The 71,689-nt window shown below is 45.7% G+C and overlaps 2 protein-coding genes across 4 annotated transcripts; one reads left to right on the top strand and one right to left on the bottom strand.

Moving 5' to 3' along the window:
* The first annotated feature begins 12,289 nt into the window (after positions 1–12,289).
* LOC147097011 (uncharacterized) lies at positions 12,290–27,148 on the top strand. Its single transcript, XM_085972738.1, has 5 exons — positions 12,290–12,454; positions 14,875–14,980; positions 18,128–18,234; positions 21,136–21,308; positions 22,889–27,148. Exons 1-5 carry the CDS (start codon positions 12,349–12,351, stop codon positions 23,162–23,164), a joined length of 768 nt encoding a protein of 255 aa, XP_085828864.1. The 5' UTR covers positions 12,290–12,348; the 3' UTR covers positions 23,165–27,148.
* A 7,922-nt stretch (positions 27,149–35,070) lies between these two features.
* Positions 35,071–65,564, bottom strand: racgap1 (Rac GTPase activating protein 1). Of its 3 annotated transcripts, XR_015074462.1 has the most exons (18): positions 65,467–65,564; positions 63,020–63,107; positions 61,195–61,397; positions 54,603–54,742; positions 52,678–52,753; positions 51,303–51,356; positions 50,492–50,557; positions 48,813–48,930; positions 46,656–46,792; positions 46,032–46,196; positions 45,556–45,651; positions 44,612–44,810; positions 42,993–43,098; positions 41,243–41,375; positions 40,426–40,552; positions 37,842–37,953; positions 35,553–36,649; positions 35,071–35,488 (listed from the first exon to the last, which is right to left on the bottom strand). XR_015074462.1 is itself a non-coding variant. In XM_085972736.1 (17 exons), the coding sequence occupies exons 2-17, from the start codon at positions 63,102–63,104 to the stop codon at positions 36,574–36,576; spliced, it is 1,893 nt and encodes a 630-aa protein (XP_085828862.1). In that variant the 5' UTR covers positions 63,105–63,107; positions 65,467–65,564; the 3' UTR covers positions 35,071–36,573. The 3 variants fall into 3 exon arrangements, 2 of the variants coding, with proteins under 2 accessions (XP_085828862.1, XP_085828863.1); XM_085972736.1 differs by having other exon boundaries at positions 35,071–36,649; XM_085972737.1 differs by having other exon boundaries at positions 35,071–36,649; positions 61,195–61,386.
* Between the last annotated feature and the right edge of the window lie 6,125 nt (positions 65,565–71,689).

Below are 71,689 nucleotides of genomic sequence, written 5' to 3'. Positions count from 1 at the left end.
TCGTAAGTGACAACGGTCCACAATTTGTATCACAGGAGTTTGCAACCTTCCTGCATGTGAATGGTGTCCAACACATCAGGTCTGCGCCCTATCATCCCTCTACTAACGGCCAGGCAGAAAGGTTTGTGCAAACTTTGAAGCACGCCTTGAAGGCATCGCAAGGTCAGGGCTCAATCCACCAACGTCTGAACAGCTTCCTGTTGTCCTACAGGAACGAGCCGCATGCCACAACCAAAACTTCCCCCGCTTCGCTCATGATGAAGAGGCAGTTGCGGACAAGTTTTGACTTACTCAAGCCTCCAAGGGAAGAGCAGGTTGTCCATCGTCAACAACAAGCTCAAGTTGAAAAGAGAGAGAAAAGAGCCAAGGAGAGATGGTTTCATCCGGAAGAGCACGTCCTAGCTCGAAACTACAACACTGGCCCGAAATGGGTTCCTGCTACGGTGATCGCGCAGACGGGCCCTGTGTCTTACACGGTTGAGACTGCTGAGGACGTCGTCTGGAGAAGACACACAGATCAACTGTTGCTAGGAGCAGAGACAGCCACAGAGGCTCCAACGGCTGGTTGGCCTGAACTGTTTCCGGATGATACCGCAAACCAGCATCCCTTGCCACAGTGCTCTTCTCCAACACAGGGAGTCATACAGACTGTTCCACCTGTGCAAACTCCTGACTTTCAACTGACACAGGCACCTTCTCCATCTAGGCCTGTGTCAATGCCTACTGCTGTGGAAGCCAGCGATGACCGCCGGTATCCTGTCAGAGAGCGGCGGCCTCCAAGACGCTTGGATCTGTAGGCTTAGCGACTTACCCACAAGACTGGGGCAGAATAAACCCCAGGGTAAGGTCAGGGGTTGAGGCAGTCTACCTCTACCCTAGGTTCGTTGAGTGCATTGAAAGTAACTTACCTGTTGAGGAAAAATGTGGACCTTCCATTTAAGAGGGGAGGAAATGTTATGTATTGTGTGTTCTCCTCCCACCTGTGGTGGCGCTGTCACAGGAGATAAATGGTTGGGTGTTCTCTGTTAAGTTTAGCTCTCTTTGTTCGGAACTTTCCAGAACTTCCTTTCTTTCCAATAAAGCACTTCATGTTTGAATCTCTGAGTTCTGAGTCCTAAATTGTGTCTAGGTAGAAAGGTACCGACACAACACTTTGAGACGGCCTGATGTTGTGAAAGGCATGATAAAAATGGAAGTTTTAACCTTTTTATTTTAGATGCTCTTTTCATCAGCCTGTTAGCACTCAGATCCATTAACTCCTACAAAATATGTGGGTAAGAAGTACAGTAATTCGAAATCAAATTATCTCAGGGTTGGTGACGTGAACGAGCAGAGAAAAACCTGAGAGGCTGATTGATTTGTCATCCAGTTCCAAAGGTGAGATGGTTTTCCCTGTAATGAATCCCACCTATCCATTATTTTTTTAATAATGTATGTAACCGCCTTATTTTGAAACAATAACAAGTTGAAGCCTGGCCTGCGGGTGCTCTGGCCATCTGAGGAAAGTGATTATATCACTGAGACAAGGGTGATACGTAAACACTTGTAAGTCAGTTGTGAATGATGCAGGTGTGATGCAGACTGCCGTACTCTCTCTCCTCCTTTAAGCTGCACCTTAAAACCTACCTCTTTGACCAAGCTTTGGCTCATGTGTCCTGATATCTCCTTCTGTGTGCCAAAAATGTTTTTATTGATATCGCTCCTGTGAAGCGCCTTGGGACGTTTTGCTATGTGTAGGGGGTGGCGTGTGGTGATGTTTGGCGCGTACGTACGCCCAGTCAGTTATGCCCCTGACTGTTTTGTGAGCGGCTCGAATCGCTCCCACGCCCCTGGGTTCTAGACACCGGACTTAGGTACAAGGCGGCGGTACAGAGAAGACTCGAGTAGACAGGTGGTTGGATGTAAACAAAAACCGAGGTTTTATTGAAGAGGTAAAAAACTTGATACAATCTTATGGGAAAAATTACTAGCGTACACTTCTACAGGCAAAAATACAAATGCAAAAGAATAATAATAATATACTTATACAGGGAATGGGGAACACACGGCACATCGAGGGAAAACAACTATCTTAACAATCCCCTTATCCTTATCCCACCCCCTATACCTAACTAGATTAAGCTATGAGGGGTCAGAACTTCATGCTCACCAATCAAAAGGTTTGTTAGACTCAAAACGGCGGTTGGGTTCGGGGTTCGCTCTTGGTGCTCCCCAGAGCTTGTCGTCCTCACGTGGCCTCCAGGCGCTGCAAGGGCATTGTCCAGGTTTGAGGACCCCAAAGTTAAAGTCTCTGTTTGGGTACTTTACCTTGCAGGGCTGATTCTTCGTCGACAGCCGCCAGATTGAGTTGGTGTGCAGTTATTCGAAGGTCGGCCGAGGCTGAAGGCCCGATAATTCAAAGCCTCCCCTCAGTTCGTCTCCTCAGTTGGTCTTCTTCAGCCGGTCTTCCCTCCGGTGGTCTTCCCTCCTCCCCTCGTCGCGTCCCGCCTCGCCTGGCCTGAATTGTCCGTGTCCGCCCGACCCGGTGCCGGGGCTAGTTCCAGATGGAGTGGGAAAAGGGCACGGATAAAGGCCAGGGGGTAAGCGCGGGACGGGGAAAGAGCGGGAGCCACGAGGGCGAGGGGCCGAAGAGCAGCAGCACCAGCACACCAACCAACAAAGAACACACCTAAGAAGCACCTTGCTACCCGAGGGGGCCTTCAATTATACCTTCGTCGAAAACCCTTATCTGCGCGCCAAATCAGGTTAGTTCTTTGTTTTAATCCTGGCGGGCTATTTTAAATAATGGTAGCAATCCATACTAACTGGTTTTAGATGGCCGGTAATCGCATCTACCGGCCCTATAATTGACTTGTATTGTCCTGAAAGTTCCTTGACGGGCCTGTCCGGCCTCGATGGCTCTGTTAATCTGTTTCCGATAATATATGTAGACTGCTTGATGGCCTTAACTATAGGCCTAAACTGAATTTAGATTTGCCTCCAATTCGGTCTAATGCATAATTCAGAATCCTGCCTGGTTCCAAAATACAAAGTCTCTCTTCACAGAAGCCTGCAGCTTGGTTTCGATCCACAAGCTGTCCGCGTTGCAGAGTCCATTTTAAAATCTCACAGGCTTGCTGCCACGAGGCACGGACGCCATTTTGGGTACCCTTCTTGATTTAAAATGTCCACGCAGGGTCCCGTTTATTAATAACAGCCTTCGGGGAAATGCAGAAATTTTGCAAATCTTACATATGTTAAATGCGCTGATTAAACACAAGTTGCTGTTGTTGTTGTTGAAAAACGTGCCATCGTTCCAACCTTAAAGTGTATCTCCATTGCTCCAGCGTGACATTTCCTCTTTCTACATCAGCCATCTTTGTGGCCTCTCTGTTAATCCTGTGCTGAATTTTGGGGCAGTTTTGCGGTCATTAAGAGTCACAGTCACTCGTTTCAGGTTTAAAGCGGCAGTTGATTTGTGCCACTCTCCAATTAAACCCAGCTAAGTATTTGTAAGTGGGATTGTTGACTTGCGATAGCAAAATAGCTGAAACATTAACTCTGTTTCTCTCTCCACGGATGCTGCCTGGCCTGCTGAGTTTTTCCAGCGTTTTCTGTTGTTATTTGTTGACTTGCGACATTGGTCATAAAAGCCACTCGCATTTCCCAGAGGTTGAGCACCAGGTGACACTGCCCGGCCCGAACTCCATTCATACAGGAAATGACACCATCACTGTTTTACATTGAGGAAAAGATGATTGAGGGGAAACGTGATCCGGATTTTAAAACGCTGCAAGCAACGGATAATGTATGTGCAAGGAGGTTACTTAACTCGGACTGAAAGCACAGAACTGGAGGACAGAAGTATAAAATTGTCTCGCTTCAAGAAACGCTTGAGATTGGAAGGATATCCCCTCCTAACAAATTGAAAGACTTGCATTTCTATAGCGCCTTTCACGATCTCAGGACATCCCAAAGCTCTTTACAGCCAATTAAGTACTTTTTGAGGTGTAGTCACTGTTGTAATGTAGGAAACGCAGCAGCCAATTTGTGCACAGCAAGCTCCCACAAACAGCAATGTGAAAATGAGCAGATCATCTGTTTTAGTGATGTTGATTGAGGGATAAATATTGGCCCCAGGACACCGGGGAGAACTCCCCTGCTCTTCTTCGAAATAGTGCCACGGGATCTTTTACATCCACCTGAGAGAGCAGACTGGGCCTTGATTTAATGTCTCATCTGAAATACAGCACCTCTGTCCATACTGTACTGGAGTGTCAGCCTAGATAATGGGCTCATGTCTCTGCGGTAGAGCTTGAACACCACAACCTTCTGACTCAGAGGTGAGTGCGCTACCAACAGAGCCATGGCTGACAGCAGCAAATAGTGCATGTTAATTAACAGCTTTTTAAAAAAGAGAGCTGGATAAATATTTTTGGAAAGGTTAAAAGGGTCATTGTGCTGAGTACAGACAGAGCTAATTGGATGCTGTGTGGAACAAAAGTCACTGAGACCATGGAATGTCTTGCAATTAGTCCAGGAATGCTAACTTCCCATAGTTAGTACAGAGATGTCTCACTTTGGCCATTCCCCCTCGCACGGCTCTTATCTTCGCTCCCTTAAGTCCAAGGGACACAGACTTGAACGGATATGGCGGACAACTGGTTTAGCCATTCACCACCAGATCTAGCTGGACCACTTAAGCACTATCGGGCCCTGCTCGTGTCTGCCAAAATTGCTCACTATTCCAGAATCATTCTGGAATGAAAAGATAAACCCTGGCTTCTATTATCCACTGCTAACCATCTTCTTAAACCCCTCTCCCCTGTCTCCTCCATCCTCACCTTCAACAAGTGTGAGGAGCTCATGGACTTCTTTGTCTCGAAGATTGAGACCATTCGTTCAGCTGCCTCTGCCACTTCCCTTCCTTCCCCTAGCCCACCGGACCAAACTTCCCCTAAGGTTCCCCCCTAGCCTAGCACTGAACTCTCATCTTTCTCCAGTTTCTCTCCGATCTCCCCTCATGACCTCTCTGTGCTCACCTTGTCCATGAAACCCACCTCCTGCTCCCTCGACCCTATTCCCACCAAACTGTTGACCACCCAACTTCCTTTTCTGGCTCCCATGTTAGCTGACATTATTAACAGCTCTCTCTCCTCAGGTACTGTACCCCTCTCCCTCAAATCTGCCGTCATCACCCCTCTCCTCAAAAAAAAACCCTTGACCCCTCCATCCTTGCGAACTACCACCCCATCTCCAACCTCCCTTTCCTCTCCAAAGAACTTAAACGTGTTGTCACCTCCCAAATCCGTGCCCATCTTTCCCGCAATTCCACGTTTGAATCCCTCCAATCAGGTCTCCGCCCCACCACAATACTGAAACGGCTCTCGTCAAAGTCATAAATGACATCCTTTGTGACTTTGACAAAGGTAAACTATCCCTCCTCGTCATCCTTGACTTGTCTGCAGCCTTTGACAAGGTTGACCACTCCATCCTTCTCCAACGCCTCTCCACCGTCGTCCAGCTGGGTGGGACTGCACTCGCCTGGTTCCATTCTTATCTATCTAATCGTAGCCAGAGAATCACCTGCAACGGCTTCTCTTCCCACTCCCGCATCGTTACCTCTGGTGTCCCCCAAGGATCTATCCTTGGCCCCCTCCTATTTCTCATCTACATGCTGCCCCTTGGCGACATCATCCGAAAACACAGCGTCAATTTCCACATGTACTCTGACGACACCCAGCTCTAAATCTCCCCACCTCTCTACCTCTCTTTCCTCCTTTAAGACGCTCCTTAAAACCTACCTCTTTGACCAAGCTTTTGGTCACCTGCCCTAATTTCTCCTTATGCGGCTCGGTGTCAAATGTTTTTGTCTTAAAATACTCCTGTGCAGCGCCTTGGGACGTTTTACTAAGTTAAAGGCGCTATATAAATACAAGTTGTTGTTGTTGTTGAAATAACATCGAGCTGTCATGGGTATTTGCACAGTTTCGCCAAATTTTATCAATTTCAAATCCCACCCATTCCTGCCCAATCCCGGTCCGGCATTGCAGTTTCCCACCCAGCACCAACAGAAGAAATAATTACTTGGATCACTGATGGTGCACAGTATCACCCGCTGTCAACTGAAGGGTTTAAATGTGAGCTGAGTTTACACAGCTCTATTCCAGGTCCTAGTGGAAATTGACCCACAGTACAAAACAGCCAATGTTTCAGGTGAGACATCAGCCGGGGCTGGAGCCCTGGTCTCTCAGTAGACGGGTTGGTCAGATGGGTAGAACAGTGGCAAATGGAATTTAACCCTGAAAAGTGTGAGGTGATGCATTTTGGGAGGACTAACAAGGCAAGGGAATACACAATGAAAGGTAGGACCCTAGGAAGGACAGAGGATCAGAGGGACCTTGGTGTGCATGTACATAGATCCCTGAAGGCAGCAGGACAGGTAGATAAGGTGGTTAAAAAGGCATATGGGATACTTGCCTTCATTAGCCGAGGCATAGAATATAAGAGCAGGGAGGTTATGATGGAGCTGTACAAAACGCTAGTTAGGCCACAGCTGGAATACTGTGTGCAGTTCTGGTTGCCACACTATAGGAAGGATGTGATTGCATTAGAGAGGGTGCAGAGGAGATTCACCAGGATGTTACCTGGGCTGGAACGTTTCAGCTATGAAGAGAGACTGGACAGGCTGGGGTTGTTTTCCTTAGAGCAGAGAAGGCTGAGGGGGGACCTGATTGAGGTGTACAAAATTATGAGGGGCATAGATAGGGTAGATAGAAATTAACTTTTCCCCTTAGTAGAGGGGTCAATAACCAGGGGGCATAGTTTCAAGGTAAGGGGCAGGAGGTTTAGAGGGGATTTGAGGCAAAACTTTTTCACCCAGGGGGTGGTTGGAATCTGGAACTCACTGCCTGAAAGGGTGGTAGAGGCAGGAACCCTCACAACATTCAAGAAGCATTTAGATGAGCACTTGAAACACCATAGCATACAAGGCTACGGACCAAGTGCTGGAAAATGGGATTAGAATAGACAGAGCTTGATGGCCGGCATGGACACGATGGGCCGAAGGGCCTCTTTCTGTGCTGTATAACTCTATGGGGTCAATTTTCATTAAGCTGTCGGGAAGGAGGCGGGACTACAACTTTCGGGGTTTAATCCCGCCTCCTTCGACGTCCGGCCAATTAACGCGATTTTCCCTTGATCGACCTTGTTGAGCCTGCCCAGTGGGCTCAGCAGGCCAATTAAGGGCCACCCGGCAACAGGTGACATCACAGACTGAAATTTCATCTGTCAAGACGTGCTGACAGATGAAATATCAGCGTTTCACAGCTGTTTGAAGCTGTCAAACACTGACAGTCTTACTTCTAACCTGAGTCCTTCTGCACAGACTCAGTTAGAAATCTCACCGGCAATGAAAGCTGAAGGCTGTCACTTTTGACAGATCGCAGCCATTTTGCTTTCAGTGCCGGCTGAGTGATGGACTCCCGAAACCTAGAGGAAGAAAGGCTGTTAAGGTAAGTACAGGTAATTTAAACTTCTTCACACACTTTAGACACACCAAACACACTTACCTTTGCACTCATGCACCCATCACTCACCTGAACACTGACATCGCGACCCCTCCAAGTCCTTCAACCCGACGGCCCGCCTGCTCTAACCTGGCGTGGTTTGGAGCCGTCGGGAATCCCACACGACACCCCTCAAAATAGGGATTAGGCTAAAAACTGCCTGTTAACTACCTGTTAACAGGCAGTTAATTGGCACTAATCCCTTCCCGCCTCGGGTCGGCGGGTCCCAGTGCGGGGCGGGTACCCGCCTCCTGTGAAACTTACGTGGAGGCGGGTTTTGGGCGGGATGGTGTCGGGACCCCCGAATTCGGGATTCCCCCCCGCCCCACATGCCTGAAACCTCGCCTGACGGCTCCAGGAAAATCTAGGCCTATGTCTCTATGACTCTTCAATTACTCTGGGCACTGTGGACTGCTGCATAATGAATGACCCGTGAGTTCTTCCAGCATTAAGTGGCTTAATTATGCTTCTGTGGTCAGATACCACCTGAACTTTAATTGAACTGAATCACTTTCTGCTGATGTAAGCTTTGGGGTTGATGTGAGAAGCCCTCCTGATGCCACGTGGCTGCCATCTGCGATGCCCTGCACTCTGGAAGCCCAGCCTGGCAAAAGTTCTGTATCCCGTGCAGCTGATGCCTCCTTTCCGTAGGGAAAGCGACGATGGTGTCCCTTTCAAGTATTGTGTCCGTCACTTATTTGATGCATCTGTGGATAGCTGAGGTGCTAACTTGGCAGATGTCCCCTATGGTGGCTTGGAAGGAGCCAGTGGCATCAAAGTTTAATGTGGTAGGTGACCCTCACAGCTATGGGAAGAGCCGCCCCTGTTGTAGGAGCTGTCTGCAGGCCAGCTTGGGGCAGATGACTTAGCTCAGTGACAGCCCCTCCTGCAGAGCAAAGATCTAATTGAATGGCGGAACAGGCTCGAGGGGCTAAATGGCCTCCTCCTGTTTCTATGTCCCTAAAGATGGCGAGGACACATCTCCTCTGATATGCCCAGGTAGGAGTGTCCAGGGTGTGCAATAAGATTTTAAGTAAGTTCACGGACTCCCAGGCTGCTTGCCTTTTTTGTAGCTTACAGGAGTCCGTGTTCCATATCTATACTGAATGTGAGAGGTTGCAGCCCCTGTTCCATCATTTGAAGGGGCTGCTCCTCGATTTTTGGCTGCACTTCAGTCCCACGCTCCTGATCTACGGCCACCCGGTGCGGAGGGGAGCGGGCGGGTCGGAGGACCTCCTCGTAGGACTGCTCCTGGGCCTGGCCATAGTGGCCATTAACAGGTCCAGGCAGCGGGCGGTCGAGGGGGTCGTTCGGCCCGACTGCCCGCCTCTCTTCCGCGGCTATGTTCGCGCCCGGGTGGCCCTGGAGATGGAGCACGCTCGAGGCCTTCCGTGACCGGTGGGCACCGTGGGGACTGGAGTGCATCGTCACCCCTGGCAACCAAATTTTAATTTAATTTGTTAAGTTTTAAAAATGAATCTAGTGCTTTTTAAGCTTCTTTACAGTCCACTTGTTCAGTCAGGAGAGCGAGAGGCTCCGCTCGGCGATGCAGTGAGCCCTGCAGATGGAGAAGAATGTCGGCCAGAGTCTGCTGGATCTGCACAAACTCTCCACTGGGAGCGCCGACCCTCAACTGTATGAATTCCTGGAGGCCCATTATCTGGATGAACAAGTGAAGACGACCAAGAAGCTTGGAGATCACATCGTTAACTTGAAGAGACTGGGACCCCTGCCTTGTAGGCATGAGGGCTTGTGACTTTGTACAGAGAGCTGAGACTTGAGCTCTGTAAATGTCATTCACTGTAAAAATGTTCAAATTAAAAAATAATAATAATAATGGGCGCAGATATAGCACCTCCTTTGGTCACACCTGACTTTGCTGTCCTCCAATAAACTTCTCTTTCTCATCCAGCCATGTCAGCTGTGGCTCAGTGGTAGCACTCTTGTGTACTGAGTCAGGAGGTTGTGGGTTCGTAGTCACACTCCAGAGACTTGACCACACAATCCAGGCTGACACTCCCAGTGCATTGTCATAGGTGCTGTCTTTCAGATGAGATGTTAAACTGCAGGCCCAATCTGCCCCTCTGAGGTGGATGTAAGATATCCCATGGCACTATTTGAAGAAGAGCAGTGGTGTTCTCCTGGTCAATATTTATCCCTCAACCACTAAAACAGATGATCTGGTCATTACTGCATTGCTGTTGGTGGGAGCTTGCTGTGTGCAAATTAGGTCCCATGTTTCCCACATTACAACAGTGACTACACTTCAAAAAGTACTTCATTGGCTGTAAAGTGCTTTGGGGCGTCCTGATTTTGTGAAAGGCGCTATATAGATGCAAGTCTTTAATGCTGCTACTGAATGGGGAAAGTGTTCCATGTCCCAGCACTGAGATATTTCACCTTCACAAAAGCTAATGTGAAAGGACATAAACAGGCTAAGTGAGTGGGCAAAAATTTGGCATGGAATATAATGTTGGAAAGTGTGAGGTTATGCACTTTGGCTGAAAAAAATCAAAGAGCAAGTTATTATCTAAATGGAGAGAAACTGCAAAGTGCTACAGTACAAAGGGATCTGGGGGTCCTGGTACATGAAACACAGAAGGTTAGTATGCAGGTGCAGCAGGTGATCAGGAAGGCCAATGGAATCTTGGCTTTTATTGCAAGGGGGATGGAGTATAAAAACAGGGAAGTCTTGCTGCAGTTATACAGGGTATTGGTGAGGCCACACCTGGAATACTGCATGCAGTTTTGGTTTCCATACTTAAGAAAAGATATACTTGCTCTCGAGGCAGTTCAGAGAAGGTTCACTCGGTTGATTCCGGAGATGAGGGGGTTGACTTATGAGGAAAGGTTGAGTAGGTTGAGCCTCTACTCATTGGAGTTCAGAAGAATGAGAGGCGATCTTATCGAAACATATAAGATTGTGAGGGGGCTTGATCGGGTGGATGCGGTGAGGATGTTTCCACTGATGGGTGAGACTAGAACTAGGGGGCATAATCATAGAATAAGGGGCTGCCGTTTCAAAACTGAGATGAGGAGAAACTTCTTCACTCGGAGGGTGGTAAATCTATGGAATTTGCTACCCCAGAGAGCTGTGGAAGCTGCAACATTAAATAAATTTAAAACGGAGATAGACAGTTTCCTAGCTGATAAGGGAATTAGGGGTTACGGGGAGAGGGCAGGGAAGTGGACGTGAGTCTAGGTTCGGATCAGCCATGATCCTATTGAATGGCGGAGCAGGCCCGAGGGGCCGTATGGCCTACTCCTGCTCCTACTTCTTATGTTCTAATATGACAAATCAGAGCCCTCTCCAGTTTCATTTCAAAAGAGACCCTAGCCTAGAATTTCCAATCAAAATAACTTTAACCCCAGCAGCAACTCATTTAAAATAACACTGATCAGAAAATACAGGCAGCTATGTTTAAATATTTCGTTGTGGGGATTTATAGCTTGCCAGGATTGTAGTAGTTGTTTACTGCTTAGGTCCTTCTGTAGTTCCTTGGCTGCCCTTCCCCTGCTAGTTTAGTATTTATTATCTGTAAAATTTGATAGAATTGCATTAAGTTTCTGAATCAAGGTTACAAGTAGGATGGGTGAGAGGCATAGTTTTTTTTTAATTCACTCAATTATTCTCTTGTTAATTATTTTATCCATAAATAGCACCCTGGAAGATCCATTAGTAGGTTTAAGAAATTCTTCTTTTTGGATAGGCATATTGACCAATAAGTTGGAAAGTTTAAAATTTGTCCAGAGTGGTAAGCCATTCTGAGAGTCAAGTTATCACATGCATATAAGGAGAAGCAATAGGTTTTAAGAAGATTGAATTAACTTCTTTTAAGGTCAGTCGTGGCTCAGTGGGCAGCATCCTCACCTCGGAGTCAAAAAGTTGTGGGTTCAAGTCCCACTCCAGAGGCTCGAGCACAACAATCTAGGCTGACACTCCAGTGCAGTGCTGAGGGAGTGCCATCTTTTGAATGAGATGTTAAACCGAGGCCCCGTCTGCTCTCTCAGGTGGATGTAAAAGATCCCATGGCAGTATTTCGAAGAAGAGCAGGGGAGTTCTCCCCGGTGTCCTAGGCCAATATTTAACCCTCAATGCGCATCACTAAAACAGATGATCTGGTCATTATCACATTGCTGTTTGTGGGAGCTTGCTGTGCGCAAACTGGTTGCTGTGTTTCCTACATTACAGCAGTTTCAAAAAAGTACTGCTTTGGGACGTCTGGTGGTCGTGAAAGGTGCTATAGAAATGCAAGTCTTAAACGTTAACTCTGTTTCTCTCTCCACGGATGCTGCCTGGCCTGCTGAGTATTTCCAGCATTTTCTGTTGTTATTTCTTAATATATTGTCAGGCAAAGAATTCCCGGAAACTGACAGCACACGCCACTGTCCAGGCCCCGCCCCTCCAGATGGGGATTGCAGTGCAATGTATTACACAACGTTTATAATGGGTTTTCTTTAGTTTATGAATCAGAGTTGCAGTGTTTTACAGTGCAGTATTAATGCATCGGTTACCGTCTGTAATTACAGAGCAGAAATTGCGCGACAATTCTGCAAGACAGCCCACAATTCCTATACTCAACATGCGCTAATTTCTTCCTCGGGTTGTAATGAATTGTATTTTACTGGGGACTGCATTCGATATCATGCGCGGTCAATCTGCTTGCTCGACCATACAAAAAGAACAGCCCCCTTCCTCGCAGGGTTGGAGCGCTACTTCCGCTCTGTGAGTGACAGCGGACTTTTGATTGACAGGCGTTGGCAGACACTGGCCGGGTTCTCAGTTTGGTGCGGGTCAGGCATGGCCAACATCCTGGTTAAGTGCGCGGTTATAGATTTGGGCATTCAGTGGGTTCTCTGGGCTGTAGCGAGCATTCTGCAAACCGAGAAGTTTTATGACTTGGCAGGTAAGTGCTTGGGGGGCGGGGCGGGTGCAAGTGACAAGAAATTTACAAACGGTGTGTCGTTTATTTTGATTTTAATTGATTTTTGCCCAGTTCTCATTGCACCTTTCTCCTCTAGTCTTTGTATTTTGGAAGACTGGACTTTGATGGGCGTTTACGTAACCATCGGATTTGTTAGTTGCATAACTTTTGTCATAGTTGGGATAAATGGTTCGTTCTCAGACTGGCAACCAGTAACTAGTGGTGTCCGCAGGGGTCAGTGCTGGGTCCCCAACTCTTTACAATCTATATTAATGATTTGGAGGAGGGGACTGAGTGTAACATATCAAAGTTTGCAGATGATACAAAGATGGGACGGAAAGTAGTGAGTGAGGAGGACATAAAAAACCTGCAAAGGGACATAGACAGACTAAGTGAGTGGGCAGAGATTTGGCAGATGGAATACAATATTGGAAAGTGTGAGGTTATGCACTTTGGCAGGAAAAATCATAGAGCAAATTATTATCTTAATGGCAAGAAACTGGAAAGTACTGTAGTACAAAGGGATCTGGGGGTCCTGGTGCACGAAACTCAAAAAGTTAGTATACAGGTGCAGCAAGTGATCAAGAAGGCCAATGGAATGTTGGCTTTTATTGCTAGGGGGATGGAATATAAAAACAGGGAGGTATTGCTGCAGTTGTACAAGGTATTGGTGAGACCGCACCTGGAATACTGCATACAGTTTTGGTGTCCATACTTAAGAAAAGACATACTTGCTCTCGAGTCAGTACAAAGAAGGTTCACTCGGTTAATCCCGGGGATGAGGGGGTGGTCATATGAGGAGAGGTTGAGTAGATTGGGACTCTACTCATTGGAGTTCAGAAGAATGAGAGGCGATCTTATTGAAACATATAAGATTGTGAAGGGGCTTGATCGGGTGGATGCGGTGAGGATGTTCCCAATGATGGGTGAAACTAGAACTAGGGGGCATAATCTTAAAATAAGGGGCTGCTCTTTCAAAACAGAGATGAGGAGAAACTTCTTCACTCAGAGGGTGGTAGGTTTGTGGAATTTGCTGCCCCAGAAAGCTGTGGAAGCTACATCATTAAATAACTTTAAAACAGAAATAGATAGTTTCCTAGAAGTAAAGGGAATTAAGGGTTATGGGGAGCGGGCAGGAAATTGGACATGAGTCTAGGTTCGGAATGGTCATGGCCCTGTGGGTAGTGGAGTGGACCCAGGGGCCGTGTAGCCTGGTTCTGCTCCTACTGTGTTCTAATTCTCTGTTAGACTTCAGGAGATGGTTTTATTCCTGTTCCTGGCTGGGGTGGAGATCGCCTTTACAGAAGGTAAGTACTGTAGAGTGATCTCCTGGAAGAATTTCGATCGCCTAGATGGGTCGGAGAGGAATTTCCCAGATTTTTTTCTCCCAAATTGGCCATTGGGTCTTTGTCTGGTTTTTCGCCTCTCCCGGGAGATCACATGGGTTCGGGTGGATGCACAGTGATAGAAGATCTGAGGTTAGGATCAGATCAGCCATGATCTTATTGAATGGTGGAGCAGGCTCGAGGGGCCGATTGGCCTACTCCTGCTCCTATTTCTTATGTTCTTATCTGCAGTATCTTGCTTTTGAGATTAAGGGGTGATTTGATAGAGTTTCATATATGAGTGGATAGGACAGTGGCCTAGAACCAGGGTACCTAGCTATACGATTAAAGGTCAGAGATTTAGATGGAGAGCAAGAAAAGTATTTTCACTCGGAATTAGTGATTGAAGGCACAGATTTAAGGCAAAAGAACCGGGGGCGAGATGAGGAGAATTTGTTTTACTCAGCGAGTTGTTATGATCTAGAACGCGCTGCCTGAAAGGGCGGTGGAAGCAGATTCAATAGTAACTTTCAAAAGAGAATTGGATAAATACCGAAGGGGAGAAAATGGCATTGGATCGCTCTTTCAAAGAGCTGGCACAGGCATGATGGGCCGAATGGCCTCCTTCTGTGCTGTGAGATGCTATGTCAACATTTAAGAATAGGTTAGAGAGGTGGTTGAAGGAAAGAGGATAAAGGGATATGGGAACAGAGCAGGCACATGGGATTGGGATAATGCTTGTTGGTGTTCCCTTTAAGCTGTGTGGCTCTGCGGTGAGCTGCAGGTCCCGCGCAGGCCGCTCAATGCCGTTATAATGGGAAATAAAACGAGCATGCGCGGTAATTTGAATGGGCCGCACACCCCTTAAAGGGGCCGCGCACGCAAACAAAAATTAGCGGGAACATTGCTGCTCGTGTGAGATAAACACCAACATGAAGGAACAAATCTTAGTGTTAAAGTGGGCATTTCTGTTCTCGTGCTCAAGAATCGCGAGGCATCTGCAGGCCCTGTCTTCTTTAAATATCGGTTTCCTATTCTGCAGCTCCATTCAGTAACATCGAGTTCACTTGTTTACAGGATCAGGGACCTTCATCCTATTGACTCACCTGAGTTACAGGTGGAATGGCACCAGTTTCCTCAGACAGCAAATACAGAGTGCGTTGGTAACCTTGTGGAGCTTGAGGTGAGAATGCAGCAGAACCGATTCAGCTAAACGTGAGCTGAGTCTCCTGCATGCTTTATTTTGACTGCAAACCGTCGCATCCAATCTTAAGAAACTAGATCTTTTCTGTACAATCACTCTTTAAAAACAGCCGTCATAAGCCAGTGTTTTATCTCTGTGTGGAATTTTCGTTTTAAGCCATTTTCTCACCCTCACTTAGTCACCCGCTGGCGCTGGCTAAGTTGGTGGATGGGTGAGCTGCTCCCGGGCTGCTTCTGCCGGTGTTGGTCTGCAATCAGCCGCCAGGAGGTGAATGAGTGGCCTGCGGGTAGTGCCCAGTGCCTGATCACCAGCTTGCCATGCTGGCATGGCCAGGACTGGTAACTCAGCAAGTGGAGGATGATGGGCACGAATCTGCATTCTGTCACTTTGTGGTAAAGTGCATTCATGCCTCAATGTACAGAGGCCTGCCCGAGTTTTTTTTTGATTTGGAAAAGAGTTTTAAATTGTACACAAATGCCATCAGAAACCAATCTTCCCAGACTGGGGATAGCGTACTTTGAGTAAGCCTTTGTTTGCCTTGACGTGGCCCTTCTATACATCGCCAAGTATCATAGAATCATAGAATAGTACAGCACAGAAGGAGGCCATTCAGCCCATCGAGTCTGCGCCGGCTCTTTCGAAGAGCAATCCAGTTAGTCCCACTCCCCTGCTCTTTCCCCATACCCCTGCCGTTTTCTTTCCTCCTTCTGTGACTATTCTTTTCATGGGAGCTTAACGGGACATTGAATGGCAGTCGGCTGCTTGGCCATGGAGAGCATCACAGCCAAGCCCAATCCTGCCCACAAATATGCGCTTTCCAGAAGGAGCCAGAACCAGAACCTTAGCTGACCACAAAAATCTAGGCCGACACACCCAGTGCAGTACTGAGGGAGCGCCGCACTGTCGGAGGTGCCGTCTTTCGGATGAGACATTAAACCAAGGCCCCGTCTGCTCTCTCAGGTGGACATCAAAGATCCCATGGCATTGTATCGAAGAAGAGCAGGGGAGTTCTCCCCGGTGCCCGGGCCAATATTTATCCCTCAACCATCATCACTAAAACAGATGATCTGGTCATTATCACATTGCTGCTTGTAGGAGCTTGCTGTGCGCAAATTGGCTGCGGCGTTTCCTACATTACAACAGTGATTGCACTTTGGCAAGTCTTTCTTTGCCCACCCCTCTCTCCTCAGTCTGAAACTGGCTGTGGTGACTCTGTTGCTGCCTAGGTTGAAATCAGCTAATTCACCACAAACCAGTGCACTTGCTCTTTGCTATTCCACTGCCGAATACGCCTGCCCTGCATGGGAAAGGTCTACTCATGCCAAGAAGATGGATGCCGTTCTGAATGCAAGCTGCCGATTTATCACAGGTTGCTTAAAACCAACAAATACCAACAGCCTATATATCCTGGCGGGTATCGCTCCCCCTGATATAAGAAGAACGGTAGCCAGCAAGAAAGAGGGACTCCGTCAAACATCAGATGAGAGGCACCCTCTGCATTGTCATACACCTACACCCAGCCGCCTAAAGTCAAGAAAGAGCTTCATGAACAGTGTTGTTCCATTACAATCAACCTCATCTGAAGCCCGCATCGCCTTGTGGAAAGACCGGCTCGCCAGTCTTGAACAACCCCCAGCGATGGAAATTTTACCTGATGAAAGCCTTCCCCCAGGAGCTAATTGCAACTGGGCAACTTGGAAGTGCCTTAACAGGCTTAGGACCGGTGTAGGTTGCTCAAAGGTGTCACTAAGCAAATGGGGATATATTCAACCAGCCCGACAACTTGTGAATGTGGAACTGAGGCACAGACTATGCAACATCTCCTGCAATGCCCATCGTTAGAGGAACCCTGCACTGTTGCAGATCTTGCTGAATTCAACAACAAGGCGCAAAAATGTGTCCAGTTCTGGCTGGGCTATGTATAAACTGTCCGTGGACACGATAAGAAGAAGGCCACAAACCAGGGATCAAGCCTGGGACCTTCTAGTCTGGTGAAAGAGAAAGAAAATGAAGTTAAACAGAAGTGTTGCTTGTGAACGGACCATCATTTCTTTGTTCTCCTTGATACTGCCTTTACCAAGTGCCAGGAAATCAGCCCAGTCTTGGTGTACTCTTTTGTGTGGACACTAAACCAAATAAACTGTAACTAAACTTAAAACATTAAATGAAACTTAACAGCTTAAATTAAAATGTGGTTGCCAGGGGTGATGATGCACTCCAGTCCCCGCGGCGCCCACCGGTCCACCGCGTGCTCCATCTCCAGGGACACCCGGGCGCGAACATAGCCGCGGAAGAGAGGCAGGCAGTCGGGCCGAACGACCACCTCGACCGCCCGCTGCCTGGACCAGTTGATGGCCACTTTGGCCAGGCCCAGGAGCAGTCCTACGAGGAGGTCCTCCGACCCGCCCGTTCCCCTCTGCACCGGGTGACCGAAGATCAGGAGCGTGGGACTGAAGTGCAGCCAAAAATCGAGGAGCAGCCCCTTCAAATAATGATAGAGTGGCTGCAACCTCACATTTGATATAAACGTGGAACGCGGACTCCTCTAGGCCGCAGGAAAGGCAGGCGACCTGGGAGTCCGTGAACCTACTTAAAACCTTATTGTACGGGACTCTGGCCTTGGTGTAATTTTAACAAGGAGCAGCTAGTATAATACCCGTGGCCGATGACAAAGGGCTGCTGCCAGTAAACGGGGAGGAACAACATCCGCTTTGAGACCTGTTCCCCCTGTGTTGAGAAAGTGGTGAAATAATGTCGGTCAGTTTACACCACATGTTCAGCTGTGGCCTCAGCATCTCACAGGCGCTAAACCCACCGTGTAAATTGGGGGTCGGGTCCCGAACAGACGGCAACTCCCTCCCTCCAGGGAGTCTCGCTCAGGGGTCCGCTCAGCTCTGGATTCAGGCTGCATTGAAACTTTTAACAGGCAGCGTTGGTGCAGAGAATTGCCCCTTTGGCACCAACACTGGCGCTGTAGTCGGGAGTGCTCGCCTTAGCAGCAAGATACCCGGAGCGTTCTGCACAACAAACAGTTATGCAATGGCTTCAGCGAGAGGAACGAAACTGTGAAGACAACGCAAGTGAAATGTCTGCGGGAGTATTGAGGGCCTTTTTTTCCAATTCCAGACTGGGCCTGTTTCTGTTCCTGCGAGTGTTAAAGGCCGGCCGGGACAGACGTTTCAATCAAGTTCGTACCAGTCCGAAAAGTTTTTTCGTTTACTGGACTATTCAAGGTGAGCATCCTTGGAAGTTTTGGGTTATCTTACACTCAATAAAACAGATTTTTAAAAATGTTTTCCCCATTCGTTTGTATTTGAAGCCCGTTCCTTTGGCTGAGAGGGTGGGCAGCAGTGGATCTTGCAGTCAGCCACCGGAGGGAACCAAGGCCTGCCTGCCCAGCCATGGGCCCTTTGCTCCCAGGTGTTTGGGGGGGGTGCAGATACTGTAGATTCTATGACATGAATCAGTCATTCATGAAAGAAAGACTTATGAAATAATACTGAGCGGCCTACGGGTGGCGCTGTCCAGGGAGAGTATAAATACTCGGGTACAGGCCCAGCTTGCGCAGGACATTCTTAACAGGAACTAGTGAAGGACACAGCTAGACCTCCATGTTGTAAAACAGTTGATTAAAGCTTTGTTTAACGCTTAGACCAAGTGCCTAGTAGTTTTCTTACGTCACGCTACACACCACGACTCAGATTAGGAACTCCGCAGAAACTTAATTTTACTTATTTAAGAGTGGGGCTTCAGTTCGTTTCATTATATGGAATGCCTTAACGTTCAAATAAAAGAGACTCACTCCAGGAGGAATGGGAAAGGCTTGATTTTAGGAACGTTAGATTTCTTACATTGGAGACCCACCATCCAGTCAGGGCTCCATCTTGCCAGGACTAGACGGCTCTGGATTAACTCCCAGACCGGACTAAAGTCGCAACTCCCATATTAAAAAAGCATAGACCTACCCTAGAACCTACAGTAAAATAAATTTGACTAATAATAATTGCATACACAAGAACGTAAGAAATAGGAGCAGGAGTAGGCCATATGGCCCCTCGAGCCTGCTCCACCATTCAATAAGATCATGGCTGATCATCGACCTCAACTCCACTTTCCTGCCCGATCTCCATATCCCTTGATTCCCCTAGAGTCCAAAAATCTATCGATCTCAGCCTTGAATATACTCAAAGACTCAGCATCCACAGCCCTCTGGGGCAGAGAATTCCAAAGATTCACAACCCTCTGAGTGAAGAAATTCCTCCTCATCTCAGTCTTAAATGGTCGACCCCTTATCCTCAGTTGACCATTTGAGAAGGACTGTGATCAAGTACCCATAGATTTTCCTTCCTCTAAGTACGAGACACAGCAGAACCCCTGGTACTATTTTAAGGAGAGTGGGGCGTTCTAATTTCCTGGCCAGTTGTTGTATGGCTGGGTGGTGAAATCTGATTTTATCACTTGGTCTCGCCAGTAAGTAGCAGAGCAGAAGTGTTGTCGAGTCCAAAATCTATTTCGTCTAGATAGTCAATACTGAGGAGGACTGCAACAAATTACAAGAAGACATTAATAAACTTGCAGAATGGGCATAAAATTGACAAATGAATTTTAAGACATAAGTTTTGGTAAGGAAAATAAGGAGGTCACATATTACTTGGAAAGTAAGAATCTAAATGGGGTGGAGGAGCAAAGGGATCTCGGAGTACAAATACACAAATCACTAAAAGTTGCGACACAGGGTAATAAGGCCATAAAAAAAGCAAACCAAGCACTAGGGTTTATTTCTAGAGAGATAGAATTGGGAAGTTATGCTAAACCTGTATCGAACCTTGGTTAGACCACATTTAGAGTACTGTGTACAATTTTGGTCGCCATATTATAAAATGGATATAGAGGCACTGGAGAGGGTGCAGAGAAGATTTACAAGGATGATACCAGAAATGCGAGGGTATACCTATCAGGAAAGGATGTACAGGCTGGGTCTCTTTTCTCTTGAAATAATAATAGAGGTCTTTTAAAATTATGAAATATTTTGATAGAGTGGATACAGAGAGAATGTTTCCACTTGTGGTGAAGAGCAAAACTAGAGGCCATCAATATAAGATGGTCACCAAGAAATCCAATAGGGAATTCAGAAGAAACTTCTTTACCCAGAGAGTGGTGAGAATGTGGAACTCGCTACCACAGGGAGTGGTTGAGGTGAATAGTATAGATACATTTAAGGGGAGGCTAGACAAGCATCTGAGGGAGAAGGGAATAGAGGGTTACGCTGATAGATTTAGATGAGGAAAGACGGGAGGAGGCTCGAGTGGAGCATAAACGCCGGCATGGACTGGTTGGGCCGAATGGCCTGTTTCTGTGCCGTATATCCTATGTAATCCTATTGGGAGAACTTAACAGTGCCGCCCTCTGGAGAGGCACTATTTATACTGTTGGTGTACTATACGGAAAGCAAGGGCTAGTGTACATATTACAGAAGTACGGGTAGGGAGTAAGCCTTACTGTGGCTGTGATGGCCATATTAATACTGCTGATTCTCTTGGGTATGTCAACTTAGCCTTCTGAACTTCCATAGGCAGATAAATTGGTGCATGTTCCTTTCCCACAATGCCAACATTAAAAAAAAAAAATACTTGCGATTTGGGCTGCCATGCCACAAGCAATGCTATACAGTGGAACAGCATTAGATGATGCTAAAATGTTGGTCGCTTGAATGGTTATTTTGGTATTCCACATCAAAAATGTCAATCTGAGATTGATAGATTTTTGTTAACCGAAGGTATTAAGGGATATGGGCCAAAGGCGGGTAGATGGAGTTAGGTCGCAGATCAGCCATGATCTCATTGAATGGCGGAACAGACTCGAGGGGCTCAATGGCCTCCTCCTGTTCCTATGTTCCTTGAAACTTCTTTGCCCAGAGAGTGGTGAGAATGTGGAACTCGCTACCACAGGGCGTGCTTGAGGCGAATAGTATAGATGCATTTAAGGGGAGGCTAGATAAGCGTATGAGGGAGAAGGGAATAGAGGGTTACGCAGAGTTAGATGAGGAAAGACGGGAGGAGGCTCGAGTGGAGCATAAAGGCCGAATGGCCTGTTTCTGTGCTGTAAAATCTATAAGTTTTGTTTCTGCTTTCTAGGTGTATGGATCTTCATAACACTCCTTCCAACACTAATTCTAAACACTCAGGAAAAGGACCAGCCTTTGTGTGTCAGAGACTATACTGGGTGGACAATCTGGGCTTTGGGCTTTGCTATAGAAGCAGTTGCAGACCAGCAGAAGTGGAATTTCAAAAGTGATGCTAATAATGTTGTAAGTGATCTTGTACTGTACTTTGAATGATCCTCGCCCCCCCCCCCCCCATCTTTTTTTCCCCTGGGGTGGGAGGAGAGAGGGTACATAGTGATGTCATTTACAATCCCCAGGATACTTGTACTACTGGTTGAAAGAAAATATTGCAGGAACTCCCTGCATCTATACAATTCTATCCTAGGACACACCTTTCAGCTACTATAGGGACTGCTTCGGTCTCCTCACGATCATGTCGTACACCGGATACTATGGCCTGGAATTTGCGGGCAATGGCGAAGCGACTGCACTCTAGCGATCTCTGGCGTGGACTTCAGCTCGCCTGACCTTTGTTTGAATGTGGCGCCAAATCAAGCGCATCTCCAGCGTCCAGCAACAGTGATGTCATCAAGCTGGCTAAGCAGCCAATCACGTTGAAGAATTCTCACAGACAGCAAACCAGGAAGTAAAATGCACAGATTCTAACTTTTTTTAATAAACTTTAGAGAGAGCGAAATAAAGATTGGGACATACACATAGGATTAAGGTAGAAGTTGAAATATCATAAACAAACTTTTTTAAAAACATATGTCATTCTTAATCATATTAATGGAAACATTTGACATTACACAAATATAAAATTTATTTTTCAGGGCCAGAACGGTTGTTCAGCGGTCAATACGCCATTAAAAACCCAGTTACACCTCTTTCAACAAGGCTTAACTTTTTCGTGGGGGTGGGGGGCACGTTTAACAGCGATTTTCCAGCGTAATCGGGGAAGTTTTCATCGTTCAGTGTGATTTCAATTGATTGCCAGCTATGGAGAATCCCACAGCACAGCTTGTGTCGGAGCAGTGAATGACTGACCGCAACATCAGGATTTCCGTGTATATTGCGCCTGCGCTAAATCCTGAAGTTGCGGTCAGTTTCAGGGGGGTAATGACGGCAAACGCTGACCGCTTCGCTGTCATTACCACCGCAAAATCCTTGGTAATGCACTACAAATTTCAACAAACCTGCCATAGCGACTGCCCGCTCTGTACTAGTCATATTGGCGCGTTAAATACAGTTAGTTGGTTTCAGTGCTGACAGCTGGTTTGAGCATAAAAATAAGACCCAAACATCAAGTCCCTGAAAAAGGGACCGATTGCTAACTGGTTGGATTATTTCCAAGTATCCATTACTCTCTATTCTCATACAAATCTGATTTTTTTTCTCTACAGTATAAAAAGTAACCGTCAGAGTTAGTTTAATGACACTCTCCAATTCGAAAATCTGAAATACTGATGGAAATTCAAGCAATTTGCAACGATTAGATGCAGAATTTCCAACCTGCTCGTTTCACGTCCGATTATACTTTCGAAAACTGCCGAATCGTCATGGTAAAAATTGCAGCAGCGATGTTTAGATTCATTAGCCTAATGCCAGGGTTCTAATCATAAGTTGTCCTACTGGACAGGGTAGCGTTAAGGTTTTTGCAAATAAAATGAGTTATCGCTAACTGCATGACATTTTGGTTCAGTGGGGCAAGGGTAAATGGAGAAGACAAACAAAAGGACATGTTCTCGCAAGGATTTCACAATGTTGCCATTTCCTTTCATCAGGGCAAATTCATTCGACATGGACTCTGGGCTTACAGTCGTCACCCAAACTACCTGGGAGAAATGCTTCAGTGGACTGGCCTGTTCATCTCTGCTTCGACTGTAATGAAGGGAGTGGAGTACGTCAGTGTGCTCTCCCCAGTATTTCTGTGGTTCTTGCTTACCCACGTAAGTGGGATTCCGATACTAGAAAAGCAAGCAATGGCGAAGTGGGGACACGATCCTGCTTACCTTGAATACGTCCGGGACACTCCGGCCCTGTGGCCATTTAAATTTTAACGTGAGTTTCCTTCTCTTTCCGCCCCCCCCCCATATTCCGTGAGAAAGGTGCAGATTTTCAGGTAGAACTAGAGGTCGAGGTTTCTTGTATTAAAAGCCGATATGTTGCAGGTATCCCAATCATTCAGCTGCCGATCCAAATACCTTACTTGAAACTCATATGGTTACATTTCATTTTGTAACCCCGCTGTGAGGAGCGATGCAATGATGCTCGTGATTAGGGGGAGAGAAGTTTCGTAACTATGAGAATTTTTTTCCCTTTCCTCAATTTCAAATCGCTTTGGAACAAAGAAAGTTACTTGATTTGAAGTTAGTAGTTTTCAGTGTGAGCTACCCAAAGGAAAACTTATAATTCTTAATATCATACACAGTATGTCAGCCACGAGCACATAACTAATCGTTGGCTGCAATTTTCCCTCGAATTTTTGTGTTGGGCTGCACTGCCCCTTTAACAGGCCCATTCAAAATTCCCCGCATACACGGTTTTTCCCTTTAAAAGCTGGCACGCTGACTGCCCGGGACCTCCAGAGCGCTAGTTGGCTGTAGACTTTCCTTATAATGAACCATTTCTCATCCTTGTAAGTGATAACCTTGAATTATAGAGTCATAGAGTTATAGAGCACGGATAGAGGCCCTTCGGCCCATCGTGTCCGTGCCGGCCATCAAGCCCTGTCTAATCTAATCCCATATTCCAGCATTTGGTCCGTAGCCTTGTATGTTATGGCATTTCAAGTGCTCATCCAAATGCTTCTTAAATGTTGTGAGGGTTCCTGCCTCCACAACCCTTTCAGGCAGTGAGTTCCAGACTCCAACCACCCTCTGGGTGAAAAAGTTCTTTCTCAAATCCCCTCTAAACCTCCCGCCCTTTACCTTGAATCTATGCCCCCTAGTTATTGACCCTTCTACTAAGGGAAAAAGCTCCTCAGTATCCATCCCATCTATGCCCCTCATAATTTTGTACACCTCAATCATGTCCCCCCTCAGCCTCCTCTGCTCCAAGGAAAACAAACCCAATCTGCCCAGTCTTTCTTCATAGCTGAAGCGCTCCAGCCCTGGTAACATCCTGGTGAATCTCTGCACCCTCTCCAAAGCGATCACATCCTTCCTGTAGTGTGGCGACCAGAACTGCACACAGTATTCCAGCTGTGGCCTAACCAGTGTTTTATACAGCTCCATCATAACCTCCTTGCTCTTATATTCTATGCCTCGGCTAATGAAGGCAAGTATCCCATATGCCTTTTTTTACCACCTTATCCACCTGTTCCGCCGCCTTCAGGGATCTGTGTACTTGCACACCCAGATCCCTCTGACCCTCCATCTTGCCTAGGGTCTTACCATTCATTGTGTATTCCCTTGCCTTGTTAGTCCCCCCAAAGTGCATCACCTCGCACTTTTCCGGGTTAAATTCCATTTGCCACTGTTCCGCCCATCTGACCAACCAATCTATATCGTCCTGCAGACTGAGGCTACCCTCCTCGCTATTTACCACCCTACCAATTTTTGTATCATCCGCGAACTTACTGATCATACCTTTTACATTCATAGCCAAGTCATTAATGTAGACCACAAACAGCAAGGGACCCAGCACCGATCCCTGTGGTACCCCACTGGCCACAGGCTTCCAGTCACAAAAACAACCTTCGACCATCAGCCTCTGCCTTCTGCCACTAAGCCAGTTTTGTATCCAATGTGCCAAGGCACCCTGGATTCCATGGGCTCTTACCTTCTTGACCAGTCTCCTGTGTGGGACTTTATCGAAGGCCTTACTGAAATCCATGTATACCACATCCACTGCGTTACCCTCATCCACACACGTAGTCACCCCCTCAAAAAATTCAATCAAATTAGTCAGACATGATCTTCCCTTGACAAAGCCATGTTGACTATCCCTGATTAATCCTTGTCTCTCCAAGTGGAGACTAATTTTGTCCCTCAGAATTTTTTCCAATAATTTTCCTACCACTGATGTTAGGCTCACTGGCCTGTAGTTCCCCGGTTTTTCCCTACTTCCCTTCTTGAATAATGGTACTACATTAGCGGTTCTCCAGTCCTCTGGCACATCCCCTGTGGCCAGAGAGGTCCTGAATATATGTGTTAGAACCCCCGCAATCTCTTCCTTTGCCTCACACAGCAGCCTGGGATACATTTCGTCCGGGCCTGGGGATTTATCCATTTTTAGGCCTGCTAAAACCGCCAATACCTCCTCCCTCTCGCTGTTAATATGTTCGAGCATATCACAGTCCCCCCCGCCCTATTTCTATGTCTACATCGTCCTCCTCCATAGTGAAAACAGATGCAAAAAATTCATTTAGAACCCCTCCTACATCTTCCGGCTCCACACACAGATTGCCACTTTTGTCCCTAATGGGCCCTATTTTTTCCCTAGTTATCCTCTTACCCTTAATATACTTATAAAACATCTTAGGATTTTCCTTTATTTTGCTCGCCAGTGTTATTTCATGGCCCCTCCTTGATCTCCTAATTTCTTTTATAAGTATCCCCCTGCACTTTTTGTACTCCTCTAGGGCTTCCTCCATCTTTAGCCTTTTGTATCTGCCAAAAGCCCTCCTTTTTTTCCTAATCCATTCCCGTATATCCCCTGACATCCAAGGTTCCCTGTGGTTTTTGGAACCACCCTTGACCTTTACAGGAACATGTTGCCATTGCATGATCTCAATCTCCCTTCTGAAAGCCTCCCATTGCTCCAATGCAGATTTTCCTACAAGTAGCTGATCCCAGTCCATTTTGGCCAGATCCTGCCTTATCCTATTAAAATCGGCCTTCCCCCAATTTAGAACCTTTATTTCCAGCCCATCCCTGTCCTTTTCCATGGCCACCTTAAATCTCACCATATTATGGTCACTGTCACCAAAGTGCTCACCTACTAGCACTTTTTCCACTTGGCCAGCCACATTCCCTAGAATTAGGTCCAGTACCGCCCCCTCTCTTGTCGGACTTTCTACATGCTGGCTCAAAAAGCTCTCCTGGATGCACTTTAAGAATTCTACACCCTCTGAGCCTTTCACACTTTGACTATCCTAGTTAATATTGGGGAAGTTGAAATCCCCCATTATTATTACCCTATTATTTGCACATTTCTCTGAGATTTGCCTACATATCTGTTCCTCTATCTCCCCCTGACTGTTTGGAGGCCTATAGTACACTCCCAGCAAAGTGCTTGCCCCCTTTTTGTTTTTAAGCTCCACCTATATGGCCTCATTAGAGGAACCTGCTAATATATCATCCCTCCTTACTGCAGTAATTGACTCCTTAATTAATATTGCGACACCCCCTCTTTTACCTCCCCCTCTGTCTCGCCTGAAGATTCTGTACCCCGGAATATTGAGCTGCCAGTCTTGCCCCTCCCTCAACCATGTCTCCGTGATAGCAACAATATCATACTCCCATGTGTTTATCAACACCTTCAGTTCATCCACCTTATTTGCAAGACTCCTTGCATTAAAATAGATGCCATCCAGCCTTGCCCTTATATATTTGCCCTGTCTACCAAGCTGACTTGTTTTTTTCTCTATAATTGGCAGCACATCACCCCCTATTTCAGCTCCCCTCTGTATCCCATCCCCCTGCCAAGTTAGTTTAAACCCCCCCCCGGAATTCTTCCCCGTGAAAGAAGCACACCAACAGCTGGGGGTACAGGGGAAGAGCAAAGGACCAGCAATGGAATAAAGACCACACGAGACATCAAGGAGTGAATTTACAGAGTCTGATCCTTGAGGAATTACTACAAATTTTGCTTGCAGTTTGTTCCTTGAACCATTTCAGTTAATTTTAGGCATTCGTTCTATATTGTAGCTGGGTTGCTCCATTGTTGTGAATGGCCTCTTGTAAATGATCTTGTGCAAGTATAACCTGGCAAGGTTTCATTTTACAAGTGAGATGTGCCCAATGGGTTATGAGAATTATCCTCTTGTGATATTACGGTTTGAAGTTCAACTGTTCAACAAAATAAACTTTTATAATGCAGCCTCATTCGAGAGACTTTTTACTTGTGCTCAATGTAAAAGTCAGAAACTGTTTCCACTTGTAGGGAGTCCAAAGCTAGGGGTCCTAAATCTAAGATGGTCACTAATAAATCCAATAGGGAATTCAGGAAGAACTTCTTTACCCAGGAAAAAAAACATTTTTGGCAGTTGACAAAATGTGCAAATGCAAGACATTCAGCACTCAAAAGGGTGAATATGCGTCGTTTCATTTCAGTGATGTGGCTAAACACTTGCTTTGGGTGTTTTTAAAAAAAATTGCAGTTCACTGATGTTGCGACGAGTTTACTTTGAACATTCTCCCTTTTTGTGAATCTGATTGCACGTTAGGAAGTCAAGTCGTCAAACTTGCATGGTGGTGAGAATGTGGAACTCGCTAGCACATGGAGTAGTTGAGGCAAACAGCATAGGTGCATTCAAAGGAAAGCTAGATAAGCATGAGAGAGAGAAAGGAATAGGAGATGTTGGTGGGGTTAGATGAAGAGGGGTAGGAGGAGGCTCATGTAGAGCATGGACCAGTTGGGGCGAATGGCCTGTTTTTGTGCTGTAAATACTATAAGCAAGCCTGATACCTGGGATGGCAGGAATGACGTATGAAGAGAGATTGGGTCGATTGGGCTTATACTCGCTGGAGTTTAGAAGAATGAGAGGGGATCTCATTGAAACTTATAAAATTCTAACAGGACTAGACAGACTAGATGCAGGAAGGATGTTCCCGATGGTGGGGGAGTCCAGAACCAGGGGTCACAGTCTAAGGATAAGGGGTAAGCCATTTAGGACAGAGATGAGGAGGAATTTCTTCACCCAGAGAGTGGTGAACCTGTGGAATTCTCTCCCACAGAAGGCAGTTGAGGCCAATTCATTAAATATATTCAAGAAGGAGTTGGATATATTTCTTAAGGCTAAAGGGATCAAGGGATATGGGGAGAAAGCAGGGACAGGGTACTGAATTTGGATGATCAGCCATGATCTCATTGAATGGCGGAGCAGGCTCGAGGGGCCGAATGGCCTACTCCTGCTCCTATCTTCGATGTTTCTATTTACTTACCAAGGACCAAAACATGACCTTGTGTGCAAAGTATCTGGGATAGCAGACCATGGGAAATGCACTAGAAAATAGTACAGGATTACGCCAGGCATGTCTGAGCTCTCCCACTGACAGAAAACACCACCCTGACCGAAGGTGAAGTTCAGGCTAGAACAACTTTAAAGAGCAAGTCAGCAGCCTAGATAGAGCACAGTACAGCCATCATCTGGTGCAAGCCACACCCAGCTTTTTAAACAGCTAATTTTTCATGGTTTAGCTATGAAGAATAATGACATGTCTCATTGTACAGTGACACCCATTAATAGTCCAAGGCACCTTTGGGGGCTCGCTGCAAGAGCCATCCATTCTCTGTACCTGTTAATTTTAATTTTTCCAAGTATTCATCCCGTTCCCTTTTAAAAGCTGTTGGGTTTATTTAAGACAAACACTTGTGGTAGTATCAGTGCGCCTCTCTCAGCGGTTATGGGATCTCTCTGCCTGACATTAATGCAATTGAATAAGCTTTCCACCCCTGGGAGTTTCCTCGCCTTGTGTCTGGATCTGTTGTAGACTAATTGATAGCCCTGAATAGTCAACAACTCCATTACTTTTGTATCGTGCAACAACCAGGATGGTAGAGGACCAAGAACTAGATGGGACCGTGGTCTTTTTCTTCCCCTCTAATAATTCTATGTAAAAAGAGCCTTTAATATATTATGGGAAAAGGTAATGTACACCACAGCCATATAAATGATATAAAAAGGGCATTTAATACTTGGATTAGAATAGGGACTATTACAAGCTGGGGGAGCCCTTTTTTGCCTTCAATTCAATTCAGCCGAGTTTACCTTATAAACAATAAAGGCTCTTTAATGTGGTGTAAACATACACTTCGACCACTTTTCTGAAGGAAATCAGCATTTAATTGGAAACTCCACTGTGACAAATAATCACAATTTCACTGTTTCAAGTCCAGGTTTATTTTAGGTTCAGTTTTGGAAAAAAAAATCCACTCATTATGCAACTGTGTCCCATTTAAATTTAAGAGCTGCGCGAGATAGATTTGAAAAATAAATCCTGTCGCAATGTTGTTCTGTAACTAGCCACATATCTTTGAGGGCAGGGGTCGTTTAACTGGTATGTAGGAGCTCCACCATATGCACAGCAGAAATCCTTGAATACAGCTCATGAAACAGGGTAACCACCTCTATGCTTTTGATTTATTCCTCCTCACGGCGGAAAGCATCAATCCATACTGAGATACAATTCCACACTCAGTACGCGCACCACAGTACCTCACCAAAGTGCCAATTGTCCATGTTTGCCTCGACAGTGAGTGGTGACATAACCATGGAACCGAGAGGCTGCATCACAACCAAACCTCACTTCCAAGCAGTAAACCTAGCTGACTTTTCTCACTCGCTGCCAACGGCAGCACTGGTTAACTGACCAGAGACTATAGATCCAACCTGGGACTTTCCTAGTGTGTAGGGCTCAGGACCATGCATTTACTCACTGAGCCATCATAACTCACCTCTAGCCCGCAACAGATTAATCCCACTCACTCGAGGCTATTTTTAGTGGCACTTTTTAACAAGTGCTTTGCGGTGGTAATTTTATATGACTATGTTCTGTATCGCTGCAATACCAGTGTAAATTGAGTATGTACAGGAAACTTTGATATCCGGCACCGACGGGACCGAGCTGTTGCCGTCCCATCAAAAGTGCCAGACAAACCAGCGCTAATGTTAAAACATACGGAAGCTTTTGAGCTCCGTATCTAGCAACAAACCCTGTTGCTTAGCAACAGCTTCTAAACAGTCGGCCGTACTTTGCAAGCGTCTCTGTAGCTAAGCAACAGCTTTAGCTAGACCTTGCAGAGCCTGACTAGTGAAAAAAAAGCCATACAACAATTATTACTTTTGCTTTGTGCATTTAACCACATTTTTGCCTATGGTGTTGGTCTACCTACGTTAAGCATCACTGCTTCAGTTTCTACTTTTTGAAGTGTGTACTGGGGTTAGGAGCAGGTAGGAGAATCATTTTTGTAACTGAGCAGGTTAAGGAGAATATACCATTCCTTGGAACATGTGCCAAAGTGTTTGGTTCACTGCACCCCTCCCCCTTAAAAGAAAATCCTGGGAAAGGATCAGTAGAAAGTTATCCCAATCGTAAGAGATTACCCCCAGATGCTGCCATTACCTGAATTAGTACACAGAACCACAAACTGCTTATTGTGGTCTTAGTTATCTTTTCCTACTTGTATTGTTCATGAAGTTCATTCACAAAGAACATTGTGACAACCACTCATTGTTCAGGTCTTGTGCTTGACAAAGTAGTTGAAATTCAATATAGATGAACTTACTGCAGTATAGATAAGAGGTTGTGCATTTTAGTAGGAGGAATAAGGTGGTCACATACTTAAAGTCTAAATGGGGTAGGGGAGCAAAGGAATCTAGGGGGTACAGATTCACAAATCATTAAAAGTAGCAACACAGGTTAACAAGGCCATAAAACAATGCAAACAAAGCATTGGGGTTCATTTCTAGAGGAATGGAATTGAAAAAAGAGGAGGTTATGTTAAACTTGTATAGAACCTTGGTTAGACCACACTTGGAATACCGTACACACCGTTCTGGTCTCCATATTACAAAAAGGCATATAGCGGCACTGGAGAAGATGCAAAAAAGATTTACAAGGATGACAGAACTGAGGTTATAACGATCAGGAAAGGTTGAACAGGCTTGGGCTCTTTTCTCCAGAAATTAGGTGAGGGTAGATACTTCCACTTATTTTTTGTGGGGGGGGGGGGGGGGGGGGGAAGGAGGAAAGAAAATGTCCAAAACTGGAGGACACAAATATAAGAGTCACTAATAAATCCAATAGGGAATTCAGGAGAAAATGTATTTACCCTGAGGTGTGGCACTCACTACCACAAGGAGTAGTATAGATGCATTTAAGGGGAAGCTGGATAAGCACAAGGGAGAAAGGAATAGAAGGATATGCTGATAGGCGGCTTGTGTGGAGCATAAACAGCAGCTTGGGTAACCTGGGCGGAATGGCCCCTTTCTGTGCTGTAAACTTTAAGTAACTAAAGGACTGCCCCATTCTCAGTAAGTGGATTTGGGCGTGTTGGATTGCGGTCAAACACAATCTTTTGTACACCATGGTCCACTGAGTGGGTGAGCTCTTGTTGGGGTGTTATATTAATGTATAATACATACATACATTACACTATTGGTCAAGAGATCTCACATCCTTTGACTGGAAGTCCAACAGGGTACTGCCAATTATTGCACAACTGGGATATCTACAACCCCTGGAAGCATTTGAATTCTTAATGCACTGTAGAGTGTTTGCAAAAGATACTTATGATTCTGTATGCATCATTGTGAATAGGCACTGTACATCTTTAAAATTTATAAAAGCAGAGGCTTCAGTCATAATTTAGTTCCTGTTCTTAAGCAAGCCAAGGAAAAAAACAAAATACCAAATTCTGAAGCAAGGCAACAATGAGGTTCCACAATAAAAGAGTAAAAAAAGACAAAACACCAGAGCTGATCACTGCACTTATTTAACTGAAGCTTTTGAAACATCAAAGCATGCATTGCACAACAGTACAGTGAAAACTACATACAATGCACTGTACCATTTAAGATGGTATTCAATTTTTAGTATTCATCAATAAAGCTGCAGCAATCCCTCAACTGATACCTGGGAGGCGTATCCTCAAATGGTTACAAGCACTTCAGAGACCAAGGGGGAGAAATTGGGTTGCTATGCGTCTCTAATTAGCGCCCCCAGGGTGCAAATGCCCCAGCGCCTGGGCGCAGCCAACGCCGCCCATGAAATTCAGCGGGAGGTTAGTGGTGGCGGTAGCACCCCGCCGGTGATGACGTCATTGCCGTGCGCAGCGCCCAGGCAACAAACTTCCCTTGCTCCCCCTGAACTATCGCCGGGCGATGATACGGACAGGATCAGGGGGCGGTTTTGCAGCGGCGGCGATACTTAAAGGGCTGGTGTCGGGCGGCCATTTTTATTTTGGCCGACTGCCAGCACCTGCCCACCTTTAACATTTCTATGCGGGGTGCCGGCTGCGATCGCTCAGTGCCGGGCTGTTTCCACAGCACCCCGCTGGTAGGGCAGGGCCCCGGTGTGCGCAGCGCTAGGGCCCTCACCTTTAATCAGGGGCAGAGGCCTGCAATGACGCGGCGCTACGTGCCACCACGCGTGGCGCTGCTGCATGTAGCAGCGCGCCGTTTAGTAGTAGCGCCCCAAGCAGGAGGTGGAGGGCTTCCAGTAGTGCTCCACCTCCTTCTTGGGGCACTACCACTGAATTTACTGGGGAAGGGCGCTAACTTGTGTGGCGCTAGGCGCGCTGGCGACGTTAGCGCCTCAGTTACCCAATTTTACCCCCATAAGCGCCAACTCTAAAACCCTTCACTTTCACGGACTCCTGTGGTTTCAATTGAGACAAACAAAGCTGCGTTATTGACAGCTTGCATCAAATTGCCGTGGGATTTAACATTTGTGGCCGAGACCCACAAAAAAGGCCCCAAGAAAACGAGGTTTACTGCAGTTCCATGGCCGATGGAGCAAGGGATACTACAACTAAAGGCAAATTTTATACAGGCAGGCAAATCTTTGGTACAGGTCTTTTATACTGGTTAGCACTCAAATGTCAAAGATACTTAAAAAAAAAACACAAGTAAAAAGGGAATAGATGTGTTGTACAGCTGTAAAGGCTACATTTATATTACACCATAATCTATAGTTCAGAATCTAGTCTGCATAACATAGTTTTAGTTGGAGTCAACATGCTTCTACTTCCAGTAGTAATTTTCTATTTGATTATAGGTCACTGCACAATAGAAATGCAGAAGTATATTAATGCATATTGAAAGTCCTAACAGAGGTAAGCGTACCGTGGCTGCAGTGTGTACCATCTACAAGATGCACTGCAGCAACTCGCCAAGGCTTCTTCGGCAGCACCTCCCAAACCCGCGACCTCTCCCACCGAGAAGGACAAGGGCAGCAGGCGCATGGGAACACCATCACCTGCAAATTCCCCTCCAAGTCTCACACCATCCTTGTGGTGTATGTAACCGTTCCACCTTTAAGAGAACTATTTTAAGAGTTGCACTACTTTATCTTGGCTGCTGTATACTGTAATACCGGTGGTGACCACACCGGTATACAAGTGCTGTGTAAGGATTTATTGGGCAGTTCCGCCCTGACCGTCGACTAGTAAAGACCTGTTAAAATTTACTCTTGTGGTCTGTGTAGTAATTCTCATTATAACACACAGACTTAACAGTTTGAACTTTCGTAACTTCAGAACCAGCATTGCTGACTTCTAAAGGCTCGAGTACCTTGGGAAGTTTTTCTACTTCCAGACTGATTTGGCTCAGTTCGGAGGGACCACGTGCGTGACCTGGTAGGGGTGATAATGGTTCAGATGAGTCGTCATCTTCTGCTTCTTCTCTATTGTCTTCTATTTCCTCCATCACTTCAGCTTTTGCCTCTGCCACCAATTCCCTGAGTGGCTTATTACTGCTGACACTGCTCACAAAAGGGTGCTCTTTCTTCTTAGCTTTCAACTGATCGATGAATTTGACATATTCCCTTTCTTGCTCAGCTTTGATTCGTTTGGCCTCATCGCGCAGACGGTTTGTGTGTTCCTGTTCCATTTTCTCAATCAGCTGCTTCTGTTGTCTTTCCAGATTCTCCCACTCTGTGTCAAAGAACTTTTTCTTTGCATTCAGCTCTTGCTCAAAACGGCGAATCATTTGTTCTAATTGCTGTTGTAGTTTGAAATTGAGTTGAGTTCGAGCCCGGTGTTCCTCAGAAATGTGCATGTCTGTAGACTGGACAGACTCAGAATTCTCTGTCAAACTATGTTGTTGTTGTTCAGTGGAATTCTGTTCTGATACTTTGTTCTCTTCTGAAGCATTTATGCACTCCTTCGTTTTTCCATCATTAGTCTGCAAGTCCATTTTAGACTTGTCTTTTGCACATGGACTGGTCTTACCATCATCAGTTCCAGAGTCTGAGCTGATTGTCTTCACCGAGTTCTCACTCTCTGCTTTGTCACTGTCACTGCTGCATATGCCCTCATCCAATATTCTGGACAATCGTTCAGGTTTAACATCTTTTTTCCCGGAATCTACCGTTATTGCTTTTAGGGAGTGCCAGTCCATATTTATTTTCCTGATCCACTCCCGTCCCAGAAGTGGTGGACCTCCCTCAGGTAGTACATATAAGTCCATTCCTTGCCTGTTGCTGATGGAAGGCTTCGTGTCAGTATTCTTCCTTTGCTCTTCAGACCCGCGTCTTTTCTCAGCAGGATGATGAGGGCGGATGCCTCCTCTCAACGCCCGTTAAACTGCCTTGGATGTATCTCTGCCGCAGGGTAAGATCGTACTCGTCGCCACTGTTAAGTGTGTGTGTTATAATGAGAATTACTACACAGACCACAAGAGTAAATTTTAACAGGTCTTTACTAGTCGAAGGTCAGGGCGGAACTGCCCAATAAATCCTTAAACAGCACTTATATACCGGTGTGGTCACCACCGGTATTACAGTATACAGCAGCCAAGATAAAGTAGTGCAACTCTTAAAATAGTTCTCTTAAAGGTGGAACGGTTACATACACCACAATCCTGACTTGGAAATATATCCCTTCATCGTCGCTGGGTCAAAATCCTGGAACTCCCTCCCTAACAGCACTGTGGGAGTACCTTCACCACAGAGACTGCAGCGGTTCAAGGCGGCGGCTGACCACCACCTTCGAGGGCAATTAGGGATGGGCAATAAATGCTGGCCTTGCCAGCGATGCCCACATCCCATAAAACAAATTTTTAAAAAAAGCACTTGGCATCAGTCTGTGCCCAATCTAATTCTGCAGTTCAAAATGGATCACAAATTACAATGTCTGTTTACATGCATGCACAAAGGCATCATAGGCCAGATTAAACACCTATTAAAAAGAAAACACTTTCATTGCTTTTTAAAAAAATAAATAAAAGCTTCTAATTATCAATGGGTTAGAAAGTAATTGGAGGAATTGGATTTAAATTTGCTAACTTCAACAAAAATCAAAAGCAGCAAATAAATTCTAACCTGGAAGATTTTATAATGCAACCTCAATTAAATCACTGAAAGGGCCACAGCAATCCCAAATCTGAAGAGTCCCGTGCCCAGTCTACAAAATGGTAACTCTTTGATTTGCAATGCATTTTATGAATCCAATTTCTTTGCTTTGACAGTTCTGTGTAGTGTCCAGATCGTCAGCACCTCGGGCTCCCGTAATGCGGGAGTCTGAAGTGCTGACGTCCTGGACACAACAGATCGTCAGCACTGGTGGTTCGAATGGCTCGACAGCGGCTGACGCCGAAGCTGCGTCGCTGTAGCACGACAAGTCGGTTTAAAACCCATGATTGTTTTGAAACTGGATAAAAACTGCTGCCAACGTGATTCATTGGGTTAAAAGCGGGCAGACGTCAGCGCATGCCTGCAATGGATAGAAACCATTGCAGGCAGCAAACTCATTCCATGGCACGTTTGCTCTGTGGGAGACTCCCAGCTAAAGCGTGGAGGGAAGCCACAGAATTAATGCACGGGTCAAAGGAAAGGAACTGCTAACAGTATGAAATTGCCACATATACACAGGCTACCCTCGAATAGCTCAACCTCCAAAGCTGCAAGAAATTTTTAAAAAATGAGTATTTTGTATGTCTAATCTCAGGGCTACAGGCACAACAGTAGTACATTTTCTTTTAAAGTCCCAATTAATAGTTCCATAAAAGGCAGGCAATTATGGAAACAAAATTCTGCCAGATCAATACTAAGACAGAAACGTTCGGTCAGTAGCATATATGAAATATTCACTGGATTATAGCAATCCTTGCGTTTTCCTGCAAATATTTCCCATTCTGTAGGAACAGTTCCCACAGACTGTGACTTTGTACAAGAATCTTTTACTCTGGGCTTTTAGTTTTAGTTCTCGGAGGCAGGCATTCGTGGCTTTCTAAACCAATTCTTGGTCTAAAGGTTACAAAATTCAATCCTCCGAGCCTCCACATTGTACTGGTTAGCAATCGTTTTACAAACTGGTATATAGAAGTTATGTACTTAAAAACAGGCTCACAGCTTTAAAAAAAAATATTCGCACTAATAACAGACAACTACGTTACATTTAAAGGATTAGATTGGTGATTACACATTATTAATGTCTAATGCAAAGTATAAAATTACTATATTAGGATTGCTGTATTACACAGAGGATAATACTAAAAACTGCAGTTAGCACAAGGAGCTGGTTTAATGTGAGGTTCCTAGGAAGCCGATTTTGATTTTGGGACCATTTGGTTAATTTGCGATTATTTCAACATTGGGGAGGCAAAAAAGGTTCCAGCTCGATTGAAATTCATCGACGACTTGCTCTTGCTTCCAAACCTGCAAGAAATAGAAGAGTATTAAGCTGGGAAGGGACTTTTTTGTGGCAATTGTTTACTGTTTTGCACATAAACATTTATAGCCTTGAAATCTGACCAGAGGAGTGGAAAAGAACTTTAATCCCCTAAAGGGCAGTAGCCGAGAGCACACGCGCACTTAATCAAGCAATTTAGGTACGTTTAGAACTTCCTGTCAGACCCAAATGATGCACCCAACGATTCAGAATACTCATTTAAAAAAAAAATCTAGTCATAATGTATCATCAGCGACATCAAGGGTCCCCCAGAAAAGAACTTTACCCGTCCATAGCTTTGGGTGATTAAATTGCTATGGCAGTGCTTGAACTTGCTGTATCAGAGCGAGAGGACAATAGTCCACATATGAAGTCGTCAATCTCATCCAAACTGGGTGGGTGAGCGAAGAGCAAAAAATCAAGGAGTCAATGGAGGCTGATCATGCACCAACCAGCCAGAGAGCGGGCTGCCTGTCCATCTATCTTTTCCAGAGTGGACGGTGGGGAGAAAAGGGCAGGGCCTGGTCTTTGTCAACAGGAAAAATTACTAAAACGATCCTTCACCATAATTCTAGACATCGGAGCCTGGAAATTACACTGTTATTTTATTGCTTGAAATGTTCTAGCCACTATTTGAATGGAGACATTAACCAGTTTATTTTAAACAGATTCATGTCATCATTGAAAAAGACCACATGGTCTACCCCAGGAAATGGCATGGTGAACATTAGAGAACCAGGGCATTAGTTAACACACATCCTGCATAAGGGAAGGATGAGATGTGGGGGTTGTGCACACACAATTCCTCATTTCAGCTGTGTCACTACAGGGAGAAACCACATAGAAGCCAACATTTCCACTCAGGAGAGTGCGGACGAGGAACAGTGACCATGAAAAGGGGAGGGGGGGGAAAGGGAACACGAGCGAGAGAGGAGAGTGTGCAAGTACAAGTGAGACACACTCGAGAGCAAGAGCCCAATATCGGACCATCTCGGGTCACTTTGAAGCAGAGATGGAGAATCAACTCAACCACTCTCTTCCCAGAGACCCGGGATGGGAGAGTAAATAGGGGAATAACCAAAATCAAAACTGGCACCTGTAGCATGGCAATTAAACAGCGTGTTCCAACTATCATTTCTCACATCCCATTCTAAAATACAGGAGCAGAGATGTACTTACTTGGGAGTGGTCTTGGTCAGACTGGATTTGACTCGTGCCGACAAGGAGCTGGACGAGGGGGTCTTGCCAATTATTTGGTGCTCAGGGGTGGTAAGTGGCCCAAGCATGCTCACTAGGAAAGAAAATGATGAATTAGGAGATGCAAAAATTAAATTTATATCCCGAGACTTTCCTGAGTTTAGGTTTAGTTATTCATTGAAGATCAGTTCTCTCAGGTCTGCACTAACACTCCGAGCTGCTCGTGGGTGGCCCTCGAGTCCATTTGCAGGTAAATCTGTACTTTGGACCAGTGTTGACCCAGGAGATCTGCACGAACATTTCCTGGCTGGATGCTCCTGGACCAGGGCCCAGACCGGTGCAAAGTGCAGCCTGCATGCAGAGGAATATAGCTGCTCCAGGATACAAGTGGGCCATGCTATCATGTGCGTCATTGGAGCAGTTCCAGATGCTAGAGAAGACCTGGAAAGGTGAGTTTTCATACAAGAATGAATGAAAATTCGTATCTGCCAAGTTGGAGACACATTTAAAAACAGATGAATGCTTTCTCCTCAACATATTCCCCGTGGCCTCCCTTCTTTAACAATGAAGGAGATAGGTGTACAATGGGGTTTATCACATCAGTTACTTTGGAGAGACACAACATTGAGTGGAAAGTCACATATCCGGTTTTTAATAACCCAACAAATGTACATAAGACAGACAAATTCTCATTTCTATAGCGCCTTTCACGACCACCGGACGTCCCAAAGCGCTTTACAGCCAATGAAGTACTTTTTGAAGTGTAGTCACAGTTGTAATGTAGGAAACGCAGCAGCCAAATTGCACACAGCAAGCTCCCACAAACAGCAATGTGATAATGACCAGATAATCTGCTTTTGTGATGTTGATCGAAGGATAAATATTGGCCCAGGACACCGGGGAGAACTCCCCTGCTCTTCTTCAAAATAATGCCATAGGATCTTTTATGTCCACTTGAGAGCGCAGAGCTCAGTTTAACGTCTGTGAGACGGCACTTCCGACAGTGCAGCGCTCCCTCAGCACTGCACTGGGAGTGTCAGCCTAGATTTTTGTGCTCAAGTCTCTGGAGTGGGACTTGAACCCACAACCTTCGGACTCGGAGGCAAGGGTGCTGCCAACCGAGCCGTGGCTGACACACCGAACTTTAGTTTTTAAAAATATAACCATTGGACACTTTTGCAGCGGTACACATTAAAATGCTTGCCAACTTATATGAATGCAATTGTTGCAATGATTCCATTAATTCACTTACTTACTCGTTTTACGCACATTTTGACTTTGGATAAAATGGGACAGAATATTTAATTAGGAGCGTGTAGAGGGTAAAATTCAAAAGTTCAAAACCAAGATGTGTTCTCCATGAGCGAGTGTTAAAAAGGCTGCACCAATGACTTGTAATATTAACATGACACAGCTACTCAATAACTAAACCCACTCACCTAAAATCTCACTGTCCAACCATAGTTAGCTTACTCGAAACAGTAGATTTAAAAAAAAACAAGCAGCTGGCACCCAATGGTCCCTTTAAGCTGCGTGGCCACGCAGCGCCCCAGGGGTCCCGTGCAGCCAATGAGTCGGCTTTTAAATTGAAAAAAAACTGCGCACGCGCGGGAGTTTTGAGTGGACCGCGCAGCCCGTTAAAAATTACAGGGAACAGTGCTGGCATCTAGTCAGAGGCTGCGATCAAACTACTGGATCTGTAACACTGACCAACCACGCAAAGCTTTATTCGTGGTTTGGACTGCTGTTGATCTACGGCTATATAACAAAAGACCTTTAACAAAATGGATACACGGCATACAATGGAGAAAGGGCTCTTCATGCGTGTTTCCCCTTATTACAAATGTAAAGTGTGCGCATCTCTGGACCCGATTTTTGGTAAGGAAACAATGCAAAGTTTCTGGATTTTCCGCCCTCAAATTCTGGGAGAAATCAGTTCTCCGATTCATCAATGGTTAGTTAATTGGTGGAAAGTGGTAAAAATGTATTTGAAAAGGTACCAGCTGCCAATCAAAAGAAAAAGACCTGCATTTATACAGCACCTCGTCATGTTTCTCAAACACCCCAAAGTGCGTTACAGGAATTACTCTGAAGTGCAGTCACTGATGTTGGTAAACAAAGCAGCCATTCTGCACACAGCAAGATCCCACAAACAACAGCGAGATAATCGGTGATGTTGGGTGAGGGAGGAATGTTTGGACAGGTCACCGAGAGAACCAACTCCTGGATCTTAGAACAGTGCCACGGGGATCATGTACGTCCAGCTGAGCACAGACAGGGCTCGGTTTAACATCCCATCTGAAAGATGGCATCTCCCAACAATGTACTGCACTGAAAACGGCAGCCCAGATTATGTGCGCAAGTCATGCAGTGGGGCTTCCACTCAACCTCCTGACAACGGAGCCTAGCTGGAATAACACTGCTACATGGTCCAAGGTTTTTTTTGCTTCTCTCATGAAAAATCCATCCCATAAATTATTTCAAACCATCGCAAGGTACACACAAGTGCCCAGCTTAAAACAAGTCAGAATGCGGTTTGATCAAGTTTGATAACCACAAGTGTTACCTTTTACTTCAGGGGTGCTGTAAGCATTAGAATTTTCAATGATATGATTAGGATGCACATTCTCCTGTTCCACCATCGTAAACTGGCTCCAGTACTCCACTGGCAAAGATAGGAAACGTTCAATCACCTACCAGAAAAGGAGAAGCTTTAGATGGGTTCAAAAAACACACGACAAAGACCGCTTGCTACTATTTTACCTGAAAACCTCATGTGCAGCTGTGGATAACTAGCGAGACTGTAAAACTATGCGTTTAGATCAGTCAATCCCAGGGCAGGAGTTTTTGTTTGTGAGAGATTCACTGTTGGCCCAAGGCAAAAAGGTTCTGACGAAAGGTCATCAACCTGAAACGTTAACTCTTTCTCCACAGAGGCTGCCTGAACTGCTGATTATTCCCAGCATTTTGTGTTTCTATTGCAAAAAGATGATGTTCACGAGAGATTGCAGAAACCGGTCTGCTATCATGACCGCTGCTTGCAGCACGGTGCACAAAGTGCCAACATCAGATGGGCTTACAATGGGGAACACCAGAAACCCTCTTACAGTCTTGTGGCTTCAGGGAGAACTACCCAAGTTCACACTGTACCAGTGACACTGCAGATGTCGGAAAGCTTTCAGTGCAACACCGGAGAATTTCACATTCTGGCTACTAGAAGCTTTGATCAAGAGAAGCTCTGCTCGTCACACAGGAGTGGGAAGCAAACAGATTAACTTCAAAGCCCAAATGTGGCCAATTTGAGCTCACCCCACCCCAACATTTCTCCTCATCCTCAGCTGTTGTCGAAAGGTGCGGCAGACGGCAGCAGCTTGGTTACATACCTTTGGTTGTCGCTTGGTTTCCTGTAGCATTGACATGGGGGCTGGATCAGGCGTGGAATAACCCACAATCGTCGGGCCAAAGACCTTGGCAAGGTTACTTATGTCCATCTTGCAGTTTGGGCTATTAGCCACTCTAAGAGAGGGAGGAAAAACAGGAGTTCAGATCTTGGGATCAAATGTAGCTACATTTCTGGTTCACTTGTACAACAAACCAGTGAAACAAGTAAAATGGTAGAATCTAGAGCCATTTGGCCAGTTAAAAGGCACACAGGCCACAAACACCTGTGATGCAATGGAATTCAGCTATAAAGCCATTTACGTAAATGGTTTCAATTAAAAATGACCAGAGGGAACAAACTGCTGTTTGAATATTCAGATAAAATGAAACATTTCTGGACCACGAAAAGTTGTAATTTTTTTAAAATTCACATTATTGTAAAGCATTCTGAAGCTGTCCAATTAGCACAACTTTAACTGCCAAACGTCAAGGAGAAGCTCCTGATATACAAAAAAGCTCTGAAAAACTACCTGCCAGAAGAAACTGCCAAGCTCCCGGAGAATAATGAAGCAGACAGACAGATAATGCAGCTAGCTAACAGTACGAGCACACTGGCCAACACCCACCTCCCACTCCAGAAGCACTACGCCCCCCCCCTCCAGTAGGACACCAGCAGCTCTACTGGTGGATCAGCTATTCCTAATGGTGGGTTTTTCATTAATAGTACACAGTGCAGCTCTGCAGTGGAAGCAGGAGGGGGTTGCAGACGGGGCTGAGCCAGCCCTCCTTGAAGCAATCTAAAGCAACCCTTAAAACGGCCCACAGTGGACTCCAGAGACTGGTTAGGCCACTACCCCACCCCCAAGCCCATGAAAGGAAGAAAGCAGAAGCCTCGGACATGACACCCCCTGCCAAGCAGAGGGCACCATGCCTGCTCACCAATTCCCCAGTGCAGTGGCCACCGACGCATAGAAACATAGAAGATAGGAGCAGGAGTAGGCCATTCGGCCCCTCGAGCCTGCTCTGCCATTCAATGAGATCATGGCTGATCATCCAAATTCAGTAACCTGTCCCTGCTTTCTCCCCATATCCCTTTAGCCTTAAGAAATATATCCAACTCCTTCTTGAATATATTTAATGAATTGGCCTCTACTGCCTTCTGTGGTAGAGAATTCCACAGGTTCACCACTCTCTGGGTGAAGAAATTCCTCCTCATCTCTGTCCTAAATGGCTTACCCCTTATCCTTAGACTGTGACCCCTGGTTCTGGACTCCCCGACCATCGGGAACATCCGTCCTGCATCTAGGCTGTCTAGTCCTGTTTAGAATTTTAGACACTGCTGCCTCTAATCCACCCAAGTGTCAATGCTGCATTCGCTCCCTGCCCATGGTTACAGAGGTTAAAAGAAGAGAAAGGGATAGAGAAAGAGAAGGAAAAAGGGCAAAATGAGAATTGGACATGTTTAATCAAGATTCTGACCATTAAGTGTTATTCATGCACGACCCACACACTGGCTGTGACAAATGCTACAGAACACTGGACACCCCTGCAATGTTCCCGTTAAGCTGGGCGGCTCTCTGGAGGTCCCATGCAGGCCGCTTGACTCCTTCACAATGGACAAACCGCACATGCGCAGAAATTTGAACGGGCTGCGCAGCCTGTTAAAGGGATCGCGCACCCAAAAAAGGGAACATTGCATCCCTGATGTAGTCACTATTCTGAACTGCGACAGGTTCCCAAGCCCAAACATACCTCTGTAGGTGATTCATCAGAAATGCCAGAGTGTCTCTGTTGGGCTGTGGCAGCTCACTGATAGTCTGGTACATTGCTGCAATGCTGTTATCATCATCAGGGATTTCTATATAATGAAACACAACATTGGTGAAACAACCTGTGCAACATCCACACCCGTAGGCGAAGATCAGTTAGAAATGCTGAACTCGCTTTAACTGGGGAAATGAATTAAATTTCCCAAGAGAAAATACATCCAGCTTTAATATATATATCGCATAATTTCCCCCCTTAATATACTGAAACAATGATGTATGCATCAGTCACATGACACCATTACCCTTTAGGCTAAAGCCATCAGTTTTAGACAGGCCCAATAATCTACACTCCACTCATTTCCCTGATCTTACCAGCAAACTTGCCAGAGAAAAGCAGATTATAAAATCTTTAAGTCATATGCTCAGACGCAGGGGAAGATGACTCAAGAACAGAGTAAAAAGCAAACACTTGCTGCTACTTTCCGTTTAAGACACTGAACCCCTAAATGCAGGAAACTCTCGATTTACCGGCACCCAAACAACCAGAAATCTCGGTTAACCGGCAAAATTCAGGAGTAGGTTCAGTTAAGTTTTTCTTCAGATTAGTGGCCGTTTCTTGATTCTTGGCTGTGTAATCGGGGGTTCCTGCACTTGTTGCTAAGCAACAGGGACGCTTGGTCTTGTGGCCGAGCTTCTTGCACCTGTTGCTAAGCAAGAGGGAAGCCTGGATTTGTGGCTGTGTACGGAGCTCTCGTACCTTTTAACTGTAACTCTCTGTAATCCGGACTTTGATAAACCAGTACCACGCCGGTCCCGGATAAAAAAAAGTGTTTCCTGTGGATTTACTGCTTTGCAAGGTGTTCCTAATGTTAACTTAGGAAAGATGTTAAAATTATACCAGTTAAACCAACTCCACAAGCTGCCTAATTTCTTTTTTTTTTTTTTTTTTTTAAAAAACTGGGACCATAAGTTTTGCATTCACACTTTCTCATCAGATCTGCCCCTTCGCCCTAGACGGTGTTGTCTCCTCACTGGGGTGTGATTTCACAGGTGGGAGTTCGACTTCCGATACCTCACCAAAGGCTGCTCTTCATGTGCACGCCTTTACAGCAAGGGTCAGCAGGCTATCTGACCACAGCCGCTCCCAATCAGAATACTGTTTTCGCTGATATCCCCCAACAGGCAGGAGTGACAAGGACAGCGATCAGGAGCATGCCCGATTATCCCCTCGCTAATCCAAAAGGCGCTGAGGCTAATTTCAGTGACCTTAAGTCGTGGTGAGTGAGATCTTACACAGCATTGGCTGAGCTTCAAACCTGGAAACAGAACTTTCACTTCTGAGGTAAACTAATCTGTAAATTCAAAATTTATACGACATTAAATATTTTAAAGAATCAATAAGGTGTTTTAAACCTCGAGCTTTGAACCTCCAAAACAGGAACGATAGTAACAAAAGGCAGCACCTGTTGGAATCATACACATCCTCAAAACACACATGTGGCAGCGGGATTGTCCATACTGAGGGACGCCTGCACGTGCAGTCATTCAACAAACAGGCTGTTCTATTCTCAATGCTCGTCATTAGAACCAACAGTTACAAACCTGCTGCATTTACAAATGCTGAATACAGTTTGAAAGTTACAAGGGGCTCCTTCAGGTTCCTCAGAAAGTCTTTCAGAAGCCCACAGATTGCATGAATGTCGTCCACTTTACTGAGCAGCGGCATGTTCTTCCCTCTCAGGAACTTCTCCTTCAGCTCTTTCACAGTGCGGTCACACCCAGAGATACGGTACAGGCCAGTCTAAAGGAGACATCAGTTACTTGTACTGCACAACTAAAGCTAATCTATAGTTTACAAACCCAAGTTGAAAATATTTCTGTAAATCTTTGATACATTTTTCAAACTATGTATTTTTTCAACAAATGGCCCAGTTAACACTCAATTTTAACCCAATTTGCCCAACACTGTGGCAACAGCATCAAAATGGAGTCGGTGGCTTCACTGCCCCGTTAACCGCAATGATGTGGCTGGTGCCACTTGGAAAGGGGCCGACTGCTGGGCACCCAACGCACCTGCCCATTTCAGGTGGTAGTCCAGTACAATATGCACACCGGGGTCCTAGGACCTGGACTGCCATTTCCGCTTGGAACGCGCGCCGTGCACGCTCCAATTATTGCTGCGGGCGAGAGCGCCAAAATGGCCCGGCCAAGATTATTTGTGTAGGGCCCCAGAGGAAGAGGAGTGCTCCTCCAGGCCCCACAAAAAAAATCATCTGGGCTGCTGCGGCTGCGGCCGCGGCCCTGGTTGACACTAATTACGAGAGGTCAGTGCTTCACCCACACAAACCTTGAATTCCACAATCTTGGAATCGGTTATTAAAAAACCTCCAGTGTATAATAGTGCGAGAAGAAAATAATAAACTGCGTGAACATTTAACACCTAAACACAGAACAGGTTTGAGGCACTCCAGCTTTCTAATAATTTCAAACCAAGACTATAATCAGAATTAATAATTAAGAAAGGTGTCATCTTTCATCAGTCCTACCTCGGATAAGCCTCTTTGTTCAATTTCATTGATGCAGTGCACCACAATGGATGGGATCATGGGTGATGTATGAGATGTGAAGTCTGCCAACACTCCCTGGAAGCAACACAAAGTGAATAATATTCCAAAAAGAACTACAACATACATTCAGAACTACCGGATAAGACTGCTTACTTGGACACTTTTCATTCAAAGTAACTGTATATACCCAAAATGGATGATTTGGTAAACTATGGAGACCATTTAATCACACAGAAAATACAAAATGGAACATACCGGGACAATTTTGTACCTCTACACTGCAAATAGGTGCTCATCTTTGTGTTTGCATATGGGTTGGTTGACACTAAGCTGGACTAAACTGTCAGAGTTTCTACTCAACTTTAGTTCCTGTATGGAGTTAAAATGCTGCATTGACCATTTTTGCTGCCTGAAGTCTATTGCACAGATTTCCACGCTGCCACCATGAATCTTACCTCTCCAATTTTCACAGGCGTTCCCGACAAGGTTGGGATACAGGGGAGTGGACAGCGATCTCGGCATTCAGGGTGAGACACAACTCTGCAGTCTCGGCACTTCAAGGCCACCTTCCCAAATTTGATCCTTTTGCCACAAGGGACGCACGACTCGGGTTTTATAACCTACAAAAATAAAAAGAGACAAACAGATTGGTACTTGGAGCATTGCAGTACTATTCCAGGGTGATGGGAACCATGTTTGAGGTCATAGAACCACATACTTGCCCACCCAGTCTGATCTTATACACCTCTAAGCAGTCTCTTCAGAGAAACACGGGCAAAAATCGGGGATGACGGACCGCCCGTTACTTTATATTGGGCCCCAAAGCTTTGGGCCGTCCTCAGTTTGCGTATGAGGCCTAAGCCCACGTACAGGGCCCAAGAGAACATTAATAGAAGCCTTGTTCCCAACTACAAAGTTATTAAATAACTTCAAGGCATTAAGTACTCCAGACAAATCCCAGGAAACATTCTGGGACAAACAAAAATTGCAGTCAAAAGCTTCAGTACAGAAAACTGAAACCCAACCAAAGATTGCGGCAACGCAGAAATTAAATTGAACACAGTAAAAATCAGAAATACCGTTTTAGAGACAAACTCGTGAGTCCTCATTCCTCCATTACTCTGAGGTGTGCCATAATGATCAGATCTACTGGCTACTGATGGTGTGCTGGAGGGCGTGTCCGAAATGGCATCAAGATCCTGTCCTCTCAGATTTGCTGAAGATAAGAAATTGGAATTGATGTAAAGTCACGGACAATTTAAATTGTAGCTGGTCAGGGAGAACAGTTTAAATACACTCAAAAAAGTCACCGACAATTATACACGGTCAGGATTCAAATGTAGACAATTGTTCAAATTTACTGGAGATCAAATAGGCCATACGGTAATTCAATTTTCAGCCATCATTACACTCAAAATCATAAAACACAGAATTTAATCAGAAGCAAAACGTGTCAAAAATGAGTTAACAATTTTGCCTCCACTATTAACCTTACTTTATTACTAAAAGTCAGTCTGGCAAATTCCCAATTTGGAAGCGAGCGAGAACAAATGTGTGTCCCAGTTATTGAACAGTTCCTATTACAGTATAATAAGTGGCTGCACAGCAGGATTATCACCAGCCTGGCAGGCCTCCAGCCCTTCCTCTCCACAGGGTGCGTGGGAAGAGGAGAGAACGGGGCGAGCGAGAGAGAAAAGGTACAATTACCAAATGTACGTATAAACCCATAATGATGCACAGCGGAACAACTAATCAGAGGAAATATTGGCCTATGTTCAAGCAAAGCATTTTGCACTTCTTGACCACTATACCCAGAAATATCCTATACTCGATTGCACAAGTTATCGGAGTGTGTCAAGCCCACTTGTAGCCAAGTGGATGCCTGCAAATCCAACAGCAGAATGCATAAAGAAAGACTTACATTTATAAAAGTGCCTTTCACGACCTCAGGACCTCTCAAAGCCCTTTACACTTTAAAAAGTACTTCATTGGCTGTAGTCACTGTTGTAATGTAGGAAACGCAGCAGCCAATTTAAGTTCCAACAAACAGCAAAGTGATAATGAGCAGATAATCTGTTTTAGTGATGTTGATTGAGGGATAAATATTGGCCAGGACACCGGGGATAACTCCACTGTTCTTCTGCAAAATAGTACCATGGGATCTTTTACATCCACCTGAGAGCGCAGACGGGGCCTCGGTTGAACGTCTCATCCGAAAGACGGTACCTCCGACAGTGCAGCACTCCCTCAGCACTGCACTGGAGTGTCAGCCTAAATTTTTGTGCTCAAGTCTCTGGAGTGGGACTTGAACCCACAACCTTCTGACTCAGAGGCGAGGGTGCTACCCACTGAGCCATGGCTGACACCTGGGCAAATGAGCAGTAAAGTAAGTAGATCCAACATGGCAGATGCACTCCCACCTTACAACTAGCTCCCCCCCCCCAAATTAAACAGAAAGCAAATGCTTTTGATTAGGTTTCATTGTATGAATTTGTGTTGCAATATTTCCATTAAGGTACATCTTTCTAACCAGACTTGCTGAAGCCCATTTTAAAATTACCCTCAACTTTTATCAAGCTTTCAGTCTAATGAATAAAAATGAGTGTCCAGGTTCCCCCGACAGCTCAGCTGGTCAAGGTGGCGAGTAGCTGAGCCACAGGGACCAGGCAGGCAGCCAAGTCCAATCCCTGGCCTGTGCTGTGTTAGCCGGCTTCAGCGGAACAATGGCAGTGGTCCCCCCCCTCTCGCAACTTGAAGCATAGAGAGCGGTGCAGAATTCCCATTCCCGATATATACAGTCACCCCGCTTGGAAGTGCATGTGTAGATGTCAGGAGAGGTCGACTGCGATGCCTTGTTCCACCCGCTGCCCCTCACTATCCAGGTTCACCCTTAAAACAAAAAGCAAGCCACTTGGGTCAGGCTCCACTAACAATGGCACCCATGAAACCACAGCCCAGTATGGAGTCAATTGCCTTTAAGAAAGATGGGCAGGGGAATCCAAATGAGTATTTTATAAAGTAGAAATCCTCCAGCTCAGTACCAACAGCAATACCAGATTCTCAGAATACCTGCAACAAATAATTTATGAAACATTTTACAAAACTGAAGCCAAACCTCGCAGCTGATAGATGAATCTTCAGAACCAACAACACTGCTGCCAACTTCCATCTTGTGCACCGATTCCCAATGCTAACCACAAAAGGGAAGACCTCAACATTTGGCCAACGGAGCTCACCTGTTCGCCGCCTGCTTCTTGTCCAGTATGGCACAGTCTCGATTGTAGAAACGGCCTCGATTGGCCCGCCATTATTAGGCAACGTCAGAGTGGTTTTAGCCACGATGGAGTCATTTCCCTGAAAAAGGTAACCCAGACGGTCAGCAATGTCTGGACAGCATTCCCATGCTCACAGAACATTATCGTCCCTCTTCCCCGGCCCTTCCCTCCCCCTTCCGTATTAGGAAAATGCAATGCACACATTTCTCCTGCAAACCTTGGGGCCACTTCTTTCATCACAGAAAGCGTCAAGAATCAGATTCCTTGGTTTAGCTTCAATAAACGGATAAAGAACCAACAAAATAGCTCTCGGAGAAGTCAACAACAGTTTAACTCCTCTGCTAATTAGGACTGATCTTTAGTTGGAAACAGAAAAGGTTGAGTTTCGACTGGTACACAAGAGAACAAGCTCCCTCTGCAGCTACATGAGGGTATTACTCATCAGGGGCGGGGGGGGCTGTTGCAGCTCATGAAATGGAACTTGGGTCTTTCAAAAAGTATTACGATTGGCTAAAACCCAACCTCAAAGGCCAGTTTCTTTATACATTTAAAAGCGAGACAGTGATGTAATCACATTACAGATCCAACCGAGTCGCTCTGATGTGCCTTGTAATGGTGAAAACTGGGAGACTGCCAACAACGAGGTGGTTTGTTTGCAGCCCACAAGGCAATACAATGCCCAGGCAAATACTCATTGGAATAGGAACTGGGTGGTGCAGTGGGTTAGACACTGGCCTTGTTGGTGGCAGAGTTAAAGCACTAATGCGGGAAGATCTCAAATGGCAGGCTGCGGTGGTTTCTGGACCCCAGAACCTTTTTACGTGGACTGCACAGGATGCGGAAGTGAACTTTTGTCCTGACTGTGGGCCTCGGTCAATTCTGGTGGCCAATCATCTAAGTGAAAATGAACAGCCGTTGACTATGACTAGTTAGAAATGAAAAAGATCCTGTACCGGGAAAAAAGCTCATCATTATCAAGCACCTGATTTACTGAGCAAGACCAGTGACAATAAGTATAACTGACTAACCTTATCTTGCCTATATAATCCCCTGGAGTCAGTTATAGACACATTTAAATTGGTCTCGTACAAAAGTTAAATGTGATGTATTTCTTAATGAAATTCAAGGGACAATAGATGGAAATGAACGTGTAGCATTAAATGAACTTAGCAGTTGAAATTGCAATTCCCTTCACAGTTTATGACCTGGCAAATGTTTAGAGCAGGTCCCACATTAGCAACATCGATAACCGAGTTATTTGGACTGTGTACCTCAGACAATGAACCGTTTGTTTTGGAAAACACACACACATAGGGGAAGGAGGGGGGGATAAAAAGTTACATGGCAGCAAAGCAATTCAGTCAAGTGCAGCTTAGGTAGCTGATCCCCATTCCAGAATAGATACTTCAATCAGAATAATTCCTAAACTGTACTATCCTCAGGCACAAATATTATCCCTTTATCCCACATCTCCTCATATTGCTTTTGGAACTGCCCAGCAATGAAGGAAACAGATATTTGTACCTCTACTATTGCTGTCCCTGTGGCATTCCATTTTACAAAACATCTTGCATTTAATCAAATATTGCATAACTACTACAGTATTGATACAGCCAACTGTTGCATATTATAATGCCCACCTTTTCAACTGATCGCGACCGTTTAGCTGGCGCTGGCTGGACATCAATAAGGACTCGGGAAGAACGCTGGAAATAAGCAGGTACAAAACTCTTTACACACCTGGACAGCATTGATTGTACGGCCATTACTAAATCAATCAATCAGTAAGGAATCTGGTGCACGGTAACACGGTTTTGTATTTGCATTATAAATTGAAGTGCGTTCAGGCAAGGTACAATGGTACCTTGTTCTACAGCCAGGAGTGCATCTGTAATTAGGGAGATGGCAGATTCTATTACCCACGGCCTTTAATCCAGGTACAAGCAGTCTCCATTTTCACGCGTGTACCAGAAACTCCTTGCTGAAGGTGAAACCAGTCTATAAAAGCACATTTTTACATCAAGGAGAACAGAAATCTCATTTTCTTATCAGAACATGGAATGAAAAGGGCCATTCTTTAACTGGATCACCATGACAGATTACATGACCCAGCTCAGCCCCAATAAGGAGTTTCACAAGCGATTTTCGACTGGCATGATTAGGCTGCAACAGAACAGTTGCAAGATTGGCAGGGGAAGTCTTTAGCTTACATGAAGGAAGCAAATGCCCCGTAAACACAGAAGGATTGCACATTGGGGCTCGTTTACTTTGGTTGTCATTCTTTCAACAAGTACCATGCAAATATGTACATCCAAGTTGAATTACATGGACTTCATGCTCTGTGGTGTGGTCACGTCCATTGTTTTATGGACTCAGACCGTCCCTGCCAACAGTACTAATGTGCTCAGAGCGGAGCCGTAAATAAATTGAGCAAGAACGTTTGAAACCTACTCTTTTTTCTCTTTTCTTTAACTTGACGGTCCTCACAATGGAGGAATCCCAGTCCTGCATCAAGAAAAAGACAACAGTTTAATCTCTCAGCAACCGCCAAAAAGCTACAATGACCAAAAAAAAAATCATTCCATCCGAAACAACTTTCCGAAAGATTCCCTGGTTACGCCTTTCAATTGAGACACAAATGCAAAGGTTTCTGCATTAGTTAAATTGCAGGTGAACCAGCCAACCACTCGTTCATGTTCAGCATCGGATCATTGTGACAATGTTCACATAATGCCGAGCTGAAGCGTAATGTCCCTTGAACTCGGAGGGCATTTGGACACCCAGTTATTTAAGGCATTTGTCTCCTCCGCCTTTCATTGTAGTCTCCCCATGCTACATACCTTACTCTATTAGCCATTCGGAGGTACTTTAGAGAAGCCAAGGTGGACTGTTCTGATTTTCCTGGTGGGAAGTGCCAAGCATTTTGCTCGCCACCGGCCCATTTCGGAGAATAACCCACCTCGGGGAATTGCAGACCAACTCCATATTCTACCCGTCTGTAGCAGCGCACACTGGAGCCCGGACACAAGATCGTGTCACTAGAACGAGTTAGGTCAGGAGCAGCATGAACGCAGTGCAACTACATTTATAGAACATAGAGCAGGAAATCAGGTCACGGCACTGGCTGATTAAAGAGCGCCCTTTACTGATATGAATGATACCCCTCATCAATCAATTCCGCAGCTGCGCACTTTGCTGCTTTGAATTTAAACACATGAAACAATCACAATTTTAAGACGCCTATGTAAACCCTGCATTTGAGTGGGGAATACCACCTACAAAACTAAAAGACTAAAATTCAGAACCGTTTCTTCGTGGAAAAATTCACCCTCATTGCAGGGATAAAAGCATTTTGCACTGGAAACAGCGTAGAATTCATGCTGTCCTTCACACAGTTCAGTGCTCTGGAGGAACAGGTTACAAGAGTGTACAGAGAGGTCCTGCCCACGTGGAAGTTACGGTTGCCTAAAATTCTGAATGGGCTGGTCACCAAAATTCTGAAAACTGACCATTTTTGGGCCAGTGCTTTGATAGGTTGTCCCACCACCGCCCCGAACAATTTTGGTGCCAACAGTAACCCAGTCTACACAGGAGCCTGTACATTCTACTCTTAATTCAACTTCAGTTAATTCAAGTTACTGGACAAGTCACATTTTTAAAGCACATTTTCTTCCAGTGCCATTTGCTTTATTGAATAATTTACAATTTTTTAATGTACCGCCCAAGATTCACTGGGAATTACGAATATCCTTCAATCAAATCCTATTAACATAGTCCTAGTTTAATTTAACAAATCAAAATGAATTCTACAAACAAAAAGGATTACCATGGAGTCATCAGTCTTGTCGTAGCTAATGTCAGAGTGAGAAGCAAACGATCCAGACTCATCAATTGTAGATAATCTAAAAATAAAACAGTAAAAATATTTAGTAACCATCAACTCTTCACGAACAACTCATCTGACTTACTACTTTACTCTGGCCCAAATCTCGACACTTGCAAGATATCAGACTACCACATGTCCCCCTCCAGTCATTAACAAGCTGAACTGTGTACATTGCCCCCTGCCCCCACCCCCCCTGAATAAAACCATTAAAAAAAAAGCAGCAACAACATTGTAATTATTTGGTCTCAAGGGTGAAAATAAATGTCGCACCCCACCGTCTACTACAGAAGATCCCTCTTATTTATTTGCGCTGCCACCTAGAGCAAAGAATCTTTAGAACTGGGTAAATTGATTGCAAGAGGGTATGGCACCTTACAGCGAGGCCAAGATGACACCAAGTAACACGTAGAGAAAATGATTATATATATAGCGCTTTTCTCGTCCGCAGGACGTCTTGAAGATTACTTTTGAAATGCAGTCACTGTTGCTTAGCAGGCAAATGCGGCAGCCAATTTGCGCACAGCAAGGTCCCACAAACAGCAAATTAAATGAATAACCAGTTAATCTGTCTTGGTGATGCTGACTGAGGGAATACATTTTGGCCCGGCCTCTCTGCCGAACAGTGCTTTGGGATCTTTAACGTCCACCTCAACAGGCACAGGGCCTCAGTTTAAAAAGACAGCACCTCAGACAATGCAGCACGCCCTCAGCACTGTACTAAAGGGTCAGCCTAGATTATATACTCAAGATCTGGAGTGGGACTTGAACCCAGGAACTTACTCAGAGGCGAGGGTACCACCAGTGAGCCAAATTGACACTCAAACTGTTCAAAACTATCTGCAGCACTGATCCACTTCATTTACTGATCCAGAGTTTGATACAATTCTGGATTGCAAATGCCTCATCTAGAATGGGAATGCCGTGTGGAAACACAGCTTGTACAAATATCTAATGGGACACTAATGCTTTTGGTGCAAGTGTTTTTAAAGAGTAGAACATCCTAGGAAACCCACTAATGTACTTTGAGATGGCATCCAACTGAACTTTAAACCTCTTATTAATTGTGAGCATTTTGATGAAACACTGAACTCTCTAAATCAACACATTAGAGTGCTCCATAGACAACCATGAAAGAAAAAGCAAAATTGGAGGGGGAAAGAGGAAAAAAAATGTTTAAAAAAAAAAAATACAAAGTACTCCTTTATAAAAGAAAATGATACGGTCACCAAAGGGATTCTTGGCCTTCCTTTGCCGATATTAAGACCTGGGATGGGAGTAGAGTCTCCCTCCCGACAGGGCCACTGCAGTGACATCAGTTACAGGGAGGATCTCAATGCATCCTGGAGTGGCTCTGTTATAAACAGCTGGAGGAGGCAGAACTTCGACCAGCCAGAGCGCTGCTCTGGAAACTGGGCCTCCAAGCCAAACGACAAGCTCGGAAATTTCCTCTCGCAGCCTGTCCCGTGGTCTCTCGGGGATGGGCAGCTCCAAAGCAGCCTCTGGACTGGTTTGAAGTCCTGCCTCTAGCTGTTTGCACTGGGGTGTATGGGGATGTTCTATGCAACTGCAGTTATTAGAACGGCCTAGCAAAAAGGGAGAGCCTACTGGAGGGTCTTAGTAGTGGGAAGAAAAAAAAAATTGGTGCTCTTTAAAAAAAAGTTTTGTTGAATAAAAGAGTACTTTGCATAAAAAAGTACTGCCCCTTCACTTGCCTTCCTCGAGTGTCGATTAGTGTTGACTGAAATTTCAATTGTGACCTTGCCTGCTTTAACAGGATACAAACGCTACACTACCCCCCTCCCAATTGTGAAGCTTTATCCTAAAACCAACAGCACAAACAATTGTTGGTGACTGAAAAGTACTACCGTTTGTTGGATGCATATCCATTAGAATTTGAGCATTTGGGGTTGAGGAAAGCAAGCGCAGACTTCTGTTCTTCATTTAATTGAATGCTGGTCGAGCCTTCTGCTATGAGGAGCTCTCGGATAAGCTGAATCTGACGTTCCTTAAATGAAAGAAAGTAATTACTACAAATGGAAGAGAACCACTGGCTCAATTTAAATCAAATCTTAATGCAGCCACAGTTCCTGCTTCTGATCAATCTCCAGTGATCCTGGTGCATGTCGACAGCAGGTGAGGATAGCATTGGGTTTGGCTGCGAGAGTCAAACTGCCTGCCAATGCTCACCATCTAGACTCATGCATAAAGAATGAGCACGGGTTGAGATACCAGTTTACTACTAGAGCTGTACTAAGCACGAGTCAACGCCATCAAGAGGGGGAAAATGGGACTAAACTGTATGAAAAGCCCCACTACAAGGCAAGGCTGTCAGCAGGCCTTGTATAATATTCATACACATGGTACTGGCCAATAAATATTCTGCAGCACCATCGTGGCAGTGGAGGTGTGAGATTTTTGCAGATTAAATGGGGAACAAGGTGTTCGCGAATGACTACAAAGGTTCCATGTAGCCATATTCTAGAGGTTATTTTGCAAATCTGTACATGAACCCCAATAAAATTATTTTGGTTTAATGAAGATAGCATTGCAGCCTCAATTTTACACAGCTCAATGTCACAAACGAGACCCTGCAGGCAGCAAATCACAAAATCAGGAACCGAACCTCCCCCAAGCAAGTATCAGGACATCCAATTTTACGAGCAGCGACTTGGGCAGTGGCAAATCAGGCCAAGCTAATCCTCTACGAAGCTTTCTGGCCCGGACTTTTACCCTTTTCATAAATGCTCCGCCCAAAGCGCAAACCTTGCCCATAAAAATGGGAGGTCTCCCCTGCTCGTGCAGGAGTCTTAAAGGCAAGTTTTAGCGGGGAGGTTTGTGCTTCAGTGCTCCTCTGCTACATTCCGCTCCATATATTGTGGTCTTGCCCAGTGATCCTCCATTTGTGACTTTCTAGTGTCTTCCTGTCCCTCCATTCGTTGCTTTGCGTCATGATGTTTGGTGCAGTGACCAAAGAGCTGAGGATTTCGTCAGGATATCCGCCATGGCAGGCAGGCTGTAATGCACATGTGCACCAGGGAAGTGACGAGCGCTGGGTTTGCAAGGGGCAACACCTTTATTCCTGTTTCTGTGGACAGGACATAGCTTTCACAGGGTGGCAGGGTTGCCTTCGAGTGCATGTGGGCACCAGAGCGCCTCATATCAAGCCCACGGACCTCATGGGGAAGAAAGGGTTTGGTCTCATTCGCTGTTCAGGTGGCACCGGAGGACAAACATGGAAAATATGGTGACCATTATTCATGAAGCCATCATGATGCCTTCATTGTGCAGCATCCCACCATGCCAGCTTCATCTGAAGAGACACTGGATGGCTGGAACAGGTCTACCCTCTGCAACCATGGTTGCTGACCCCACAGAGAAAGCTCTGAACAGCAGAGGAGATCCTCATCCAGGACACCGCCGCTTCGGTTTGCTGTCCCGCTGCTGGCTCCTGTACAGTCAGGAAAGGTGTGCCTTACAGCTTAGGTACAATTAATGAGCAATTGCAAAAGTGTTGCAGGTACCTCTCAAAGGGCGCAGGAGTTCCCAACTTAGGTTTGTCCCGTGCTTGAAATGTGATCCAAGTGACCATCTTCCTCCAGATGCCAGCATTTGCAGCCAGGTACAAGGAAGCAAAGTGACCTCCCTCCGTGGAGTTGGCACTAACGTTCCCTCTAAACTGCCCAGCTCTCTGCCGGTTCCACGCAGCCCGGGATTGGTTTTTTTCAATGTTAAATTTTGTGCATGCGCAAAACTGTAAATGGGCCGTGCGCCCCAAAAATGTGAGGGGGTGGAAAACATTGGTTAGCACCTGACCTTTTACTGGAAGATGGCGTTCAGCCTCAATTCAGGCCACTCTTCTTGGGTGCACCTCCTCCAGCAAGACTTCAACTCTTCATCAAATGTAGCAGCACTGCACCGGCTCCCTATTCCATCGCGAATAATTAAGCAATTTGTTGGTCACGCCCACAAACGCGGCCGTTTTGGCAAGCCTTTTAAGCCTCATTTGACTGTACAATCTGTAACCAGGTGTTCTGCAGGCCAACCTCTCTGGGGAAGCTTTTCTTCTGCCTGCAGCATCATCAGATTGGGGAAAGGGAAGAGTCTTGCCTTGCAAAATTGGGCATGGGTCAGCCCTGGAATCTTAAAATTAGGGCTGAAAGTGTTGCATACATAGACAATACTTTCTACAGGCCGTAGGTCGTATAATCCTTTGTGAAGTTGGAGAACACACCTGGGGCTAATAAACCTGCATCGGTATTTGTACTGACCCCTTGCTGCCAGCCATCAGCTGCAACCCAGTTAAAATAAACCTTGCAATAATGTAGTGCACCGTTTGGTAGATAAGGCAATGTAATAGACACCATTTTGTGTTACAAGAATCATGCTTTTAAACTCGAGCTTTAATATCACTTTATTTCATTGCTTATTTACATAGTATTTACAGCACAGAAACAGGACATTCGGCCCAACAGCTCAGTGCCGGTGTTTATGCTCCACACGAGCCTCCTCCCACCCTTCTTCACCTAACCCCATCAACATACCCCTCTATTCCTTTCTCCCACATGTGTTTATCCAGCTTCCCCTTAAATACATCTGTGCTATTCACCTCAACCACTCCCTGTGGTAGCGAGTTCCACATTCTAACCACTCTCTGGGTAAAGGAGTTTCTCCTGAATTCCCTATTGGATTTATTAGTGACTGTCTTATATTGATGGCCCCTAGTTCTGGTCGCCCCCACAAGTGGAAACCTCTTCTCTACATCTATCCTTTCATTATAATCTTAAATGACCATCAGGTCACCTCTCAGTCTTTTCTTTTCTGGAGAACAGAGCCCCAACTTGTTCAATCATTCCAGATCGTTGTACCCTCTCAGCTCTGGGATCAGCCTATTAAATCTTCTCCGCACCCTCTCCAGTGCCTCTATATCCTTTTTATAATGAGACAACTGTTCACAGTACTCCAAGTGTGGTCTACCTAAGGTTCTTTATAAGTTTAACATCACTTCTCTGCTTTTCAATTCCAGCTCTCTCGAAGTGAACCCCAGTGCTTTGTTTGCTATTTTTAAAATGGCCTCATTAACCTGCGTTGCTACTTTGAGCAATTTGTGTATTTGTACTCCGGGATCACTCTGCTCCTCTACCCCATTTAGACACTTACTTTCCAAGGAGTTTGTGGCCTCCTTATTCTTCCTACCAAAACATAGGACTATATTACAGGGAATAGCAGCCGCTGTGTATATTATCTACTCGGTGTACCCCAATCTACTCCTGGTACACCCAAATCTAGGTTAGACATAGATTGCATCAAAAGGACATTTTACGGATATAAAATGGTGTTGAATAGTTTTTGATTGTTGCAATGCTAGACATAGTTACAGAAAATGCTGGAAGCAAATGTGGAGAGGGGAAGGTAGGTTAACTTTTCAGGTCAGTGACCCTTTGAGAAAACTCCACACCTGAAACTTTAACCTCACTTTTGTCCCGGCAAAAAATGCTGCCCGACTTGCTGACCGTTTCCAGCATTTTGTGTTTCTATTTCCAACTTCCGGTAGCTGCCGGATTATTCCTTTTGATTTATAGTTACTTCAGAATTCTGTATCGTACTCCAGTGCCAGTCATGTGAGGTCATTTACCTACAGATTCACCACCTTTATTACTGTTTCACCTAGATCACTCCATCGCTGATTGAGAGCGGGGGGAAAGACAGGTTGAGGCGACAATACACACAGCGTGACGCACACGGCCCTCGCCTCGCCAATTATTAAGCCATTAGGAAAAGAAGAAAAAAAAAACTTGCATTTATTTAAGCTTCTCGTCACATCGTCAGGACATCTCAAAATGGCTCACATCCAACTCATTACTTTGGAAGTGCAATGACTTGTTGATTAGGTAAATGCAGCAGCCACTTTGCACAGAGCAAAATCCCATTAACAACTGGTACAATCGATGCAACAACAGAAAACGCTGGAAAAACTCAGCAGGCCAGGCAGCATCCGTGGGGAGAGAAACAGAGTTAACGTTTCAGGTCTGGGACCCTTCATCAGAACTGGAAAAAGCTGGAGATGTAACAGATATTAAGCAGGCGCAGAGACAGGAAGGGGAGGAAGGAATTGAAGGAACATACTGTGCTTTTGTAAGAGGCAGGAAAGATAAAATGTTGCAAATAGGAATGGCAAAATCATACAGCATGAAAAATGGGGGCAGGGGTTATAGTTTGAAATTGTTGAACTCAATGTTGAGTCCAGAAGGCTTTAAAGTGCCTAATCGAAAGATGAGCTGCTGTTCCTCGAGCTTACGTTGAGCTTCATTGGAACAGTGCAAGAGGCAGAGGACAGAGAGATCAGAGTGGGAGTGAAGCGGTGAATTAAAGTGACAGGCGACCGGAAGCTCAGGGTCACCATTACGGACTGAACGGAGGTGTTCCGCAAAGCGGTCGCCCAATCGGTGTTTGGTCTCCCCAATGTAGGGGAGACCGCATCGTGAGCAGCGAACACAGTCTACTAAATTGCAAGTAGTACAAGTAAATCGTTGTTTCACCTGGAAGGGGTGTTTGGGGCCCTGGACAGTGGGAAGGGAGGAGGTAAAAGGGCATGTGTTGCATCTCCTGCGCTTGCACGGGAAGGTGCCAGGCAAAGGGGAAGGGCTGTTAGGGTTGATTGAGGAGTGGACTAGGGCGTCGCGGAGGGAGCGGTCCCTTCGGAATGCTAAAAGGGGAGGCGAGGCGAGGGGAAGATGTGTTTGGTGGTGGGATCACGTTGGTGGCAGAAATGGCGGAGGATGATCCGTTGAATGTGGGGGCTGGTGGGGTGAAAGGTGAGGACAAGGGGAACCCTATCATGGTTCTGGGAGGGAGGGGAAGGGGTGAGAGCAGAAGTGCGGGAAATGGAACAGACACGGTCAAGGGCCGTGTCAACCACAGTAGAGGGGAATCCTTAGTTGAGGAAAAAGGAAGACATGTCGGAAGCATTGGTATGGAAGGTGGCATCGTCAGAACAGACGCGGCGGAGACGGAGAAACTGGGGGAATGGAATTTGAGTTCAACAATTTCAAACTATAACCCCTGTCCCCATTTTTCATGCTGTATGATTTTGCCATTCCCATTTGCAACATTTTGACACATACATAGAAGATAGGATATCTTTCCTGCCTCTTACAAAAGCACAGTATATTCCTTCAGTTCCTTCCTCCCCCCCACGTCTCTGCACCTGCTTAATATCTGTCCCATCTCCAGCTTTTTCCAGTTCTGATGAAGGGTCCCAGACCTGAAACGTTAACTCTGTTTCTCTCTCCACGGATGCTGCCCGGCCTGCCGAGTTTTTCCAGCGTTTTCTGTCGTTAGTACAATCGATGACCAGTTAACCTGTGTGGTGTTTTTTTTTAAAAAAAGTGTTGATTGAAGATGAATTGAGTCTGGACACCAGAATTCCTCGGCTCTTTGAATATCATGGAAGCTGGACAGGCAGATGGCTCGCTATCGTTTTATTTGAAGGAAAGTACCTTCCACCTGACAACACTGCACGCTCTCAGTACGGCACTGCAGTGCCAGCCGTACAGTGGGACTTCAACCCACAATCTTTCGACTCAGATGGGAGTGCTACCAACTGAGCCAAGGGGACAAATTATAAAAAAGGCGCGAAACAGGTCAGGGGAAATATGCAAAGAAAAGCACAAATTCCAGTGATTAACAGCTCAGTCAGGTATAAATATATATTTTAACATCTCCATTTGCTGGTTTACTTCAAAAGAAATGGTTTGAACACTAAAGAAACCCCATGGCATAAAACCCATAGCCTGTGGGTGAATTGGAACTTGCATTATCCATGTGCAAACACGTCACCTCAAAGGTTTCCGAAAGAGAAGATCCGACTGTGCACCCAAAGAACCCGTCAGATGCCAACAGGCTGTAAAATGCGGCTTGCTGTAAGAGGATACATTAACCCCTTGTGGACTCATTCTAGTTCTACTGTCCTTTCGTATTGCGCCATTAGCATTAGTACATTGCTGCGTCTTTGCTTCTGTGCATCACTTCACCTGTAAATAAATCTGGGCAAGCAGTTTTAGCCTGCACATATTGATCTGGTCGACATATTATTTGCAGCAACTTCAGGGGTGACAGGAGACTGCGGTGGGCACTCCATGTATTGTCCCGCCAGTGGTTTATCACAATTGGGGCTGAACTGCTTAAACCTGGGCACGTGAGCCCCACACCCAGTGAATAAAAGGTGCAGGCTTTGGTCCATACAAGATCAATCTGCTTCTGAAAACAGTTGCCACACCACAGCAAGAACTGGGGAAAAAAGCCCAAACTGCATCAGTTGAATGCTATGTGCAAGCTTCCTTTACTATTACGAGCTGGTTACTTAATCTAATCGTCAATCTCATATATAGAAGAGAAGAAACCAGGGTGTTTTTAGAATTCGCGGTTTAGAATGCAATTTTAAAAATCAGCCAGACATACCAGTCGCTCACACTCCGTTTCCGCCTTCTGCCGACGTTTCATTTCGACGTCAACTTGGTTGCGAGCGTGTTTCAACTTGACGTCGAGGGCGCTCCGCTCAGTCTCAGCTTTGGTTAGGCACTCGGTAGCACGGGACAGTTCCAGCTCAGTCTTTTGCCATCTTCTTCTGCACTCTTCAAAGTTTTTAGCTAACTGAATAAATTCTGCAAGAAAATAGCCACGGATATAACTTAAAAAAAATATATAGTCCTTACCAATTCAATTAGTGTTCCTTCTGCCTCCATACTACCCCTTAAGAAGAGTCTTGCTTCGTTGAAACGGCCTCGTTGATGCAATGTAATACAGGTCGAACGTCGAAAATCCGGAACGATTGGTGGCAGGGTCGTCCAGAATCCGTAACTCCGGATTTTGGACGCTCAACCTGTACTTCAAAAAGCCATTAACTTTTGTTGTCTTTTTTTGAAAAATCTTATGAAAAATGCAAGTGATGCAATAAAGCTTTAGTGTTGTGTTTTATCCTCTTTAGTCTGCACAGCGCCACTAAGTGTTTCCGCCAGGCTGCGGCCACGCCACCACGCCGCCCTGGTGGCCTCGTGTGGGCCATCGGATGTTCTGCAGAGCTCGCAGCGTCCCTCCCCTTTAACAGAAGGGGAGGGGGCGGAGAAACGCGTCAGCGCTATGCAGGAGCGGCCCAGGCATTTCCGGACTCGGAATGTGTTTCTGATGTCCAAAGTCCGGAAACGCCCAAGCCCAGCTTGCAATAGTTCCGGACTTCAGACATCAGAAACACGTTCCGAAGTCCGGAAAAACACGAAAACCGGCACGGCCTCGGTTGCCGGATTTTGGATGCTCAACTTCTACTTGATCAAAATTTGACACCAGTTCTGTTTTTGAAATTAATTTGCCATTTTCTTCCCCAAAAGGTACTGGCTGGTACCAGAGTTCAAAATTATACACAACACCGTCAAATCTTAAAGATCGCCTGGATCTGTATCTATTGTCCCAGTCCATGTGTAGGCTACGAGCCCTGGTCATTTAGCCTGGGATGTCCCAGTGACTCATTTTCAACTTGGGGCTTATATTGCAAATTCTGCCGCTCTCTCCTCCTTGAATTTCCCAGGCCTAGCTGCTTGAAAAGGACTACTCTCAAGGTCCTACCTGCTCGCTGGTATCAATCCCTCAATCCACCGAAGGGGGCAGGGCTGACAGCGGATCCATTCAAACCACTAGACCCCAAGAAAGTGAAGTGGGAGAAACCTGTGGCGGACACTAAACCGACACTGGGGGAAGCAGAATGGGAGTCAGAGGATTGAGGAGCCAGCACAATGAAGAATGAGAGATGATCAGGTAGGGGCAGAGTGCGAGCATTTGAGAGAGGGGGGAAAACTGTTCAGTTTTAATGAATGAAAAGCAAGTAACAGTGTGAAAATATGTATATTAACTGTACTGAATTTAAGAGAAAGTGGAACAGCAAGCTGTGAGAAAATGATTGATATATGTGATAAATATATGGAATGGAATGCAAGTTACTGACACATTCTTCTGGTACAAGTAAAGATGAAGTGCAGTGGCTTAAAATGCTCGTAGAAATGTTAACAATTGAAATCTTTACGTTCCAAAGGAATGAACTGCTTCTGTATTATAACTATTCCCATTGGTCCACAAGGCTTCATGATGCACAGCTCACTACGCCAGGTGTGAACCCCTCTACCGTTGGTTTTTACACAATATGCCCACAAACATTCCCAGTATCCCAAGTAAACAAGGTGCGGAATCTCACTGGTCACTACCGTATCCCAATATCGACAAAACGAAATATGCTTACGAGGTTCAATTCCTTCATTCAGTACTTCCATCTGCCTGAGCAACTGCTCGAACATGCTGCGTAGTGTTACCATTGCAGATTCCATTTCCTAGAAGAGATTAAAACGACGGAACTATAAACACTGACAACTTTCACTTCCCTCAATTTTAAACCCAGTGAAATACTCCCTTGGACACATTAGGATTGCTTGGAGAGAGATAATCAAAGCAAGTGTCAAATTCCTTCAAAATGACATTATTTTCAACCAACTGTACTTAAAACCGGATGGTAGTTTGGCTGGAAGATAAGACTTTCATCTAATCAACTGTTGGCTAGAAATCTCAAGACATTCTACACGTCCGGCTGCAGAACATCTCCAGATGTTCCCTCGAACATCATAAAATGGCTGTCAGCCCAAAGCTGGTGATCACAGCTGTTCAACTTTCCTGTCCTCACAGTTCCAGGAATCCCAGTTCAGCCTCATTACATTGCATACAGGCAGGACAATAGGCACACCTGGAGTATTAGCCTTGAAGAAATAAACGCACAGTAATACAAAGCAAAAACACTGCCACTCAACAGCAAGTCACATTTAATCAGCAGAAATTTGCAGCAGGACATGATTTCACCAGTCACTATTAAGAAAGGACTGAGTTTGCTGAGAGGGTGACAAATTTGCAATTTAAAAAAAAACACTGAGCATGCCCAATCACAAACGATAAAGGTTTACGGAATAATTTCCACAGAAGATAACTGAAGCAATCAAAACAAACCGAAGCATCCCAGGTGAAATGGGTTGGCCAAAATGCCTTCAGCAACATAAAGAAAGACTTGCATTTCGATCGCACCTTTCACAACCTCAGGACATCCCAAAGCGCTTTACAGCCAATGAAGTACATAGAAACAATGTTCAGTGGTTCCTTACTAAAAGGAATGCCTCAGAATTCCTCTTGTACCAAAGAAAATCTCACTTGAAAAGAATTGCTTATTCATTCCTCACAAATTGGATGAGGCAGTCCCGTTATCTGATTACAAACAAAAGTGCTAACAGCACTGAACGGCAAGCGGGCTGTCCTGTTAACAGACGGGGAAACTGTTCACTTCTGATGCCACTCCCATGTTATACAGAACAAAAACAAGAAAATTCTTGCTTAAGCATGCAACAAGCATTAAAGTGCTGTGTACAGTAAAGGCACAAAAGCATCATTAAATCCTGATATCTAACGATGTCCATTTGTCTGTTGGTTTTTGTAATTAGTGCCCACACAAGTACACAATGCACCCAGTGTAAGACCAGAAATGTTCTGCCTCAGCATTGCAGTGGGCGTCAGTACTATGGACTGAAATTCCCCTATTGAAACCCCAACAGTGCAAATACCACACCATTAATGTGAGTTTATAATCCTTTTGTTGGGTAGGGAGGGAACTCCTTTCACCCAGCAACCCCTTGCCTACTGATCGATCAATACACACAGTGGAGTTATATTACTGTAATTGTCTGCCACATTTCCCACATTACAACAGTGACTACACTCTAAAAGTACTTAATTGGCTGCAAAGCGCTTTGAGACGTCTGATGGTCGCAAAAGGCGCTATAGAAATGCAAGTCTTTCTTTTTAATGCAAAACACTGAGCATCAGCTAACAACCTGGTCTTTGACAGATTATGCCAGAAAGAGAGGGCTCAGCTCACATCTCAACAGCCACTAACACTGCTGGGCACTTTTTCATTCGCATCGTTCAGCAATCATAGAATGGTTACAGCACAGAAGGCGGCCATTCGGCCCGTGCCGGCTCTCTGCAAGAGCACTTCAGCTAGTCCCGCTCCCCCGCCCTTTCCCCGTAGTCCTGCAAATTTTTGTCCTTCAGGTACTTATCCAACTCCCTTTTGAAAGCCACGATTGAGTCTGCCTCCACCACCCTCTCAGGCAGTGAATTCCAGATCCTAACCACTTGCTGAGTAAAAAAGTTTTTCCTCATGTGGCCTTTGGATCTTTTGCCAATCACCTTAAATCTGTGTCCTCTGGTTCTCGACCATTCTGCCAACGGGAACGGTCTCTCTCTCTCTACTCTGTCCAGACCCCTCATGATTTTGAACATCTCTATCAAATCTCCTCTCAACCTTCTCTGCTCTAAAGAGAACAACCCCAGCTTCTCCAGTCTATCCACGTAACTGAAGTCCCTCTCAGCCTTCTCTGGCTGCAGTGATCAATGAACAACGCTCAGCATTTAGTGATTCTCAGTCTGTCTGCACGGAGGCCGGAGCGTGGGGGCCTGGGTGCTCGGGCCCTTCCTGCAGCAGGCGGCGAGGGTGAGACAAACGGCTGCTGCCGCTCTGGGCGCAGGCCCCGGGCCCACCCCGCTCTCCCGGGTACAGAGAGGGAGGGCACGGCGTCCTCGGTCGCCGGGACAGCGGCGCCAGTTTCGGCGGTGGGGAATAGGTGCTTTCTCCCCCGGCCCGGTACTCACCGCCCTCCCCAGGCTCGCGCGCGCTCTCTCTCTCTCTCTCGCTTCGTGGATTTTTCGCGGGCGTGATTTGAAATTTCCCCAATGGCCAATCAGCGATCTTTTCGTTCCACGGCTTTCACGTACCTTGACGTCATCGCGCATTTTAAAGGCAACGTCTCCGATTACCCCCCCCCCCCAATGGATTTGGCCGACCGCAAATCTCTTCCAGTCAAAAGACAGACTTGCATCCCAAAGCGCCTTTCGCACCCTCAGGACCTCCCAAAGCGCTTTACATCCACTGAAGTACTTTTTGGAGTGTAGTCACTGCTGTAATGTAGGAAACACAGCAGCCAATTTGCGCACAGCAAGCTCCCACAAACAGCAATGTGATAATGACCAGATCATCTGTTTTAGTGGAATAACAACAGAAAACGCTGGAAAAACTCAGCAGGCCAGGCAACATCCGTGGAGAGAGAAACAGAGTTAATGTTTCAGGTCGAAGACCCTTCTTCTGTTTTAGTGATGTTGATTGAGGGATAAATATTAGCCCAGGACACCGGGGAGAACTCCCCTGATCTTCTTCGAAATAATGACATGGGATCTTTTACATCCAGCTGAGAGAGCAGACGGGGCCTCAGTTTAACGTCTCATCCGAAGGACGGCTGGCTAACTCTCTCACCTCTTCCCCTTCTGACTCTGCTGCGAGCTCTGCTGTTGTTCCTAGTGATGATCACATGACCTCGGGAACTTCCTCAAAAAATAGGACCTCAAAGGTAGTAATCTCAGGATTGCTACCAGTAGAAATAGAAGGATATTTCAGATGAATACGTGGCTAGAGGAATGGTGCAGGGGGGAGGGGTTCAAATTCCTGGGACATTGGAACCGGTTCTGGGGGAGGTGGGACCAGTGCAAACCGGATGGTTTGCACCTGGGCAGGGCTGGAACCGATGCCCTAGGGGGAGTGTTTGCTAGTGCTCTGGGGGAGGGTTTAAACTAAAGTGGCAGGGGGTTAGGAACCTGAACAGGGGCACAGAGAAAAGGGAAACAAGGATAAAAGCAAAAGATAGGAAGGAGAAAAACAAAAGTGGCAGTCAGAGAAATCAACGGTTTAGATCAAACATGGCCACAGTAAATAATAATTCTAATAGGTCTAAGAGCGTTAAAAAAACCAGCCTGAAGACTTTGTGTCTTAATGCAAGGAGCATTCGGAATAAGGTGGATGAATTAGCTGCACAAATAGAGGTAAACGAATATGATTTGATTGGGATTACGGAAACATGGCTCCAGGGTGGCCAAGGCTGGGAACTCAACATCCAGGGGTATTCAATATTCAGGAAAGATAGGCAAAAAGGAAAGGGAGGTGGGGTAGCATTGCTGGTTAAAGAAGGGATTAACACAATTGTAAGGAAGGATATTAGCTCTGATGATGTGGAATCTGTATGGGTAGAACTGAGAAATACCAAGGGGCAGAAAATGTTAGTGGGAGTGGTATATAGACCTCCAAACAGTAATGCGGAGGTTGGGGATGGCATTAAAAGGGAAATTAGAGAAGCGCGCAATAAGGGCACAGCAGTCATCATGGGTGACTTTAATCTACATATAGATTGGGCTAACCAAATTAGTAACGATACTGTGGAGGAGCAATTCCTGGAGTGTTTACGGGATGGTTTCCTGGACCAATATGTCGAGGAACCAACCAGAGATCAGGCCATCTTAGACTGGGTATTATGTAATGAGAAAGAATTAATTAGCAATCTTGTTGTACGAGGCCCCTTGGGTCGGAGCAATCATAATATGATAGAATTCTTCATTAAGATGGAGAATGAAGTAGTTGACTCAGAGACTAGGGTCCTGAATTTAAATAAAGGAAACTATGATGGTCTGAGGCACGAGTTGGGTAGGATTGATTGGGGAATGTCACTCAAAGGGTTGACGGTGGATAGGCGATGGCAAGCATTCAAAGACTGCATGGATGAACTACAGAAATTGTTCATCCCAGTATGGCATAAAAATAAAACAAAAAAGGTGACTCAACCGTGGCTAACAAGGGAAATTAGGGATAGCATAAGATCCAAGGAGAGGACATATAAATTGGCCAGAAAAAGCAGTAAACCTGAGGATTGGGAGCAGTTTAGGATTCAACAAAGGAGGACAAAGGGATTAATTAAGAAGGGGAAAATAGAATATGAGAGTAAGCTTGCAGGGAACATAAAAACTGACTGTAAAAGCTTTTATAGATATGTGAAGAGAAAAAGATTGGTGAAGTCAAACGTAGGTCCCTTGCAGTCAGAATCAGGGGAATTTATAATGGGTAACAAAGAAATAGCAGACCAATTAAATACATATTTTGGTTCTGTCTTCACAAAGGAGGACACAAATAACCTCCCAGAGATGTCAGGGAACATAGGGTCTGATGAAGGGGAGGAACTGAAAGAAATCAGTATTTGTAAGGAAATGGTGTTAAGGAAATTGATGGGACTGAAGGCCGATAAATCCCCAGGGCCTGATAATCTACATCCTAGGGTACTTAAGGAAGTGGCCCGAGAAATAGTAGATGCATTGCTGATCATCTTCCAACATTGGATGGAATCTGGAACAGTACCCATGGATTGGAGGGTAGCTAATGTTACCCCACTATTCAAAAAAGGTGGTAGGGAGAAAACGGGGAATTACAGACCGGTAAGCCTGACATCGGTAGTGGGGAAAATGCTAGAGTCCATTATAAAGGATGTAATAGCTGAGCACTTGGAAAACAGTGACAGGATCGGACAAAGTCAACATGGATTTACAAAAGGTAAATCGTGCTTGACTAATCTACTGGAATTTTTTGAGGATGTAACTGGTAAAATAGATAAGGGAGAACCAGTGGATGTGGTATATTTGGACTTTCAGAAGGCTTTCGATAAGGTCCCGCATAAGAGGTTAGCGTGTAAAGTTAAGGCACATGGGATTGGGGGCAAGGTATTGACTTGGATAGAGAACTGGTTGGCAGACAGAAAGCAAAGAGTTGGAATAAACGGGTCTTTTTCCGAGTGGCAGGCAGTGACTAGTGGGGTACCGCAGGGATCAGTCCTTGGACCCCAGCTATTCACAATATATATTAATGATCTAGATGAGGGAACTAGATGTAATATCTCCAAATTTGCAGACGACACAAAGCTAGGTGGGCGTGTGTGCTGTGAAGAGGATGCCGAGAAACTCCAGGATGATTTGGACAGGTTGGGTAATTGGGCAGAAGCATGGCAGATGCAATATAACGTGGATAAATGTGAGGTTATCCACTTTGGTGGCAAAAACAGGAAGGCAGATTATTATCTGAATGGCAATAGATTGGGCGAAGGGGAAGTGCAACGAGAACTGGGTGTCCTTATGCACCAGTTGCTGAAGGTAAGCATGCAGGTGCAGCAGGCGGTTAAGAAGGTAAATGGTATGTTGGCCTTCGTAGCGAGAGGCTTTGAGTACAGGAACAAGGATGTCTTGCTGCAGTTGTACAGGGCCTTGGTGAGACCACACCTTGAGTACTGTGTGCAGTTTTGGTCGCCTTATCTGAGGAAGGATGTTCTTGCCATGGAAGGAGTGCAGCGAAGATTCACCAGGCTGATACCTGGGATGGCAGGAATGACGTATGAGGAGAGATTGGGTCGATTGGGCTTGTACTCGCTGGAGTTTAGAAGAATGAGAGGGGATCTCATTGAAACTTATAAAATTCTGTCAGGCCTGGACAGACTAGATGCAGGAAGGATGTTCCTGATGGTCGGGGGATTCCAGAACCAGGGGTCACAGTCTAAGGATAAAGGCTATGCCATTTAGGACAGAGATGAGGAGGAATTTCTTCACCCAGAGAGTGGTGAACCTGTGGAATTTGCTACCACAGAAGGCAGTAGGGGCCAATTCATTAAATATATTCAAGAAGGAGTTGGATATATTTCTTAAGGCTAAAGGGATCAAGGGGTATGGGGAGAAGGCAGGGACAGGGTACTGAATTTGGATGATCAGCCATGATCGCATTGAATGGTGGAACAGGCTCGAGGGGCCGAATGGCCTACTCCTGCTCCTATCTTCTATATTTCTATGTTCCTCACTTTGTCGGAGAAGCTGGCTGTCTTCTGCTTCTGATGGCAAGCTGCTGGCCATGCCTTGCTCTGGGAGGCTTCCAGGGGTTGCCTGATAGCTAGCTACAGGTGGAGACTGGCTGCTGGTGGAGACTGGCTGCTGGCGGAGACTGGCTGCTGGCGGTGGCTGGCTGCTGGTGGAGACTGGCTGCTGGTGGAGACTGGCTGCTGGTGGAGACTGGCTGCTGGTGGTGACTGGCTGCTGGCGGAGAATGGCTGCTGGCGGAGACTGGCTGCTGGCAGTGACTGGCTGCTGGTGGAGACTGGCTGCTGGTGGAGACTGGCTGCTGGTGGTGACTGGCTGCTGGCGGAGACTGGCTGCTGGTGGAGAATGGCTGCTGGCGGAGACTGGCTGCTGGTGATGACTGGCTGCTGGTGGAGACTGGCTGCTGGCGGAGAATGGCTGCTGGTGGAGAATGGCTGCTGGCGGAGACTGGCTGCTGGTGGTGACTGGCTGCTGGTGGAGACTGGCTGCTGGTGTTGCCTGGCTGCTGATGGTGACTGGCTGCATTAGAGGCCCAATTTTGACATGTCAGATTTGTCTGCCCCCCTCCTTAGATCGATTTGAACCCAAAGCCTATTTGAACATGAGCAGCGAGGCAATGGAAGGATTTAATGTTCTTGTCAGCTCATTTCTTCCTCAGTGCCCAGACACAATCCTGAATCCTAGGCTGGCCTAAACCATTGTACGTCAGATAGAATCATCGAATCATAGAATGGTTACAGCACAGAAGGCCATTTGGCCCGTCGAGCCTGTGCCGACTCTCAGCTAGCCCCACTCCCCTGCCCTTTCCCTGTAGCTCTGCAATTATTTTTCCTCAGATACTTATCCAACTCCCTTTTGAAAGATAAGATTGAGTCTGCCTCCACCACCCTTCCAGGCAGTGCATTCCAACAACAACTGCAACCTGTATTTATATAGCACCTTTAACGTAGTAAAGCGTCCCAAGGCACTTCACAGGAGTGTTATAAGATAAAAAATTTGACACCGAGCCACATAAGGAGAAATTAGGGCAGGTGACCAAAAGCTTGAGGTAGGTTTTAAGGAGCGTCTTAAAGGAGGAAAGAGAGGTAGCGAGGCGGAGAGGTTTAGGGGGGGAATTCCAGAGCTTAGGGCCTCGGCAACAGAAGGCATGGCCACCAATGGTTGAGCGATTTTAATCAGGGATGCTCAAGAGGGCAGAATTAGAGGAGCGCAGATATCTCGGGGGGTTGTGGGCCTGGAGGAGATTACAGAGATAGGGTAGATCCTAACCACTCGCTGTGTAAAAAAGTTTTTCCTTACGTCGCCTTTGGTTCTTTTGCTAATCACCTTAAACTTTAGATCATGAATATTTGCTTGTTTCTTCAAAATGGCACCTCGTACTCTCAAACAAAATGGTTGTGTTGTTTCATGCTGAGGATGCTGAAAAGGGCAATGTATTCACATTAACAAAATACTACATTCCACCCGCAGTATCTCGGGTGGCCAGTAGATGGCAGGCATGTCACAGTGAATGAGTTGTTCACCACCTATACTGAAACTAGCTGATAAAAAATAATGAAGGGGGCTGGTGGAAGGATTCAGGAAAGAGTAAATTTAAAAGCAGCGAGAGAAATGTCAAGGCTCGAGAGCAGAGTAGAGTTTTGGGTAAAATTAAGCAGAGTGGGTCAGGAAGGGACAAAGAGAGTAAAGGCACGATATCTGAATGTGCGAAGCATTCGCAACAAAATAGATGAATTAATAGCGCAGATAGAAATTAATAGGTTTGCTCTAATAGCCATTACGGAGACGTGGTTGCAATGTGGCCAAGGTTGGGAACTAAATATTCCAGGATACTTAACTTTTAGAAGAGATAGGCAAAATGGAAAAGGAGGCGGGGTAGCCCTGATAATGAAGGATGGGATAAGGACAGTAGAGAGAAAGGATCTTAGCTCCGAAAATCAAGAAGTAGAATCAGTTTGGGTGGAGCTAAGAAACAGCAAGGTGCAGAAAACATTGGTGTGAGTTGTTTATAGGTCCCCAAACAGTAGTTGTAATGTAGGGCAGAGGATAAATCAGGAAATTAGAGGGGCATGTAACAAGGGTAATACAGTAACCATGGGGGACTTTAATCTACATAGACTGGGCAAACCAAATTTGCAGTAATAGT

This window comes from Somniosus microcephalus, chromosome 33 (assembly GCF_052327205.1).
Source record: "Somniosus microcephalus isolate GS21.2 chromosome 33, FLI_Smic_1.0, whole genome shotgun sequence".
NCBI lineage: Eukaryota > Metazoa > Chordata > Chondrichthyes > Squaliformes > Somniosidae > Somniosus > Somniosus microcephalus.
This window is presented reverse-complemented; position numbering and strand designations above follow the sequence as displayed.

Bases quoted from the DNA above. Each gene is read 5' to 3' on its own strand.
- LOC147097011 (XM_085972738.1), top strand. From the start codon at position 12,349: ATGGCCAACATCCTGGTTAAGTGCGCGGTTATAGATTTGGGCATTCAG. The intron at 12,455-14,874 runs GTAAGTGCTTGG...ACTTGTTTACAG, and splicing joins GAAGTTTTATGACTTGGCAG to GATCAGGGACCTTCATCCTA. The intron at 21,309-22,888 runs GTAAGTGATCTT...TCCTTTCATCAG, and splicing joins AAAGTGATGCTAATAATGTT to GGCAAATTCATTCGACATGG.
- racgap1 (XM_085972736.1), bottom strand. From the start codon at position 63,104: ATGGAATCTGCAATGGTAACACTACGCAGCATGTTCGAGCAGTTGCTC. The intron at 48,931-50,491 runs GTGGGCATTATA...TACCTTTTTCAG, and splicing joins GGTCGCGATCAGTTGAAAAG to GGAAATGACTCCATCGTGGC. The intron at 37,954-40,425 runs GTAACACTTGTG...TTTCTTTCCTAG, and splicing joins CAGCACCCCTGAAGTAAAAG to TGAGCATGCTTGGGCCACTT.